The 72,089-nt window shown below is 47.9% G+C and overlaps 1 protein-coding gene, 1 non-coding gene and 1 pseudogene across 2 annotated transcripts; all 3 read right to left on the reverse strand.

Annotated features, from left to right (window-relative positions):
• Window positions 1-12,374: 12,374 nt before the first annotated feature.
• On the reverse strand, window positions 12,375-48,198 carry LOC144168131 (uncharacterized). Its single transcript, XM_077697182.1, has 6 exons — window positions 48,145-48,198; window positions 40,238-40,312; window positions 39,132-39,287; window positions 37,224-37,568; window positions 14,284-14,439; window positions 12,375-12,731 (listed from the first exon to the last, which is right to left on the reverse strand). Exons 1-6 carry the CDS (start codon window positions 48,196-48,198, stop codon window positions 12,375-12,377), a joined length of 1,143 nt encoding a protein of 380 aa, XP_077553308.1.
• LOC144171226 (U1 spliceosomal RNA) lies at window positions 32,759-32,921 on the reverse strand. The gene has a single exon (XR_013322899.1). It is a non-coding gene; the product is annotated as a U1 spliceosomal RNA (small nuclear RNA).
• On the reverse strand, window positions 45,305-45,490 carry LOC144171235 (U1 spliceosomal RNA; annotated as a pseudogene).
• Window positions 48,199-72,089: the final 23,891 nt, after the last annotated feature.

A 72,089-nucleotide genomic window follows, 5' to 3' on the forward strand; every position in this document is an offset into this window, starting at 1 on the left:
CAAAACTCAAGTCCCCCCCAATTCTTGTTGACTCCGTCAGCATAGAGGATGAGCGATGGGAGATCTTGCTGACCAGCCCCGCCCTGGAAGACCAACTTCGGCTGATCAACAGGGGCCAGGAGGCTCGGGAAGCATATGGGAACCTGGGAACAAGGAACCACTCCGACTGAGCTGAAATAGCTCCATCGCAACCATTTTTCTAACAATAAAGTTTAATCTCTCTCTCTCTCTCTTGTCCAGGGCGAAGAACTTTAATGCGGGAGCCGGAATATGGTCCTTCCTCGTGATACCGGGTACAGTAGTCATGATCGGTATGGGCAGGAACATATAGGGCGGGTGCTCAGGAGGACAAAAACAGAGTATTCCTCTGTTTATGTTGCGTCTTAACGAACTAAAGACAATTAAAGCCGTTCTACTCAATGTGAAAGCTGTCGGAAGTTCAGAGCAGTAATTCGCAATGATGGGTGCTGGCGCCGTTATCCGTTCACTGCTACCACCCATCACGCTCTTCGCTGCCCCGTCGCACTCCTCTCTTGATGAATATGCAATTCAAATTTCCCGCCTTCGCAGTGCTCGCGCGCCCCAAGCCTGAAACTGCGCCAAGGGAAGTTCTGTTCTTTTTGTGCTTGCTTTAATTTCGTATGCTGGAGCTGTTTTACGTCATTTCGAACGCGTAATTTTTTTCTTGCGCTGCTGGAGCCTTTCTGCGCTCGTTCAAATACGCCATTCTTTTCTTCCGCGGCCGCTTTTTTTTTTGCCTACTATCGTAAAAATGAACCCAACGAGCGTTCCTAAATAAATGAACGCGTGGGCTGCCGGTTATATAAACAGATTTTGCCTGAAATGTACCTGCAGTTTTTTTTTTCGTTAAACATCGGGGATATGAATGACAAGCGCCAGTTGTTCACGAGGTTTCAACGGTTATGACAATTTAAACGGCGTGGTTTTCAAAGCCTCGGCGTGATTCCCGGACCCCGTACAGAAGACTGTACAGTGGTCCAGAGGCGTCAAGCGGGAGCACTGCTCTGGGTGACAGCACGGCGATTGAGGAATCTACGAGCGACAGCCAAGAAATGGACCTCGAGGGCTACACGTCGCCTTCGGAGGAGGCGATTGCACCTGCTGGGGAGGCCACGTCATCGTCTTCGGCGGACACTTCCCTCTTCACGAGTCTCAGCTCTACCGAGAGCAGCGACACCGCAGAGCAGCCTCAGCGCGAGCAAGGGCATGCGCCGGTCAAAAACACCGCTCTTTCTGGAACCTCCAGGGGCTCGCGCAGCAGCCGGCGAAAGGAGAAAAACAAGCCCGGAACCAGTGCCAAGACAGCACTCGCGTCAAAGCCCTCTGCCGCGGGCCTTCTTACGCCCAGCACCAGTGTTCTGTTTCCGCCCAAGATCAAGGACCCCCGCCTAGTCAATCCTGTCAGCCAGGTCGCTGACCTACTGCGCTCCCCATCCATCCTGGATTGGCCCGACGCGTCCAAGCGGACCCTGCCTTCCTCCGCGGACTCAGGTGACGCGGATGACACTAAGAAATTGTGTGTTGAAGTGTCCTCTGAGGACAGCGAAATGTAGGAGGGAGCGTCAACATTAACTAGCGCATTAATACCATCATGCTGGTACATTTTCTTTCCCTGAATGCCCAAGGTTTTCGAAGCTTTGACAAACAGAGAGAGATAATGCATTATGCACGTGCGCAAAACGTTGACGTTCTCTTCCTGCAGGAATGTAATTTCCGCTCGCCGCGCGATGTGTTGGCTTTTCGCGAGCGGTTTTCAGTGGAGGCGTTTTTTGCATTGCATGATCGGGTAGCTTCGGGGGTAGGAGTTGTTTTCTTGCGCGAGAGCCTTCGTCGCAAGGCTCACTGCACGTTTGGCTTTGACGGGCGCGTGCTTGCAGTAGATTTTCTGCTCCTAGATCGTCGCGTGCGTGCCGTGGTTGTTTATGCACCGGCGCGACACTCCGATTCATCGGCGTTTTTCGCATCTCTAGATGCATTCATGTTGGAGCCCTACCCCACCTTTTTAGTGGGGGACTTTAACTGTGTTCTCGATCCCCAGCGAGATGTGTGCGGTCCTGGACAGGGTAAACCTTATGTCGGCGCGCGGGCACTAAATGATCTTGTAAGCCAGTTCCAACTCCGCGACGCATGGGTGCAGCTGCATGGTGAAAGGTTTGCCGCCACGTGGGAAAGGGGACGATCTGGCAGCCGGTTGGATAAGTTCTACTTCCCGCCGGAGCTCAGCCATTATCTTGAGCGCTGTGACGTTCTTTCTTTTCCTGCGGGCACTCCGCGTATCTCCGATCACAAGCCAGTCTTAGCAACTCTAAACCTTGGCGACTGTATGCCACGTCAGCAGTTGTGGCGGATGGACGAGAGTTTGCTGACAGATGAGGTCAGTGTAGCCGCGTTAAGGGATGCGCTTCGTCCACCGCGCCGCGACTCGACGAACCCACTACCGTGGGATGAGTTAAAGTCCGGCTGGCGCGAGGTGTTGGTCCGGGAGGGGAGAGCGCGTAAAGGCCGCATCACGGCCGCGCTCAACGATACACTGTGGAGGCTTCGGATCGTCAAAAGGGGTGGCGCTTTAACCTTCACCATGCGTGACTACGTCAATGTATTGAGAGCGCGATACGAACATCTGTTACGGCAGTCCTCTCGCGCTGCTAGTCGTGCCCAGTTTCTAGGCCGGCCAGTTTCAGACCCATCCGTGTTACGGTACGTCAAATCAGGCTCCCTTGACGGACCAGGATTGGCTCAAGTGCCAGAGGTTATGTTGCCGGACGGCTCGAAAAGTGCTAATAGCGACGACATTTGTGAGGTGTTCACGGCACATTTTTCTCGCCTTCTCACCTCAGAGAATACGTTGCGGGATGCATTCTTTGAGGAACGCCTAGCGTCTTTTTGTGGAGCGCTGCCACAGGTACCCCATGACATGGCGAGCAGGCTTTGTGCGCCGGTTTCGCAAGAGGAGCTGCACGATTGCGTCAGACGCCTAAACGGCGCATCAGCGGCGGGCCCTGACGGCATCCCTGCAAGGTTCTACAAGACCTTTTTTTCCGTTGTTGGGGGCGCGCTTCTCGCCATGGTGAACGGCTTTCTTCTTCATGGAGAGCGGCCGGAATCCTTTCGCGAGGGTCGTGTCGTACTGATAGCGAAGCCAGGAGGGAGCCCTTCGGACCCAGGTGCCTACAGGCCTATCACGCTCCTCAACACTGATTATAAGATTGTTGCGTCCATTTTAGCCCGCCGAATGAGCCATGTACTCCCGTACATACTAAGCTGCGCGCAAACGTGCAGCGTGCCGGGCCGGTCAATTTTTTCATCTTTAGCCCTGACCCGCGACCTATTTGACTTCGCATCGAGAACCGGCATTTCCGGTTGTTTCATATCGGTCGATCAGGCGAAAGCTTTCGACAGAGTGGAGCACCGGTACATGCTCGGTGTCTTAGGTCTCTACGGTTTCCCGTCGGAGTATATATCTTGCCTTCGGCTAGCTTACTCGAACGTGACCGCCCGGCTGCTTGTCAATGGCCGCCTCAGTGAGCGCTTCACAGTTACGCGCGGGATCAGGCAGGGTTGTCCCTGGTCCCCCTCGCTATTTGCCCTATGCCTGGACCCCCTTCTGCGTCGCGTGGCAGCGTGTCCTTCCATCCGCGGCTTCCCGTTGCCCGGTCAAGGTCAGATTAAGGTCTCTGCATATGCGGACGATGTGTCCCTTTTCCTCCGGGATGAGGACAGCTACCGAGCGTTTACACGGCTTTTTTTGGAGTATGGTGAGCTGTCTGGATCCCGGCTGAATAAGGGCAAAAGCAGAGCGCTACGATTTGGGTCGCTTGCCAGTGACCTTGCTGGAGACGTACAGTGGGTGAGGAAAGTCCGGGTACTAGGTGTAGTCTTCCATGGCTCTGGAGAAGTTGCTCGTGAGACGTGGAAGGGTTTGTTAGATACGGCTGACAAACGTATAAACATAGCGTCGACTTTCAAGCTGTCTCTCTCTGAGAGGAGCTATATCATTAAGTCGTGCGTGTCAGCGGCGTTCTTTTACGTGGCGAGGGTAGCTCGACCACCTCGTGATATAACTCGTCGGCTGGCCACAAAATTCGGGTCATTTTTCTGGGCTAGCAAGACCGAGTCAGTTGCGCGCGCTTTGCTGCGTCTGCCCCGCAGCATGGGGGGTTTTAGCTTGCCATGCCTGAACACGATGTCAAGTGTTCTAGCGTTACGCGGTGTGTGGGAACTAGTAGATGATGATGAGTACCCGGGGCAGGCTCTGCTTCGCTACTTCTTGGGTACTGCTCGCTTGTTGTTTTATGGCGAGCCCGTTCCCGGACATACAGCCGTGCAGCCGCCAGCTTTCTACAGGTACGTTACTAAAACACTTAGAGGCTTTCAGTCGGCCAACCCAGATTTGGATATTAGAGCTTCATCTGCGACTGATATATGCGAGAAATTGGCTATTGGGCAACTGAATGATCGGCAAAAAGAGAAGTCTCGCGGGGCCCGCTGGCAACAGTTAACGTCAGCGGTGCTTCCTGCAGACGTTCGTGATTTCGGGTGGCTGCGGGGCTGGAGGGCCCTGCCGACGTGTGACCGCCTTGCAGCATTTGGTGTGGTTCGCTCTTCCCGGTGCCCGCAATGCGGACGCACTGAGACGCTAGAGCATGCTCTTTTTGAGTGTCGTGTGGCCGCCACATTCTGGGTTTTACTCAGCAGAATGTTTGAGCTTAGGCTTGGAGCCCACACGAAATCGAAAGACCCATTTGTCAGCTTTCTGCTGTGTGTGGGTGCCTTTGTTGTGTGGCGCCAGCGAGGTGTAGCCGCCTTGCAGGCACGACCACAGCGTGCCATGTATCCCCTGTTGTGGCGTGTTCGAAAAATGGCCATAGAGCATCTGCAGCATGAGCTGGTGGCGCTAGGTGAAGAATCTTTTCTCATGCGTTGGTCTACTCGCTTCATCAAGGTTGCCAATAACACCGTGCAATGGTGTGTCGGGCCTTATTAATAAGGTGAAACTTGCGTGCTGAAAGGAGTTGTATGTTTGAGGCCAAGGCGCAGTTTAGGCAGCCTGGCTGCGCATGCATCTCTGTACGGACATAGAACGGATGTGTGTGAACTGTTGTGGTTTTTATGTTCACTCCCACGCGTGAACTATGGTGTCTGAGTCTCGTGCCTCGGACATTATTGTAAAGGACCCTCGGTGCGGTGTACTAGTTGTTTTGTGAACTTCCATGATCTTCACTTCCTTTTCCTCTGTGGCACATTACGTAAATCTGTGCTCTGTCGACCCGTGTAGTAGCTAACTACAGCGGGTCCTAGCTGTAACCTGTGTTTAATAAATTCTCTTTATGTTATCTCGCTGCGGCGCCTGATTCCGGTAGTCGCTTGACATAGACCGTTAGCGAGCTACGAAAGCAAGGCGAGCCCTTGAAGTGCTATGCACCTAAAAGTTCTAGAAAAAACGCGAACAAATGATCGACGACTCTACAAACACGCGGAAGCAAGATTTGACGTGTTCAGGTGCTGTGATAAGAAATTGGAACAAGGATTTGTGCATATCCCAAAATTTGTGTCTCACTGTCTTTATTGCAGCCATTAACGATTTACAGAAAGCCTTTTCAATTAGGAAGCACTCCTTTAAGCGCACACCATTCAGTTTCTGAATGAAAAAATTTTTGTAAATTCACTAGAACGTACTCGAATTATTTTTGACGGGCCTTGTACGTAACGATCAGTTGTGTAAGCGATGTTTTGACGAGCTTTCTGCGCCAATTACGGAAACCTGAAGTTGAATTGAGATAATTAAAGGAGACAATTGCACTGCTAATTGTCATCGATTCCTTAGACGAGGAATTCGCAACTAACGATGGTTATGAAGTCTAAATAGCTCATGTCATATGTCGAATATGCTATCGATTGAAAGGCACAATATTCTACACCCCACAACAGCGTCCGATTATTGAGAAAATAATTTTTTTTCTATTTTTTTTTCTTTCACCTATTCCTTGTATATATTTTTCTTAATCTTGCCTATGCCTTATATGTGAGTGATGTAAGCCCTCTAACCTATCCCCCTATTCCTATGCATTCTTTCCTCCCTATCCCTCCTCCCCTACACTAGCAGGCATTCCGGCGTCCGCCCCTAGGCGAGACAATTTACGCCTGCTGGTGAACCTTCCTTTCCTTCTATAGTTCAATAAATACATGCATACATACAAGCTTCGTAGATTTTTTAACATTGATAGACAAATACTGATTTCAAGATAGTGTGCTTTCCAGACTGTGATGAACAAGACTTCTTGCCGCAGCCATCGCTTCCGTCACAATTCGTAGCGCAAACAGAACATCAGAATGCGACCGCTTTGTTGACTGCGGCTGAACTTCAAAGAAAAGTTGTCCTCGTTCTCATGTGTGCTCTAAGAATCCGCCGAGATAACCGCACGCAAGACAGGCTGCTCATCCGCCGACACAATCTTTGTGTAGGGGATGTCTTGAGTATGGGATCACGCATCTACCACCCGCAATTTTGAAATGGCAACATTGGGCACAGATTTCTGCGCCTAACAGACGTGCGCTGCATACACACTGAATAGCGAGATCCTGGTATTTCTTAAACATATCCTAAGAACGTTGCCGTTGCGCGAACACGACGCCTTCTAAATAAAGTAGTATGCGGCAGACACCCTTCGAGGAACCAGAAGGCTTCTAACAACGACAATCAAAATACGAGAGTGCAGATGATGAGAAAAGCCCCTTTCACATGGTGTGTTTTCCGTCTCCGAACTCGGTAAAACAAACATTCGCACTTGCGAAGTTCTCAATGCCAGGAAATATTGTCTACATGGCCAGCGAACGTCACGGTTTCCGCATTTCAAAGGCACATTGTTCGCAAACCGAATTAAGTGCGTCACAAGCAAATCTTGTTCTGATTTTAACCAATATGTTTATTGTACTTTCTGGGAAAGTTGTTTCAGAGTGTATTGCAGTAATAATGAGTTTATTTGCGGTTTCATAAATCAATCGCTAATTTTTTAGCAATATGCCCACATAGCAGAGAAGACCAACACTGCAAGCAACCCTAGGTTCGCTTGTTGTGCGTGCCTAGCTTATTTTGGTGTACCTCGGACGGTTTTTCTTGAGTTCTTCTGTACTTCCCTGGTGTGATGTCCGCAACTTACGCGCACACCGATTATGCATTCGATGAAAACGGAGCCGAACATCGCGTTATGAACGGAGGTGCGTTTGTTTTGGTGCGCTCGTGCTTAGGCCGCGCTTATACAAGCAATGCCACCTGTTTTGCTAAGCGTGGATATAGTGATGCCGTGGCAATCCCCTAGCTGTGTTCCTATTGGCCGCAGGTCCGTCCCCTCTATGCCGCATGAGCAGCGTTTGCGGGGGATGCTCGACTGTTCCAAACATTTGGAACTTCGCCGCAGTAACAAAAAAAAATTGGCCGCGTATCTGCTCCTTTCGTTGCAAATGTCGTCAAAAGACGATAGTCTTTATCGGCGATTGCGAAGTAAATGCCTCCCTTCGCTTTGCCGCTCACCTCTCATGTTGTTCCACTCGCATCGCGCTCCTCCCAAGGTAAAGACGCCAAAGGTTTGCTTAAATCATTTTAAATTTCCCGCGTTATACTGCTCCAAACCGGGTGTCTCGATGCGAACGCTGGTGTACGGCGGATACGCGCGTTAATCGAGGCGCCCTACTTCAACGTTTATAGAACCGCGTTTCCCTACTCCACGTGCGTTGCAAGCAGAACGTGGAACCTATCTAGTGGAACCTTGCGTAACTGTTGCCGGTTGATTTCTTAAAATGGCGCAAGAAGCTATAGTGGCGCGGGCGACAGTAGGCGACGGCGAAGTGAATTCTTTTTCTGCAGTTGATGAAGTATTTAATTTCGCAAAAGCAAGCATGTTTGATTTTTTTATAAAGGAACACTGCAAATATCACTTCTGTATTGATTTGCTGTCTCATATTTGCGTAATGTCTTGTTCTTCTTCAACAATGTTGACAAGTATGAACCTTACACCGGACATAGACGGGTAGATTTAGCTGTGACTATATAAGACTAATGGGCAGGCATTGTTTTGCTTTGGCCGGGTGGCTGAATCGAGTCACAGACAGACAGACGGACAGACGGACAGACATACAGACAGACCAAAATTTCTGGGTTTAAGGAGCCCAAGAAAGACTATCGTCTTTAAAAGGGTCGTTTTGCCGCACGAGCGGCGCCGCATCTGCGAATTCGCAGAGACAATCGCACCATGTACAACCGGCTAATGGAGCGGTAGCCTTAAAGACGCAGTTTTGAGGCCGCAGTGAAAAATCCTGAGGAACTTTTATCACTTTACCAGACCGTCGAAGACAGGCTTCGTATTTTAGTCTGGAAGCGACGGCCGTGCTGCCATTCTCAGTGTGTGTTGAAAAGACGGCACCTATGGTAGTCTCCCCTTCTGTCTGCCTCACCAAATCTGACGGGAACAAACTTAACTAACGTATGCTGTTACTGGACCCAGACTGACGACGGCTTCTTTGTGGCCGGGGAAGATGTTGAAACTTTATGAATAATCATCATCGCTACACCAATGAAGTGATCATCATTCGTTCCCGTATGGGAGCCAGCAGCTCTCGCTCGAGCTGCTTCGTGTTTCTCACATCGCCATATTCTGAATTGAACCCCCACCGTACCAAGGGCCGTCATGGCCCTTGGTCTCTTTACTTATTTTACAATACATCTACGACGACGCTACTTCCCCACCGTATGTAATGTTAGAGCTGAGCGTAGGATCACCCTTGTTTCAGGGCGAACATTCGATCCCTAGAAATAATTGGGTACAACGACTATTTTAAACGCGTCAAGTGTCTGCACGATTCCAGTCATCAATGCCAAATAATAAAAAATAGAATGTTGCGGATTGCCTGGTTGCAGAACACAGGCGAGAAACGATATTTCAACAATACTGGTACATAGACGTTTGTGTCACCTTCGTGGCCACTGATCTGCTTCCTTCTAGCGACTTACTTAACACACGAGTTTACATCGAAAGATTCCAGTGGTAATCATTGAACTCGAAGGTTTAGTGCCCCAACACTGCGAACGTTTACTGCCCCAACACTGATCATACATGTGTACGCTCTACACCTGCCTTTCTACTTTCCTTCTCTGGTTTCTTTTTTTTATTGTCTGCAGGGCAGCAAGCACACGAGCAGGGCAGCAAGCACACGAGCAGGGCAGCAAGCTTTCTGCATGAGCAGGGCAGCAAGCTAGGTGGTATCCAGGTTGACATTCTTGCCTTGTTTTGCTCCTTCCTCCCTTCTTGCAAGATAATGCTGAGCATAACGAGCAAAAATTCCTACCGCAGTGTAACTCACTTTATTGTAACTGGAGGGAAAAAATCAAATATAGAGTTCAGATATTTCGCGCTCCCCTGATTTGAGGCAAACATTTTGCAAATAAATTCGACAAATGTCTTCTTAGATGCGACCAAAGTTCTTGGTCACATCACTCACCGCGTCAGAAAGTGGCCGCGGGGCCCAATATGTGCGCTGTGAAAGTTCTCGTGTGGGTACTAAGAAGGTGCACGCAGGCATTGAGAGAATGGCGCATTACACAAAGCAGTGTTAAGAACTTTCTGAGGTCGCCACAATTCGCGAGCTTCTGGAGTGTTCTAGTGGAGCTTCACGAGTTGTTGACGGGCGCAAGCAAGGGTGGTACTAGCGACGCCACCGACGTGAGGGGACCGCAGGGTGGGGCGACGTCGCTTCCGCGCACGCTTTTTGTACTTCGTGTGCTGCTTTCCTAACAAGCGCCATACCACTGCGTGATTACTAGGCTTGGGAAGAATAAACAGTCGGCGAGAAGGTGCCGCCACAGCAGTGACAGATTTGGTGTCTAAGCGCAGTGTCTAGAAGGCAGTACAAGCTCAACTCGTGCAGCGCGGCATGAACTTATAAAAATAGCAAATTTGAAACCTCATTTTCTCATTAACCTCATTAATGGGCACAGAAACTTGAAGAATTAAAATGGTGGACGATTTAGAAATCTTCACAGGCAAGTCATCGAACCAGCTATCTGTGGCTATTATTTATCTGTTTACTAGCACACGCTCAGGGCTCGTAGGGCGTTACAGAGGCGGTGGGTAGTATTCATAGTACACAGAAGAAGAAAAGCAAGAAAAAAACCAAGAACAAAAGTGTCAGAAGCCCAAAGCACAAATTATGGCTGCGATTGTACTTAAGGAATGGGTATTATCGCACTTTCCGGGCGTGTCATGCCCACATAATACCCGGAAAGTCAAAAACTGCTATTGCGACATTATGAATACGAACAGCTTTTTGAATTCAGGTGAATGTTCTTCGGTCGGAGAAAAATAGCTCGTGACACCATAACGCAAACCTGCGGACTGGGTGGACACATCCCAAATTCAGTTTGCGGATTTATTACAGGCAACAGATGCCGTAGTTTTATGAGGCTGAAAACAAACGCTATAAATCAACACAGCACATCAGAAAAAAGCCGTCATTAGACGGGTTGTTTTCAGCTCGAAAGAAACAGAAGCGCTACCATATGTTTTGTGGGATAAGAACCGTCTCATGCATTAGTACTCAGACACGATCTTGTAAGCAGGCGTGGGTGAAGCCTTTTCAGATGCATACCACGATAGTCTACCCAAGCTGTCTTCCCTCGTCACCATGCTAAGTCGGAAAATTGGTCATTTCACAACAGTACGGCTATTGTTTATAGGGATTGTTGTTTATAGTAATTGTTTATAGTAATAGCGTTGTTTATGGTGTGACGTGGACTGAAATTAAAAAACATCCGCTCTGAAACGTTTTGAATTTGCTCCGCCTGATTTTGTTCTGAATTGAATTGAAGACAAAAACACCACATTTAATAGCATCACGCTTTTAGGCAAGAATAAGAATAAAATTATCAATGAGCTGAATTCTGCCCTGCACATCCCCGCCGTATTGGAGAGAAAAGCCATGCGCAGTCGAGCTCATTGTTAATATAAATTATGTCCAACATGATTTGGGAGGACAGCCGGGGGCAATGAAGTTAATTACCGTGAATCCCATGTCGCATGAAGTCATAGACCTACATCTCTTCAAGTCGCATAAAAGGCAGTGGGTCAAAAACCCTATTTTAAGTGTTCTTCAATATTTCGTTACATAGGCTATAAAGAGATTAACTGTCGCAGTTCGACTTCGCAGGGACAAAAGTAGCCCCATTTGAATTCCAGATAATGAACCAATTGAACGAATTTTAGTGATAATCCGGTTGTGACCACAGTCATCCTTTTCATTTTACTCCTACATTTCTCCAAATTATCGAGCAGTCTGCAAATAGCCTTTGCTCACTTAGCCCTGGAAAGAACTGGATTCTTCTTTGAGCAATATTACGTTTTTAAGATGATCGTGCTACGCATACTATCCAGAAGAAGTCATCAGGCGCAACTCTAGGCGCGGCAACATTTCACACCAAGTTATAACTACATTCAATACTTCTGGAAGTGCATTTTCAAAGTGTTCTAATCTCTCGTGGAGCGAATTGCGCCGGCTATGAAAGCGTTTCAGCGGGCTCTTGAAAAGTGCTCAATTCGTGCCGTATTTCAAATTGTGCGTTCTGTAAGCCTTGATACAGCAAAGAGTGACTGTTGTTATGACAGAAATGCTTTCCATAAACATGAATGCTGAATGCTTGTCATGAATACGAATCACAGGAACTAATACTTGCCGTCCCGTCAGCCATGTGTTCAGTGTTTATTATATCCAATAAGAGATACTTTTCCATTTGCTGTCCTTTTGTGCACGTGTGTGTAAAAACATTGAAAGTAAACTTTATAAACAAGGTAATCTGTATCAAAAATGTCAGTTTTACTAAGGCGTGCCACTCGTGTCTTTGCAATCTAACCTCTCCTTTCACGCTAAAGGCATTCCAGCCGTTACGGTTGTCTGAACGCTTCCGTTTCAAAATTATTGAAGAACGTGGAGCCCCCAAATTTACGCCTTTACAGTGTCAGTTGTTTAGGCGTATCAAATCATTTTTATAATAGTGATTTTCCCACGAGAGATGCTGCTCCTGGGAGCGGAAAATACAGTCAATATCAACCCACGGGACGCAAAATCCAGCGAAGAGTTACCTATGTGTTTCTATAAACGCTGGTTTATCGCTGGTCTCTCTATGTGTAACATTAAGCTGTCCGTGAATACGATACAATAAAAAATGAAGCTCGATTTTTCAATTCATATTTGTTTATTTGACTATTGACCATGGTTCTCCGCAGTTTTCACACCGCTTCCGTTAGCATTGTGTACAGCGGTACCTCGCTCTTACTTTTATAAATGTACCTATAACTAAAGAAAAACATTTATCCAGCCCAGGGCCCGCTCGAACCATAGCCCCCAGCAGCGTAGCCTCCGTACGACGCTTGTCCCACCGCAGCGGCATAACTGCCCGAATGGCCCGCGCCTGGGGCGGCGACAGGATTGGCGTTGAAGACGGCGTCGGCGCTCGCTCCCGGCAGGGTTCCAGGTTCGTTGGTGTCGATGGTGGCCCGGAAGCCGTTCTCGTCGGCCACGTATTTGACGACACGGTACAGCCCGTTGGCGTCCCTATAACCGTAGGATCCAGTCTTGGCGTTGTTGGCATCGCCTTGCTCTTTGTGGAACAGTTGGGTGCCGTATTCGTCCGTGTTGTCGTAGCCGAAGCTGTACGGCTGAGGAGGCTGAAAAAAGGATAGAAGGCAAAAGGAGATTGTCAATGCTAATAACCCCGATGTTCTTACGGTAGAAGTGGCACTTCGAATATTGGTTGCGTGAGATACAGTGGGGACCACGTTGTATTTCGCGAAGAGTGTATTAGTGAGACATTTCTAACGGTAACAACTTTTCTTCGTCCGCGATTGTGCAGAGGAAGTTTCAGTGTTCTAGATGCAGGCTTAACAACGCTTGTAAAGATCTAGTTTCCCAGAAATTGGCGGGCTTAATTATTACTTACACCTGGCGGGGGCAGTATTTATTGCTGTTGCTACCGAAGTACCCAAGCGGCATGGGGATGCTGTTCATTTCGAATTCGTTGCAAGTTATGTTTGCTTTCCCACCGCACTGTTTTACTCGCCAGATGTTTTCGCTTTTTCCTCACCTAAACAGACAGACTATATTTCGAAGCTGAGGGTAAGTCAGGTAATGGTGGACCGATTTACACGTTTTACGGACACCGATTAGACTAGAAAATTTATACCTAATTCTGCCAGATTTGGTGTATCAAGATATAGTTCGCATATTGTACCCGCACTATATTCGTTTTGACATGGCCGTGTATCCTCGTGCACAATATTATTATGTATTAGTAAACAAGTTTTGGTTCACTCCTGACTTGTGTTTTTATTCATCGTAAGGAATTTAATTTCATAAGCAAGAATATTTTCCACCCGCCTGAGTGGAGCAGACGGGAACCCACAGTTAGTTATACAAATTCGAAGGAAAATGTTTATTTTCATTATTCTAGGACTAATGGCAATGGGTGATGGTAATATAAACGAAACTTTTAGGCCATCATTTTCGTGAGCATCGTAGCTGCGTCAAGCGTACATGCTAAAGTTCTGCTACAACAGCCTGTGCGAACAATTGCTTGTTTGTACCTGTGATCATTCCCGCAGTCTAAGTGGGTGAACATAGACACAACTTTGTCGCTGCCACCGTATGGATTCCCATATGAAGATAACGAAAATTTGCAATGAAGGTGGTACAGCCGCTAATTGTCTTAGCTGAGTGGTCCGGAACATCCCGTCATCCGTGTGTTGGCTGCGTCTGAAACGTTCATAGACATGCGAAGGGGCATAGGGCAGTTCAATTGAGTGTCCTTCAGTTCCCCGAAACTCATTGAGCTTCTGGTTTAATCGTGCTGATTGACGTCGATTACATGGGGTTTAAATGGACTACTATTGGGTTTCTCCTCAGTCACCGTAAGCGCAGTTTATATCTGAACGTTGCCGCTCCGGAAGTCCACCCAACAAGACATATTTTGTCAGCTGCGTCACTAGTGTGAAGGATACATGATTGATTAATCTGGGGACATAAATAGTTCCTGTTTAAGAAATTTGCGCCATCGAGCGTGTTTCTGTTGTATCAAACTAATTAGTAAGACTAAAAACCAGAAGGAAGGTGTTATCATACAGCACAGCTCACAAAAACAGCTTTAAAAATTGCAAGCGCCAATCTATAACTTTTGTGGTTAGGTGCACTTTGCGCCGCTTCCATAACACAATGGCAACTTACGTAGGACTGGCCAGCACCATATGAGCCTGCCGCCGCAGCCGTGCCATAAACTGGACCTTGATATCCACCTCTTCCAAAGCCACCGGCTCCGTGATGGGCTTCCCCAAAGCGGTCACCAGCGCGAGCGAAGGCGGCCAGGGAGAGAACGAGGAAAGCCTTTCGGGAGGGATAGGAAACGTCAAATCGTCATGTCTCATACACTTCGAATGGCGTACAGGAGCATTCGTTTCTTAGCTTTCGCAGCACTTTCTGCACAGACATGAAATCTTCTGTCAAGAGAAAATGCACTAGCCCGCTTTCGCCAGATACACTGCAGCGCCATTTTGGTAACTTTACGGGCTGCTAGTTCCAGATAGAAAAGATTGAAACACCATTTTTCGAAGTTTGGGCGGTAATAGTGACCGAGCGATTTTGCAAAATATGCTGGTTTGACCTAATAAAGGACGAAATACGCGTAATGCAGTAAATTCCTGTGAACATTACACGGCAAAATAACGAAGAGATGTCTGCCCCTTTTTCAATTTGGAAATTACGCGAAAGTGTAGCAGGAATTATGATGTCTATGGCTTCGTAGTAAAGATTCCTGAGTTTCGCTTTCGTTTCATGTAAATCTCGCAGAAATACGTCAACGGATGACTGCCTTTAACGAGCTAAATTGCTTGGATAACAGTGACAGTTAGTTTCCGTTTTTTACAAACTTTTTCGTGTTGTATCCAACTGCCATTTTTTAAGAACTTGCCACTACAGCCATACAGATAGTGTGGTATTCGCATAGAAAGCCGCGTATCAAAATAGCCCAAACCAAACACCTATAACATTTGCTATCCCAGGTACCAACGCCATATTTCCCACCTTGGAGATCATTCTGATGGCACGTGTAATCCTCGGATGCCTCGAACCGAAGAAATGACCCGCTCACAGTTGGTGGTTTGAGCGGCAGGTCTCCTCTTATATACAGGTTGTGTGCTTGCGCGCAACTAACACGCCAAGATTGGAGAGGGAACAACGCCGTCCTCGCCTTTTGCGCTCCACGTAGGGTGAGGGCCAGTTGTTACGCAGCCTAACGACTCACGCTTTGCACGGCTTCTGTGCCACACACGTGGTTGCGTGACGCCTCGTTCTACTCGCTTTTCACCTGCACATGCTGGGAAGCAACAATACGAAGCACGGGCACGTACAGTCCAATAATTCAAATAAGACGAACGTCTTCACATCCATGGCAATGAACGTAAGGACAAGCAATGAAGTAGAAGGTATAGACTAAAAGCTCCACGATGGGTTTCTTGGACTTCGCATACAGTGCAGTGAAGAGACAGTTTATCCATCTGTACTTAACTTTCGAATCTCTCCTCATCTAGTGTGAAAATATGCTTAGAGTTCAAAGAGAAGCGACAACTTACTCATCTGTATCTTGGCGCGGAAGGCTAAGAGCGACCTCGAGTCCGATTGTGTCCTTTTAGAGTATGCATGTAGGTTTACTCAGGAAACGAAATAATTTAATATCTCTTAAACTGCGTATTTATTTGCTATGTTCCAAAAGTAATTTCGGGGATTGATGGCGTCTACAGAAACACCCGGCAGTCCGTAAGACATATGACATTAAGGTTAGCCTTATTACGAACGTTCTAGCGACATTTATCAACCAATAAATCATATTTGCAAGCTGTAGAGCACGTTTTAACCTCTAATAACACATGCATAGTGCAGTTTAGCAGTAATGTCGCAAATTACTTACCTAGCAGAGGGAGGGAAGCATATCGTGAAATGTATGCAAGCTGCGCCAGTGAATTTTCTTTTGTTGAGCGACGTTATTTGATGGCGTACGAGTCGCAAGGATGGAACATACGGAAAGCAATTTTTGCGCTTGGAAATTTTATGTTGCCCAAAATAGCACAACAACTTATTTCACCAGTACATTAACAACTATGACCTACAATGGTTTGAGTGTTAAATCTTCCCTTCATTTGTCGAGCCCTCGGAAGACGAATGGCACTCTGGTTTGATTTAAAACACGCTTTTAATTGGCTCGCCCTTGGTGAAAAAAGAAAAAGCAGTTATGATATATCTTTTATTTGGAGTGTCCTGGCTACTACAAAGGGTCTGCTTGTAGGTATACAAAAATCTCAGCATAATGACAGTGTTTATAGCCTAGACGTAGGAAAACTACTTTCCGGAAGTGTTGAAAGAAGGTCGTTTCAAAGAAGGTCGTTTCACTCCTTTGTCTGCTAAATTTATCTGTTCCTGAATTCTTAAACACCAGCGAATTTTTTATGGTTTATTTGTTCCGAAAGGGGACAATTAAATACGAGGGCAGATGCTGAAAACCTGTTTCTACGTAAGGTATCGTAAGAGCTGCTCTATTGCGTGGGCAGTGGATGGGGTGTGTCGGAAAAGAATTGCGCCGTCTATCGGTCAGCATCGTGTGAAAGGAAAACACATAACGGCCAAGCGGGTGCACAGCCGGACTATAAACCAAGGCACTAGGGCTCGTGTGTGTAGGAGGGCGTCACGCTGAGTCCCTGCCGGGAACCTCGAAGGTAGCAGTGACGCAAGAGATGCAAAGTCGGAGTAGTGCCGGCGGGCTCTTATCCTCCGCCGATTCCATCGCCTGTCGTCTCGACGGGTACCTTGACTCCCGTCGCCGCTGTTAGGCGTTGTAAAATGTAGTGCTCAACCCGTAAAGAACTGCGGAAGAGGAATGAACTGGTGTCACTCCTAAAGTGGGCAAACGAAACTATCCAGATGGTTATAAGACAAAGCACATTTCGCGCACTGTGGAAGAGTGTGGGAGAAAGGTGGCGTTGCAGGCATGTAGATCGGGTAAATCCCCATGTTCTCTAGGAAGGAGAAGTAGCCCTCGCGTTAATAAATGTCCGCTAATGGATCTTTCAATGATTGTTGTAGTGATTTTGGTACCCTACACGTTGTTGTTCTTGCTTGCATTCAGATGAACGGCGGCCAACTAAGTCGCTCTATAAAAGTAAGAGTAGTACGGCACCGGTCTGCACCGCCAAAAAGGTCAGTATGCAGATTAGAATGTGCAGAGCAGCCCGCGACGGTGTTACCCTATTGGACCACACAAATGCATTGTATAAACTTAAAGGAAAGAGCACCAGTGGAAAGAGTAATGCATACTTTTTCAGGCACAGAGGGAGTGACCCCGTCACCCAGACACCCATTGCTCTGAAAGGAAGAAAATATAGGAGAAAAACGTTGTTAACTCGGTGGGTCAAAAATGCGTTGTCTCAAACACCTTGATTCTAATGAAATGGCAGATGACGCAGAGAACAAAATTCCAATAAGGCTCGTATTAATGCCAAATTTCTCAAATTAAGGATATAACTTGAGAAGGAAGGAAGGAAGGAAGGAAGAATGTAGAAGAAAGGCAGGAAAGTTAACCTGGCTAGAGCCTAGTTTGCTATCCTGCACGTGTGAAAGGGGAAATGGGCAAAAAAGAGAGAGGGAAAAAAAGAGGAAAAGTTGGACCAGACACGTATGCCCAGCACTGAGGCACTGACAGTGATTGACACTGGAGGCTCTCAGTCTATAGCCTAGTGTTCAAGTTCGTCGCCCGTAGAAAACGTAATAGTTCCTTAGTCGCCTTCTGAGCGGATGACTGAGAAGGCCAGTGGCACAGAATCTTTCCCTCCGAAAATGGCCGCCGAGAGTCCAGGTTCCTCAGCGCTGACGACAGCTTTTTTCTTTCAGCCGAGTAGCGTGGGCACTCGCATAAAACGTGGCGTATCGTCTCCGATGTGCCGCACGTTTCGCACTCCGCCCTTGCTGCCATTCCTATTAAGTACGAGTAAGCATTTGTGAATGCCACCCCCAGCCAGAGACGGCAAAGAAGAGTTGCGTCAGACCGTGGGAGGCCTAGTGGAAGGGGACGTTGCAGGTGCGGGTCATAGGCACCAATGCGTGCGCATGTGAAATCTTCTGGAGACCATTGGGAGATAGCTGTTTCCCGGGCAAGAATGCGGAGGACCCTAGCTTCGTCCGTCCTAGACAATGGGATGAGTACAGTTGTCGCTGTTTGATGCGCCAGCCGGGTGGCAGCGTCCGCACTTTCGTTGCCGACAATGCCGCAGTGGCTAGGAAACCACTCTAGGGTGACATCATGACCCGCCTGGGCAGCACGGTCGTATACCATTCTTATTTCTGTCAGGAGCTGTTCGTGAGGTCCGCGGCACAGCGCTGACTGGAGTGACGAAGTGCAGGCTTCGATTCACAGAAGATAGCCCATCTGCGGCACGAACTTTGCTCGATGGTGTGAAGAGCGCTACGGATGGCCGTAAGTTCTGTAGCCATGGATGTCGTAAGATTGGCTATCTTGAATTTGCTGCACATTGACAGTCGTGGTATAACAACAGCTCCGGCAGAACCCGACGATGTTACAGAGCCATCAGTGTATACATGGGTTCGGTCACTGTATGTCTCGTGCATGTACGTCAGAGCGAGCTGTTGCAGGGCCGGAATTGGAAGTTCACGCTTTTTTGTCACTCCTGGGATATCTAGGCACACTCGGGGCTGCATCACACACCACAGCGGAACGAGTGGTCTCATCACAGGCGTGTAGTACGATGGAACGCTGGTGTTGTGGGCAGCTACTACCCTTGCGAACGACGCCCGGGGACGGGTCGCTGGTATTCCCGCGAGGTGATGATCAGGTAGACGGGCGAGGTGCCTTATATGTGTCCTAAGTATTTCGACGTCCACAAAGGTTGCCAAAGGGTGATTTCGAGCCAGGGCAATGGTCGCTGCTGTGGACGTACATCGTGGTAGGCCAAGACAGGTTCGCAGGGCCTGAGCTTGAATACCCTGAAGTGACCGAGTAGTTGTGCGGCACGCTCCAGAAAGGACAGGGGCACTGTATCGCAGATAGCCCAAGAACAGCACGTTGTAGAGCTGTAACATCAACTTCAGTGGTGTTCCCCACGTCTTGCCGCCGAGGAGTTTGAGCACATGCACCACTGCAGAGAGCCTCTTCTTTAGAACGTTAACATGAGCGCTCCAAGAAAGGCCTCTGTCGACAACTATGCCGAGAAACTTGTGATTTCTCACATAAGACACCCTTTCACCATTAATATACAAAGGGTATGCATACATAGGCTTTCGTGTAAACGGAAGCACGGCGCATTTGCTGCTGGATATTTCCAACCCTTGTCCGTGTAGATATGAGGTCGTCAAGTCTGCGGCATTTCGCAGTCGGGCGCGCACATGCCGACGAGTCACGCCATCTGCCCAAACACATATATCGTCGGCGTATATCGACACGTGAACCCTCCTTGGAAGGCGAGAAATCCGGCCAATTAGTGTAAGGTTGAACAGTGTAGGGCTCAGGACGCCTCCTTGGGGAAAAACACGGTGAGTATAGTGAGCTGATGTCGGCCCATCTGCAGTCATAACAAATAATGACCTCTCTGTTAGGTAGTTCCGTATCCACTGGTAGACCCGGCCACCGAGCCCCACAGCCTGCAGTACTTTGAGAATCCCATCGTGCTCCACGTTATCGTAGGCCCCTTTAACGTCGAGGAACAACGCGGCACATATCCGCTTCGCACTAAATTGCATAAATTTGGAACTTGGTGGGATTAGAATAGGTGGCCTCCGTACTGGAAAACAAGCAACCACCCCTCTGATACTACAGCTAACTAGAGGTGGCCTAATGACTCTCTCTTTCTCTCTCCTTCTCTCTCTTTCTCTCTGTCTCTCTCTCTCCCTTGGCTGTAAGGATCAGGAAGGTCCTGTAGAGCTTCGCCGGCCAAATTTCCAGTGAGGAGTGTGTGTCGTTCTGTGTCTTCCAAATTATGGGGAAGTTACATGTGGCATGGAAGAGGTTGGCTTTGTTTTCGCATTTAAAGCATTATTCGCTGTATTTTTTTTTTCAGGGAACATAAGTGCCAATCTGGACTTCTGCGTAGTGGTGTTGGTTTAAATTTTTCAAAGTATTTGCGAATCTTGAGCAGATACGTTCTTGTGTCGAGTAGGTCGGATTCCTTTTCCTAATCGTGTCGCAAGGAGCGAGGGCGTAAGAATTGTCGGAGTCGCACCTGAACGAGTCTGCAGTTTCATTTCTCTCCTGTCCTTTGTGGGCCGAGCATGGCGTGGTGTTATGTACTTTCGCAAGCTTTTTTGGGACGATCCGATTGGAGCTTTTGGGTATTCTTCCGGCTACGAAGTAGCGGATGGCCCTTGTAGAGTCAGAATATATTTTTTACAGAGCAGCCATCTTTGGCGAAGTTGCGAAGTCAAGTGCACGGCTATGAATAGGAATCCCCCTGAAGGGCATGTGATCAAACGTGGAGGACGAAGAAGACGACGATCGATGCGGCGCCCGGCAGGAACTGAAACGGTCATCCGCTGTGTCCCTGATTTTCCTCATTTATGAACAGTGTAAATACCCCCAATTCGAACCGCTTTTACCTCGTATAAATATTTAGCCATCTGTTATTCTTATCGCCCTGGCTGAGAGAAAGGGCGATTGCGCTGGTTTCACCATTATCAATGTTTTTTAATGTAATACACTCTATCACTTCGCTTTAAAATGCATGAATACCGCTGTGGAGAGGCCCATCGTGCTGCTGCTGTTGACGGTATTACTATGGCTGCCGAATTTCTTTCGGAGTAAGCTTGTTCTAGCAACTGTATGGTCTTTGCGTAGAGCGCCATGCATGTTTCGTGGGACAGAGAGGGCGTTTATACGTATTCGTGTTTCTGGATCTAAATTCGTCATTTTCTCTCAGTTTCAGTTTCAGTTTAGTGTTGCTGTAGAAATGTTACACAGAATACATAACTAGAGGAGGTCCCAAAATCAGAGGCTGGGGAGGGATCTCCTGCAAATAGATGCATAGAAAAGGTATTCCTAATGCGGTTAACTGCACTAGGAATCTTAAAAACACCGGCAAAGAAAACGTTTACAAAAACAGCTACATAATGAAGCTATTCATTTCCATATGCAAGTACAAATTTAACACTAACTTTACAACATGATCTGGTGAAGTGAATAACTCAATAAATGAATTAAACCAGATTATTTACTCGTGGGGGATATTGAATATACAATGATGTCACCAAAAAAACTGGCGAAGCTTGCATTAATTCCCGCAAGGCTTGAACGGTGGCGAAGCTTCAGGATTTCTTTCTACGTCAGCACTGAAGGACACATCAGCACGCATTTGTATAAGTTCAAAATTTATTATTTACGTCTTTCGCCGTCGCTTTGTACTGTGCCATTAGTAGTCATCGTCATTTACATCGATATCATCATGTTCCTCATGGCAAGCATTGCGTGCGTTGTAGCGCTTAACGACAGCTGTCCCGCCCACCGCTGCAGGGCGCAGCAACTGCGTGTACGTGCACGACGCATGCACGGCATTCCTGGAGTCACGTCAAGGTTCCCTGGAGCAGGTGTTGTTGCAACTGTAGCGTTGTTGCTTGCTAGGCGACGCGAGGGGCTCCTTGAGGTTTTCGCCATTACTATTGGCTGAAGCCACTGCGCGAGCCGGAAATATTCGGCGGTCGCCGCGGGCAAGCGCTCACGAGCGCTGGGAATTTTCACATTACTTGGGATTTTCGCTGGTTTTTCTTTTGTTTTGTTTTGATAAAGCCAGTGCGCGTGCCGGGAACGCTCAGCGGTCGCTGCGAGGCACACGCTCACGAGCGCTGGGAATTTTTTTGGTATATTTAATTCGTTACGCGCGACACATTACGGCAAGCTACAACAGCTCCACTGTTAACAGTTCGCAGTTAGTTTGCTGTGGTTCGTCCTAGGCTTTGGTAAAAATATTTATCATGGTGTAATAAGCGAGTGGCAGCAAAACGCGTGGTTTGGACATTCGATATTAACAAAATAGGTAAATGTTTTTGAAAGCTTTTATACGTTAGGACGTGCGCAGACTATTTAATTAAATCGCCCATTGACAAATTCATGAATTCGCGGAGTAATGTTAAGGCATTAGATCAAAAATGGCTCTAAGTGGTTATTCTTAAAATTTGGTGTTGTCTTTGCTCTAAATGTGGCACGGGATTTAATATGCGTTGACATAACAAGACATGCAATAGGGCTCTGAAAGACTGCAAAGGAATGTGAACTCAGATAGGGCTGTTAAGGAATGGGAACTGAAGGTTAATAAAGATATCTGATTTGTAAATCTCAAATGGCCGTCGATTGCGACACTGTGAGGAGTGGCATGCTCAATAGCATGAAGCGAATTCTCACCAAGCATTATGCATGAATTTCCGGAATAATTTTTAGCAGGGATGAAATATCGCATAGTGTGATATAGTACCATTGATATCTTTTTATTTATTTATTTATTCAGGTACCCCTAAAGGCCCTCCGTAGGAGGGTATTACATAGGGGGGAGCATGCGCATACATCGAACATAACATGAATGGGTCCTAAGAGAATGATAAATTACAAACGTAGCAAAAAACTACAAGCAATAAGAATTCTTAAAACACATAACTACAAAAGCATATAACTGCTAGGCAAGCACATCACAGCAAAAAGTAAAAAAAAAAACAATAAAAAGGTCAATATACGCAAGCAATAACAGAATTAGGTCACTTCATTTTTTAAAAAGTCTTGAAATGTTGTTAGGTTAGCTTCTGTGGCAATGTGCCGTGGTAGGTTATTCCAGTCTATTATTGTGCGCGGAATGAATGAGTTTGCGCACGTAAATGAATGGCAAGTGGTGCGCTTAACTTTACAAGAATGATCGCGCCATGGAAATGTAACAGTGGGTGAGTGAAAAAAGTCGTTACGAAGGCGCTCATGATGATACAGTTTATGAAAAAGTGTTAGTCGAGCATGCCGGCGGCGAAGTGATAATGAATCCAACTCGGCGCGATTTTTCAGCGCTATGACGCTTGCGTATGAGGAATAATCAGAAAAAATAAAACGAACAGCACGGTTTTGCAGGGATTCAATATCACGCATAATGTATTCTTGACTTGGATCCCAGACGGCAGATGCGTATTCAATTTTAGGGCGAATGAGAGTGAGGTATGCAAGCTTTCTAATGTGTGATGGTGACTGCTTTAGGTTATGTTTTATTACGCCTAGTGTACGATTGGCAGATGCGAGCGTTGGATCAATATGGTTATGCCATGTTAAATTTGATTGAAAATGCACTCCATGGTATTTGTAAGTAGAAACCAGTTCAAGTGTGTTGTTCTTCAGGAAATATGTAGTTGAAATTCTAGTTGAGGAACGGGTGAATGACATGCACTTTGTTTTAGAAAGGTTAAGAGTCATTAGCCAATCAGAACACCATGCGTTTAATGTGTCAAGGTCAGCCTGAAGAGCCTGGCGGTCAGTGTCAGTTAAAATGTTACGATATATTACGCAGTCATCGGCACAGAGCCTTACTCTAAATGTTGATAATACTATCAGCATTGGGGTGTAATATTAGCGGTTCCAAACGTGTTAGAAGAAATAATTGTCGTGTCATCAACGTATAAAATACGACTAGAATGCCTAATTTGGTCTGGTAGGTCATTAATGTACGTGGTAAATAACATGGGTCCCAAAATTAAGCCATGTGGAACATCAATGGTAGTCTGTCGGGTGTAGGAATGAATGTCAGAAATAGAAGCCTTATGTTTTCAATCACGCGGGTAACTGCAAATTAGGGAACGTGCTGGACCACCTACACCTATAGCGTTGAGTGTAGAAAAAAGTATACCATGATTTTTAATGAACCGAAAGCTTTAGAAAAAATCAATAAACAGGGCACCAGCACATTTACCTTTGTCAATGCCAGTTTTAAGATGATGAGTTAAAATATTGAGAGCTAATTTAGTAGAGCAACCAGGTCGAGGACCAAATTGATTCGATGACGAAATACTAACTTTTGAGAAATAGCTGGTTCAACGTACTAGAAACAACTTTTAAGATAATTATCTGAATACTGCTAAAATACCTATGCGGCCGAAGTTTATTAACAAAGCTTTGCTACCCTTTTTGGAAACAGGAATACTTTAGGCTATCTTTTGGCAAGTGGTAAAGAGACCAGTTTTTAAGGCGAGTCTTAGTATGTGTGGAAGTGCGTCACTAGTAAGGTGAGCTACGAGCTTCACAAGAGCAGAATGAAGGCTGTCAAAACCAGCGCCCGTTTCTTTTAGCCTTAGAATGGTCTTGAGCACTTTTTCTGGGCAATCTAGAAAGTGAAATAAACTGTGCGACAGACGGTGATAAGCCTTGTCGACGGGAAATGGGAGATTTCTTCGACAGAGCGGATTTTCTTCAGTATTTGCCTTCCGTCCGTGCTCCGAGGAGTCTTCCTTTTTTGCATTACCAGTACGTATTCTGTAATTTCTTCGAAGGTGTTACAGGCTCGCAGTTCCCAGAGCTTCTGCTTAGCTATGTAGAAAACAAGTCCCAGCGCAGCTTTTTAAGCGATTCTGATTATGACATTGGCTCTATCGTCTTTTCTTGCGGTTAAGACATCAAAGGGTAAGTTTAATGGATTGGGCTTATGACCAGGGCTTACACTAGTGTGAGGGTGTCTTCCTCCGTCATGCCATTTCTGGCTATGGGTATGCGCCGAATGATTCTCACCAGTTGTAACGTGGTCTTGCTTAGCTTTCCGAGTGTAACGTCGGTGCGATAAGTATTTCGGATAGGGATGCCGAGTACTTTAGTTTGACCTTTCGAGGGGGATATTTGCGGGCCATTCGGTAACGTCAGATGTCAGCACTTCAACATGTCCAACAGGGGAGACATCCCAGGGCTCCGTCACTTACCCTCCGCTGAAGAGACATAACACGCATACAGGAAAGTGTCCAATTCAGCAATTGGTTCTTCCTTACTGTAGCCATTACGCCATTGCAATCGCGTCGTTCTCTTTTACACGTTACTATGGCTGCGAGGCTTGGCCAGTCACTCTGTGAACCACTCACATACACTATTAAAGTACGCGTGCTCTACAAATGATAAAAAGCATGTTCAAGCATGTTGGCCTCAATTGGCTAAATTGGGCCCTCCTTTTACCATATTTTAATTTTTTTTCCTTTAGCATCATTTTTTTTATATATCGGGTACTGATATTGAAAGGATTGGCCAATCGCCCAGGTTAACCCTGCATAAACGCTCTTAGAGTAAATAGGCGTTACTACTTTTGTAATTAACATGCTCAGAATGCTCCTGCATGCCTATACGGGTGCAATTATCTGCTCTCATTACCATCGCCATGATCTTTTTCCCTTTGCGTAATTTGCGTTTTCTCTTCTGTTGTCTTCTTTTCGTTTGAGGTATCGGCACGGGCGTGCACGGGGGGGATTGGTCTTGTTGACTTCTTGTGTTTTCTTTCCATTTCCATCGCCATTGCAACCATACACATTGTTACGCGGCGACAGCACAACTCAGGCGAGCCATCGTAGGTGAGGCGGTGGCTTAATGTATGGCAACAGAAATGAAAGCACAAGCGCGCAATCGCCGGTCTCTACTACTTCTTGTCCGACGGTACGGTCTGGAGTTGTGCGCAACTACCTGCTTCTGCCTCTTCTCGTCACAACAGTCAATATTGGCATAAATTTGCTGTGGTAGTGCTTTATTAGCATACTCAAGTGGCTCTAGCAGGCCTCTCTACATGTCTCAAGCACACGTTTCTCAGCCGAAGGTCACAGGGTACACCTTTTTTACAGCAAGAAAGACAGTGAACTTTATTAAAGAAAAAGAGCCAAGTGGTCGGTTTCCTCAGTCCTGGACCCCCTTGGAGCGTCCTGCCGTCTCAGCCCGAGGAATCAGCCGGAGCTGTTCTTCGGAGCTCGAGCTGGCCAGGTCTACCTCCCACTACTCAACCGGGGGGTTAAAAATCGCGGAAAGAAGGGTCTCCTCTCCCTCCGCCTCCTCTCTCCCCTCTGTTTTCATTCGAGTGAAGCCGCTTTACTCGGCACCGCTTCTTCGCTCCTCCTCGCCACTGACGACGCCTCTTTCACAAGTTTGATACCCTCGCCATCACCTATTCCTGTTTCAAAAGTTGCGCAATCGCCATAACGTCGCTAGTTCCGTTACATTGCCTTTTTTATACTTTCCGTGCCTGTAAAGTGTCCTTCCCGGGGCCGTTGCTGCTCTTCGGCACTTACGCTACTTTCTGTCGCTGAGTGGCGCAAGCGACGCAGCAAAGGGGCCCGTATGGAATACCTTAGCAGCGGATGGAATGACCTCCTGAGTCCTGACATGGTTGTTTCTATCACTGACCAATAATTATTCCGCAACCAAGTGTACGAGCATTTTTCGTCATAAAAAAGTAAATTTGTCTATATGCACATGTGTTTTCCCACCTTTCTGCTGTTTTCATTGCCGTGCACACTACTGTGTGCGTAGTGTTTATGCTTTTTGTATCATTTTCTTGTGTACCTCTCGCAGTTCGACAGCTGTGTACTGGACAACATTATTGTAACTACAGTACTCTTCTTCCATGGTACATCTTCTGTTAGGTATACGGTATTACCACATTGTAGTGTTTTATACCGTGTTGCTTCTGCTCGATTTGTTTTTTGCGTTTTGTTTTTCTCGCTCCCTCACTCAATATTCCTACGGGAACCTGTAAAGTAACGTGAATAAATAAATAAAACTGCTTTAACCAAAAATTAAGGCATAGTAATGAAGAGAATGGAACAGGTGATACAAACAAAGCAAATAGCCGAGGATTGGGTAGAAAGTAGGATGAATTACTATATAAACGCAGAGGCAACAAAGCCAGTGTTGATTCACACAGAGCATTGATTGATTCGCACAGATTCACAGTGTTGATTCACACATTATCATAGGGGGCAAAAAACTTCAGAAATTCAAGCATGCGTGGAATAAAATGGGGAACTGCAGAATGAATTTAGACAGGACAGCTGGTTCGAGGATAATTTGTTAGGAATTACTCAGTGCATTCAAGTTGCGACAGTTCAGAATGGAGCATTATCGATTACCTTCTTGGATATTAAAGGGGCATATGATAACATAAACAAACTGCTGTGGAGGTTGCTGAAATTCCAATGCTCAGATGACGAGTTAATACAGCCCAAGAAGCTTAAAGTTTGTACTAGCAAATTCTTCGCTATGTTTCGTTGTAAAATAGTCTCAGCACATCACCCAATATTCTGCTTTCAATATTCTTTTAAGCAAAGGACTAAGTAAAATGCAGCTAACGAAGTTCATTCACCATGCGATGGCTACAGTGGCACAATCTGGTTTTAGAGCAGTGCGCTTGATGAGTGACATTCATACGATCAAAATCAGTGCTTTGGAGTATCTTTTTGCGGTGGTTTATTCCTGTCCTACAGCATAGAGCACCCAAGCGACTGGGCGGGACTGATTTAGGCATTCTTAGCTTTGATAACTGTTCCATAGTGAGGAGCACTCGCTCACAGCCGTGCGTAGCTTTGGCCCAGCCGTCCAGCCCCCCAAAGTGCTTCCCGGCTTCACTCCAGCCGCTAACGTAAGACCTTATATCAGTGGCGCCCCACGTGAACATGGCAGCGGCGGCCGCCCGCAGCTCGGGTTACGGCCTGCCCCTATTGTTCTCCAATCGGCTAGGCAGGCACAGAAAGTATAAAGGAAGCCATGGCCATTACAAGCAGTTCAACTTTTATCTTGATATGGGACGGACGTGTTTCGTTCGCTCGAAAGAAGATGAGCGGGAATGAGCAGGTGTTGAAAGATTGTGGGCACGCAGAGGACCCCGAATAGGCCTGAACACAACGGAAAGCCGCTGCAGCACGACGTGCAGCCGCCGCCGTTTTATCCCCAATTTACACCTTCTGGACCAGCTGCGAATTCGTGCGGGACGAAGTGCAGTACGTTTTCCCGCTTGGAACGCTGACGCGAGCCAATATTTCTTCTTTTTTTTTGTAAGCAAACGCTCATTGGTGGGCAGGGGACGCGTGATGGAGCCACGCTGGGCAAGACCAGGGTTTGAACCGCAGACCCACCTAATTTTAATTCCTTTGCTATTATTCTGATGGCGCTGTCTGTTATTTTACGCGCCATCATTACGTTACGCTCACGCCGGACGCTGTATATTGTCATTTCTTATTTAATGCGGTAGAAATCAATTTGCCTGTTTTGGTGGTCCAATAATGGCATTTTTACTTTTTTATTTGCTCGAGTAGTGCGGCTTCCATGTATGTAAATATTTCGTTTCCCAACTATCACGCAAAAAGTATTGCCGCTCCTTGTACTGGTAGTGCAAAACTAGATGAACAGCAGAGCCGGGGGTACAGTTAGCTTTTCCGCCCAGTGACAGCGGGTCTCAGGATACAGAGAGCTGAAAGAGCAAATCTATGCACGCTCCTCAAATGGCGAGCACCAACCCAGGCCTGTCACCCTAAAATTCATATTATCATGAAACACGTTCTAGCAAGTCTTTCGAAAATCCCGGGCCATCTCTACGAACGTGAAACCTGGGGAGAGGTGACGCATGCAGTGCATAAGGGGGCAGACGTTCAAGGGCGTTTTAGACCACGGAGATGAAACCGTTGGGTGATAGAGGTATACAGTTTTGCTGTAAGTCTCGTGTCTTTGAAGCAAGAAGCGTTCTAGCGCGAGGAGTTGGAAAATGAGTGTCACAGTGTGTTCTTTTAGCACGCGCTTTTGCCCTTGGAGATGAAACGTTCTAGCACGAGGCGTTGGAGAGTACTTGTCCCGGTGTTTTATTGCCGTGTCTACATGATACTGCGAAGACGTCAGATGACGACGGCATGAGACGCGGACATACCGAACCCCTCAGAGGCTTCATCCATAAAAGGCTGCCAAGTAGTCGTCGCCGCTGTATAGCCCGCTTACTTCGCCTCCCTCCGTCCCGCCCAGGGCTTCCCCGTCTCAACGACACCGCCCTGGAATTCCCAAGCTCAACCGGCGAAAAACATCACGCGGGCAACATCGCCTCTTCAGGGGGAGGGTTACGGAGGCCTGTAGCGACATTTGCGCAACAAGTCCACCGCGCTGAAGGCGATGACGACGAAGGCGGGAACTCCTCACTTGGCGCAAGCCCACGCCGAAGCCTGGAGGATGCGGGGCGCTTCTCACGAGGCGCACGTTCATGTGCGCTCGGTATTTTAACAACGGAGCTGTTTAGGCCGACACAAATCCGTCCGTAGTAGATGTAAAACCCGGAAGCCTTGTGAAAAAATGTGGAAAGGGAGGTCTCGGGTATCAAACCCGGGACCTTTATGCCGTGAACCGGAAACCTAACCATGGGGCACGGTGCAAGAACGAGATAGGAGGCGAAACTCACAAGCGCTCGTCATACGTTAAGCTAGCGGCATCTGCCGCGGGTGTAGAAACTGCGTGGCCGCCGAAAACGGCATTTCACTGCACACTCGCGGAATAAGTGCGGCTGCTATCATTTCGTCCCTCAGGTGCCGCTACGCTCTCCTTCGCCGTCGCTGCTACGAAGCTTGGCAGTCCGCCTTGATTTTCATTGTGACGTTATCTGGTCGCTCGCCCGCGCTTGTCGCAATGGGCGATTTCGCCTCCTATAAATATTCTTACTGCGTGCCAGGGGGCCACCCCAAACTTCACGTCGGTACGTGCTAGCAGCGGTGCGGAACTATAACATCTGCAGCCAATCTACAAAAAAAGACGCTTCCCGTTGCAGGAATCGAGCCGGGCGCCCTGGCGTTACAACACCGTCGTCTATACGATTGAACTATCAACACTTTTTTTCTTTAATGCATGGAACTTTTAGAAACCTTGAGAAGACAACACACTTAACACGCAATAGAAACACTAACAGACAGCAAAGGGCAAGGACATCAGTCGAACAAAGATCGAAACTCAGACAAGCAAACGCACGCATCCAAAAGAGGCAGCCACTCCGGTGGAACACTCGCCGCAGCATAAACGCTCCGCCCCAACGCCGCCTGTACCCGAAAAATGCACTTGGTCGGCCTAGGGGGTTCCGCATGCCGATCAGTCATGCGACACTTCCACAAGCTAAACAATCCTAGGAGAACTAAAACGTCATATTGCACCCGATTAACACACTCCGAGCGCAGAGCATTTCGTGTGGGTGGGCAGCATGGGCGTTGGCTTTCGACTTAACCGCGGGTTCTAGCGCGTTCTGACACGGTTCAATTTAAAACAGATGTGAATGCCTGCGGTCGAGACGACCGAAGTCTTCCAGTCATGGAGAACTGTCAGCGGCAAGTTCAGAATTAAACTTGAGATGATGGCTTACGTAGCGCAAACTTGGCGCCTAACTAAACACTTGAAATCAAAGTTAGTTCTGCTCAACGGGCCTTGGAATGAATAGTCACCAGAGTAACACCAGAGTCCTTCAATGCCTTGCTGGTCATCAAACTTCGCAATCACGCTTTGGGAGAGCTTCGTACGCTGCCACGCCGCGGCGCTGGTGTTGATAGGAGGGCAGCCAGGGGAGTGGTCAGAGCGCGTTTGGCAGGGAATGGATCAGGGAGTAACATAAAACGGACGCTGGCCGGCTTATCAGCAGTGCGCTTTCACTTAACGTGTCGTGGGCCGCTCAAATGGACGTATCATTGTGTGAGTGGTGATAAAATTTGGTGCGAACGGGCGCGATGCTACTGCGTTCCTGCCTGCCGGTCTGGCTACAGAGCAGCGGCGGCCGCCCGATTCTCTCCGATGTGCGGTGGCGCCACTCGCGGTAGCCTTTGTCCCCGAACCTAACTTGGCCGGGAGTTTCATGACCAGAGAAGCATTGAAAGACTCTAGTAACACCTAGCGACAGCAAACAAGTTTTCTGAAACAGAAAACAAGCCAGGGCCGGTGATATCATACTTGAAATAAAGAAAAAAATGAACTTGGGCTGGCCACGTAATTCGGCGAAAGGACGATCGGTGGACTACCAGGCTGATAGAGTGGACACCGACAGACCGGTGTAGAAAAAGAGAAAGGCCAATAGCTCGAAGGAGGGACGAAATCAGGAAATTCGGCGGCAAAACTGGAGAAAGAGGAGAAGGATAAACACCTTCATTGTGGAAAAAAGTGACCCTTCGGGAGGTGAAGTCCTCAGTCCAGGACCCCATATAATGGACCCGGGCGTAGCGGGACAGGAGCGTTTAGAGGTCGTTGGGAGAGGTGTTAGTCCTCCAGTGGACCCAGCAGGCACCTGATGATCCAAGAAAGTGAATTGCTGTGCTAGTTGGTTCATCATGTTCAGAAAAGTGGAAACCGGCGAGCAGAACGCAGGACAAAAAAATGAGGCACACACACAACACCGTTGGACTAGCAACTGGTTTATTCGGAAGAAACCATCACATTTATGCGCCAAACCTGCACGGGCACACACTTTTCAGCAACGTGAAGAGCTGAACTTTAAAGATAAGAATTCAAATTCCTTTTCCGTGATAACAACCGAAGGATCACTAACGCAACCCTGTTTATTTTTTTCTTATTAAAAACGCTTCTAGCAGTTCGCGCTCATTTCTTGCTTTCCCACGACCGATCGATGGTGCTAGCGAGGTGAAACCGTGGGGTATAATTCTGGCAATCTTTTACATGCAAAGCTAAATTGCTGCCCGTTCCCGAGCCCAAGGTTCCTCGGTGCTGCCTCAGGGGCTTGTTTAGTCACCCGCAAGTTTGCCCAATGTATATTTTTCCACACGACAACGGAATAGAATAAACCACCCCCACTGCGCACGTAGTGAACCTTGTCTGGTGGTTTGTTTTGCAAGTTTCAGCTTGCCTCTTCCCACCAAAGATTTGGGTGCACTGACCAGAAAGTTTGCGGGAAGCAGAGAAGACGATGTTGACCCCATATTTTGGGGTCACTTTTTTCAACCGATGGGAAGTCTTGTGGAAGGGGGGGATGACTTCAAACTTATTTCTCCCTTCTTCTGCTGGGCTACCAGGCTTTGCAGAAGTTTTTTCTTCATATCCTGACCCAAGGATTCACCCGCCGCCAGCAAAACCTCTGAGGGAAACCCAGACTCCTTACACCGGTCAACCTGTTCAGCCAGACGTTTTGATGCATCACATGCGGACAACTTTTCTTCACAGCATTCATGAAACACAAATTAACTATGCTGCGGTTAACCAACTTCGAGTGAGCCGAATGATGATCACGTTGCAACAGCCGGGTCTCCAACGAAGGGAAAGGGGCCGCCAGTTCCGGTCTTTCTCTAGCCTTCCACCACTAGTGCAAGGTGCGGCAATTTTTTTCTTGGCATTTTTTTGCGAAGGACACCGTACAAAACGCAAGCTCGAACAGCTGAGCTGTTACAGCAAGCTGCATGCAGCGGGGGGATGCGGCGAGGCAGTTCCACCTGCACAGCTGGAAGTGGGGAATGTCAATGTTGGGATGGCTTCGTTAGAATGTAACACGCAGACGCGTTCAGTCGCAAGTTGAGAGCAGTGTGGCAAACACACTGCTCTGCCGTGCTTCTGGTGGTTAGACGAAACACATACCGACAGCAGTGCGAGTGCGCCGAGGCGACGTGAATCCAACAAAAAATACGCAATGTTCATAGGATCTGATTTTGGATTTCTAATAGGGAGGGGCCGGCGCGAACGCCTGACCCCACTACCAAAAATTACATATCCCACCTACCCCAGTTTGGAGTAGGGGCAAGCTTCAACCGATCGCAGTGCAATGACCGGCCTCCACTTGGGGCGCCGGCCATATTGACCACCGAACAGCCCGGCACCAGGTAAGTATGCCGACACCGGCCCTGTAGCCAGGCGCCCTTTGCCAAGTGAAATCATGTGGCGCCGGTGAGGTGCGCCCTTTAGGTTAAACGTACTTCATAATTAACGGAGAAGCTGCGCAGCGGAGGGCGTCGAAGATGTTCGAATGCTATCGTCCGGATATCTTTTAGTGTAACCACCCCCGTAGTTGACCCTGCCTGCGTTGTAGGAACATGTAGCGTTGGAAGACTGCCGAGGCTGCGAGGATAGCACGTGACAGCAACAGAGTTGCGGAAATTTTGAGGGTGGTCACGTGACATGAGGTGAAGAAACGGCCTCTGGTGCGCGTGTGCTTCGAACGATGGATTCATTTTTAACATCGATCTGTGCTTTTGTCTGCCTAAGTGAAAGGTGTCCCACAATGGTTCTATACACCCAGTCATGCCGTTGCCTAGCGTCCTCTCCTAAATAAGCTGAGCGCCTTATCTTCCCCGTGGGGTAGAATATCTGGCAGCAGAATGAACGCGATCCCATCGTGGCTTCACACCGCCAAAGGAAGCCTTTCGTCTGTGCTTGTCTTATATCACAGCTTGCTGCCTGTGCAGGTTTGGTTAAGGCGGGCGGAAATTCTCTGCTGTGGGGAAAGCGAGATCAAAAGTAAATGGCCGCCTTGTCCAGTGGAGTAAATGAGGAGCCCAAATAAGGAGCCCATAAGGAATGCATAGCTCAACATAACACTTAACCTTAGGCAGGCATGCGAAATAGATTGTGTCGTCAAGACGAAATTGCGCATACAAAACTTGCTGAGGCGTAGCCTGTGAGAGACCACTCCAATTTTTCTAGCGAGATGTCTACAGTTCCACTATTCAGCATACTTCGTTCTCATTCTGGCTTAAATTTGCACCAACATTAGAAAATACAGATACCAAGGATTTGAATTTTGTGCACCACAAACCTGGAAACCGATAGTGGCTTAGAGCAAACGGCGCAGGCGATGATGGCCGGGCGCTTGCAGACGGGAGACTCTCATGAAGCTTTGGGTAGGGCAAGCGGGCGTGGAGTGTATTAGAGCGAATGGGAACACAGCTTCTGGCGACCAATTAATTCAGACTTCTGCCTTGTGAGCTCTGTTATTTGAGCGGTCACCAAGGCTCCCTTCCGTCTCATAGCTCTAAGGTAGTCTTCGGCAGGGATGTAGGGACACCCAAAACCTGCTACCAACAATGGCACAAATTTAAGCTAGCTTGCAATTAAAATTTCCAAGAATGAAAATATGGTGTACCTTCCTCCCGCTACTCCATCCATACCTTTTTCACTGTTGAACGTGGGGTGTGGTTTGGCTCCGAACGAGCACGCCACGCACGGGTGATAGCGCGGTTTGCTCTGCTCTTGCGTGGCAAGGTTTGCGAGGAATCTCATGGTCCTGCGTTAGACAGAGACAGCAAATTTACAGTCGAAGAGGGGCTCTCATAGTCACGATAATGCGCTGGTTCAAATGCCCAAGAGGAGACCACAACCGCTGCTTGGTATATGAGACGCTGAAAAAAGAAAGCCGTTATCTCATGGACGACTGCTGTCGATCTCATGGACGACTGCGGTCGACTGCGGTCGACCCCGCCGCGTCGACACGCAAGCCTGTACGGGTCCCAAACTATATACAAGAACCCCTTCATGCATGGCGCATGTCAGGTTGGCAACACCTCATTAATGACAATCTTGAATTATTCTGCCGCAAAACATTCATGCCGTCTTATGACTGGCGAAATACTGAAGAAAACTGACTAGTCTGCAAAAATGAAATAACTGAACTTGTAAGTGAACGTGTTTCAATAGTTACGATTAAAGGCTCGTCAGATCCTTGGTTCACGAAGTCACCTGGGAATCAGCGCAGAAAAACATCTCTATAAGCGGACGAAACGTGTTGGTACCGACGAGGATTGGCAGGAATACAAACATTTCTTGGACACATACTGCTCAGCGATAAGGGCCGCTTGAGGCAGTATGTGCATGCATTGCGTCGTAAACTGACCGCATGAGGCGCACCATGACCTTATAAAAATAGCAAATTTGTAACCTCATTTTCTATAACAGGCAGAGAAATTGGAAAGATTAAAATGGTGGCCTATTCAGAAACCTTAGCACGTACGTTATCGAACCAGCCTGCGGCTATTAGGGCGGTGATATACTTAGGTTATGTGTATTGTCGCACTTTCCAAGCGAATAATCCCCACATGATCCCCGCAACCTTTAAAACTGCTCTTGTGGTGACATAAATACGAACTGCTTTTTGAATTCAGGTGAACTTTCTTGGGTCGAAGCAAAATAGTGCATGACACCATACCGCAAACCTGCCGACTGGGTGGACAGATCCCAAATTCAGTTTGTGGATTTATTTTGCGGCCACGGATTCGGTAATTTTATGAGGCTTACAATCAACGCTAGAAGTCAACAGAACACATCATAAAACAGCCATCGTTAGATGGGCTGTTTTCAGCTTGAACGAAACAGAAGCGCTACTACCACATACTTTGCAGGATAAAAACCACCTCATCCATTAGCACTAAGACATGATTCTGTAAGCAGGCGTGGGTCAAGGCTTTTCACATGCATACCACGATACCCTACCCAAGCTGTCTTCCGTCATTACCATGCTAAGTCGTAAAATTGGTCATTGCACAATAGTACGACTAATGTTCATTGTAATTGTTGTTTATAGTAAGATATTTGTTTATAGTATTTTTTACAGTGTTGTTTATAGTGTGGCGTGGACTCAGATTACAAAACAGCCGCTCTAAAACGTTTTGAATTCGTCATTCCTGACTTTGTTTTCAATTGCATTGAAGGAAAAAAGACAACATTTTATTGTCGTCATCTCACTAGCAAGAATTAGAATAAAAATGATCAATGAGCTGAATTCTGTCCAGCACTTTCCCACCAAAATTGGCAGGAAGAGCCATGCGCAGTCAAGTTCATTGTTAACACGAATTATGTCCGACATGAGTTGCGCCGAGAGCCTGGCGCAATGACGTTAATTACCGTGAATCCCATGTAACAGTCATAGGGATACATCTCTTCGAGTTGTTCGCACAAAAGCAGAGGGTCAAAAATCCTATTTTAGTTGTTGCTCGATGTTTCGTTACATCGGCTATAGAGACAGTGACTGTTGCAGTCCGACTTCGCAGGGCCAAAAATACCCTATGTGAAATGCAGATAATCAATAAATTGAAAGCGTTTTAGAGATAATAAAGTGCTGGTCCCATTCACCGCCTTTATTTTGCTCCTAATTACCCACAAATTGCCGAGAATTCTGCGAATAGGCTTTTCTCAGTTAGCCGTGAAACGTAAGGCATTCTTCCTGGTGCGATATTACATTTGTAAGATGATTTTGCTACAAATATACTAGCCAGAAGAAGTCATGAGGGGTACTTCTAGGCGCAGCAACATTTCAGACCAAGTTACGCCGAAGTTCAAGACCTCTGGTAGTGCATTTTGAAAGTGGTCAAATCTTTCGTGTAGCGAATCGCACCGGCTACGAAATCGTTTCACCGAGCTCTTCAAAAGGGCTCAATTTTCGCCGTATTTCAAATTATGCGTTCTGTAATTTTCGACACAACAAAGAATGGTTGCTGTTATGACAGAACTGCTTTCCATCAACATGAACAATTGCTCGCCTTGCTGAATATGAAGCAAAGAAATTAATACTCTCCGTCTCGTCGGCATTCTGTTCAGTGTTTATTATATCCACGATGAGCTACTTTTCCATCTGCTGTCATTTTGCGCACGTGGTTAGCACAAGCAATAGACGGTAAAGTTCATAAACAAGGGACTTTGCATCGAAAATGTGATTTTTTGTAAGGTGTGTCATTCGTGTGTTTCCAATCCATACTCTCATTTCACGCTAGAGGGATTCCTGCCGTAAAAGGGGGCATAAGGCTTCCGTTTCATAATCCGCGAAGTACGCGCAGCCCAAAAATTTATTCCTTCGCTGGTTCAGTTGCTTAGGCTGATCAACTACTTTCACAAATTGAGCGTTTTCCACAAGAGGTGCAACTTGTAGCGGAGAATAGAATCAATGTCCACCCACGGAATGCAAAATCCAGCGCAAAAAGTTATTTACGTGTTTCTCTAAACGCTGGTTTATCGCTGGCCTTTCTACTTGTAACACCAAGATGCAATAAAAAGCAAAATCTTTTTTATTTCATATTTTCTTATTTGACTATTGACCATGGTTCTCCGAAGTTTTCACACCGCTTCCGTTAGTATTATGTACACCGGTGCGCCGCTGTTACTTTTATAAATTGACATATAATTAAAGAGAAAACACCTATCCAGCCCATGGCCCGCTCGAACCATAGCCCCCAGCAGCGTAGCCTCCATACGCCGCTTGTTCCCCAGCGGTGTAACGGCCCGATTGGGTTGCACCTGGGGCGGCGACGGGATTGGCGTTGAACACGGCGTCGGCGCTCGCTCCCGGCAGCGTACCAGGCTCATTTGTGTCAATGGTTGCCCGAAAGCCGTTTTCGTCGGCCACGTATTTGACAACGCGATACAGCCCGTTGGCGTCCCTATAACCGTAGGATCCAGTCTTGGCGTTGTTGGAATCGCCTTGCTCTTTGTGGAACAGCTGGGTGCCGTACTCGTCCGTGTTGTCGTAGCCGAAGCTGTACGGCTGAGGCGGCTGAACAAACGACAGAAGGCAGAAGGAGATAGGCAATTCTGATAACCACGATGTTCTTAAGTGAAAAGTGTCACTTGGAATATTGGTTGCGTGAGAGACAATATATGGTGGCGATTTTGCCCTACGCAAAGAGTGTATTATGGTGGCATTTCAAAGGGTTACAACATTTGTTCGTCCGCGATTGTGCAGAGGACGTTTTAGTGCTCTCTAGATGCAGGGATTACAACGCTAGTAAACATGTAGTTTCACAAACATAAGCTGGCTTGATAAATACTTAGATCTGGCGGGGCCAGTATTAGATGTTCTTGCTACCGCAGTACATGAGTGGCGTGGGGATTCTCTTAATCTTTCCTAATTCGTTCCAATCTGTATTTGCTTTTACACCCTACCATTTCACACGGCAGTTTTTTTTTTTTTGTTATTTCCTCCACCTAAACTGACATACTGCGTTTCGAAATTAAGGAATAATCAGGCATTGGTGGACCAATTTAGAAGTTTTACGAATACCAAATAGAAGAGAAAAATGATATTCAATTCCGCCATATTTCGTGTTTCCAGAAATGGGTGCCAATATGGTACGCACACAATATTTGTTTTGACATGGCCGTGTACCCTAGTGCACAATAGTAATAAATTGTATTAAAGAAATTTCGGTAAACTCCTTCCCATCCCGCCTGAAAGGGGCAGGTAGGAACCCGCATTTAGCTGCACAAATCTCGAAAGAAAAGGTTACTTTTCATTTTTTAAGGACTCATGGCGATAGATTGTGCTGATAGACGAACATTTTAAGTTATCGTTTTCGTGAGCACCATAGCTGCAGCAAGCGTACATGCTGACCTTCTCCTACTTTAGCGTGTGCGAAACAATTGCTCGTTTTTACCTGTAATCATTCGCGCTGTTTAACTGGGCGCACATCCATACAACTTTGGCGCTAACAGCGTATGGAGTCCCGTATCAAGATAACAAAAATGTTGAGTGAATGTGGTACAAGCAATAATTGTTTAAGCTGGGCTGTCCAGAACACCCCGCCATAACCGTATAGGTTGCGTCTAAAACGTCCATAGATTTCTGAATATATGGCATAGATAGGGCAGTTTAGTCGAATGTTCTTCAGCTCCCCGAAACGCGTTGAGCTTCTGTGTTTGCTCGCGCTGATCTACGCTGATTAAACGGGTATTTAAAGGGATTGCAACTGCATTTCTGCTCAATCGACGTAGGCGCCGTTAATATCTGAACGTTTTGGCTCCGGAAGACCACCCAACAAGACAATATTTGTCTTTTGGGTCGTTACTGTGAAGGATACACGATTGAATAATCGGGCGACCTAAATAGTTCTTGTTTAAGACATTCGCACCATCCAAAGTGTTTCTGCTGTATCAATCTAATTACAACAAAATATATTCAAGGACATTGGGGGCAAATTGTTGTAGCAAAAAAAAAGCAGAAATTCAGTTTATCGTAGCACAGCTGATGACAAAAACACATACAAAATGGCATGCGCCAATCAATTACTTTCTGGGTATGTATACTTTGCGCCGCTTCTATAACACAATGACAACTTACGTAGGACTGGCCAGCACCATATGAGCCTGCCGCCGCAGCCGCGCCATAAACTGGGCCTTGAAATCCAGCTCCTCCAAAGCCACCGGCTCCGTGATGTGCTCCCCCAAAGCGGTCACCAGAGCGAGCGAAGGCGGCCAGGAAGAGAACGAGGAAAGCCTTTCGGGAGCGAAAGAAAGCGTCAAATGGTCATGTGTCATACCCTTAGAATGGCGCACCTGAGCCTTCGCGTCTTAGCTATTGGAGCACTCTGCGCACAGACACGAAACCTTCTGTGATAAGAAAATGCCCTAACACACGGTCACCAGATATACTACAGGGGCATTTTTGTAATTTTACCGGCTACATTACTCGAGATATAAGAAATCGAAACACCGTGCTTCGAAGTTGGGGCGGAAGTAGTGACCGAGAAAGTTTGTGGAAGACGCTGATTTGACCTAAAAAAGGAAGAAATAGGCGTAATGCAGCGAATTCATGTGAACCTTACACGGCAAAATAATGAACCCGTGAATCATCATTCATTTCTGCCCCTTTTTCAGTTGGGAATTTAGGTGAGAGTGTAGCAGGAATTATGATCTGCAGGCTTCGTAGTAAAGATTTCTGAGTTTATATTTCGTTTCATATAAATCTCGCAGAAAAGTATCAGCACATGATTGCCTTCAACGAGCTAAACTTGGTTCGATAAGAGCGGCAGTTATAGAGTGATAGTTTCCGTTTTCTACAATAGATTTTGTGCTATATCCAATGGCTATTGTTTGCCACTAAACATGTGCCACTACAGCCATACAGATAGTGTGGTATTCGCGAACGAAGGCGCGTATAAAAATTGCCTAATGCGAACAGCTATACATTAGCGATTACAGGTACCAACGCCATATTTCCCACCTTGGAGATCATTCTGATGGTACTTGTAATCCTCCGATGCCTGGAAACGCAGAAATGACACGCACTCACAGTTGGTGGCTTTGAGCGGCAGCTCTCCTCTTATATACTCGTTGTGTGATTGCCCGCAACTAACACGACAAGATTGGAGAGGGAACAACGCCGTCTTCACCCTTTGCGCTTCACGATAGGGTGAGGGCCAGTTGTTACGCAGCCTAAGGACTCACGCTTTGCACGGCTTCTGTGCCACACACGTAGTTGCGTGACGCCTCGTTCTTCTCGGTTTTCAAAACCTGCACATGCTGCGAAGCGACAATAAGAACCACGGGGACGTTGTCGAATCATTCGAATAAGACGAATGTCTTCAAAGCGTCACAAAATGTTTCTTGGGCTTCGCATAGAGTGCAGCCGGAATAAAAAAAGTTGATTAGTGTGTGAATAACGTTCCATCTCTCTTTATCGAGTATGTAAATATGCTTACATTTCATAGAGAAGCGATAACAACTTACTTTCTGTATATTGGTGCGGAAGGCTAAAAACGATCTGGAGTGCGATTGTGGCCTTTTCAATATGCATGTAGATTTACTGAGGAAATGAAACAATTTAATATCTCTTAAACTGCGTATTCATTTACTCATTTTCAAAAACTATTTTTTGGGGGGGATAGATGGCGTCTACAGAAATACCTGGCAGTCTGTAAGAAGCACCAATACGAGCACTCTATTACATGTGTCAACCAATACAGGGTTTTCCAAGCTGTAAGGAAAGTATCGACCTCTAATGTGGCCTATATACTGCAGCTTAGCACGGATGTCTCAAACTATCAACTTAGCAGATAGGGGGGAGTCATGTCGTACAATGTATACAGATGCGCCAGTAAATATACTGATGTTGATTGACGTAACTTGATGGTGCACGAGTCGACGGGATGAAACAGACCGAAAGAAATTTTAAGTGCGAATGCACTTTATAAGCGACCCCAAACCATCCACCGCCGGCGGCGGCGGCGGCGGCGGCGTCCGCAGTGCTCCTCTATATTTAAAAAAGAAACAGCATACGGCGCCAGGTTTCGATCCGAGGACTTTGCGGCCGCAGCGCGACGCTCTACCGACCAAGCCACGGACGCGACGGTGATATCAGTGTTAGTGACGCGCCTTATATCTTTAACGCATTCAAACTACGTCGTCAGCGGCGTGCGTTGGCGACTCAGCGGCGTTATAGCGGCTTGATAACTGCGTGGTGTACACGTGATACTACAAACCCGATGGAAGAGATGGAAGAGAAGGCGGCGAGGCGGTGGGCTGCGGGGGCCGAGCGCAAGCGCCGCAAGCGGGCCGACAACCGTGCATTCGCACTTTCACATTCTCCCCCTCGGGGAAATGCGGGGGAATTTTTTTACGCTGGGAAATTGTCTGTTGCCCACAGTCTCGTTTAATTTGGAACACGCTTTTTACTGGCCCGCCTTTGGTGAAAAAATATCAAGCAATTATAAGAAGAATTTCGCTTTGAGTGTCCTGGATACCCGAAAGAGTCTTCTTCAAGGTATAGCAACAAAGTCAACATCACGACAGTGTTTATTGTCTAGACAAATGAAAATATTTTGCAGAACTGTTGAAAGAAGGTCATTTAACTCCTGAATTCTTAAACACCCCTGAACGAATTTTTTCCCAAACATGCCTTTATTCTGCGAGGGGACAAATACATATGCGGGCAAATACTGAAAATCTGTTTCCTCGTAAAATATCGTAAGAGCTGCTTTATCGCGCCAGCAATGGATGGGGAGTGTCGGAAAAAAATTGCGCCGTATATCAGTCAAAATCGCGTGAAATTAAAACACATAACGACCGGGCGAGTGCCCAGCCTCACTATAACCCTACTTTGAGGGCACGTGTGGAGAGGAGGGCGTAATGTAGAGTCTGGGACGGCAGCCGGGAATGCAGCAATGACGCTGCGGGCGCTGATACTAAAAGATGTCAAGTCGGAGCAGTGCCGGCGGGCTCCTCTCCGCCGCCGACTACATGGCATGCCGTCTCGGAGGTTACCGTGACACCCACCGCCGCTGGTAGATATTGTAGAATGTAGTGTGAAACCCGTAAAGGGCTGCAGAAGAGGAATGAATTGGAAGCACTCCTAAAGTGGGCAAACGAAACTATACAGACGGTTATAAGGCAAAGCCCAATCTGCACACTGTGCGAAAAGTGCGTGAGAATGGTTGTGTTGCAGGCATGTAGATCGGAAATTCCTCCGTTTATCGAGGCAGGAGCAATATGAGCGCTATGGATATTTCAATGATTTTTTTTTCAGCTTCATCACCACCCTAGCCGTTGTTGGTCTTGCTTGCAATAAGATGAACGTCGGTAAGATAAGTCTCTGTATAAAAGTAACATTTGTACCGCACCGGTCTACAGCGCTAAAAAGGTCAAAATGCAGATTAGAACGTACGCGGCCGCACGTGAGGGTATTGCCGTATTCGGCAGCAGAAATAGATTTTTTAAACGTAACGATAAAAGCCACGGGGAAAAGTGTATTGCATACTTAGTTAGCCACAAAGGGAGTGATTCCATCACCCGGACACCCATTGCTCGGAATAAACGAAACTAATGCCAAACCTGTTAACTCGGTAGGTTAAAAAGGCGATGTCTCATTCATCTTTATGCCTACAGAATGGCCGACGTCTCACAGAACTAAATTCAAGGAGGGCTCATATTAACGCGAAATTTCTCAAATTAAAGAAATAAGCTGAAAAGAAAATTGGAGAAATGTGGAACATGGTAAAAGAAAAATAGGTGGCTTACGGACTTGAAAACGAGCAGCAATGACTATGATACTAGATCAATAGAGGGTCCTAATGACTCTCTCTCTCTCTCTCTCTCTCTCTCTCTCTCTCTCGCTCGCTCGCTCTCTCTCTCTCTCACTCACTCCATCTCCCTCTCTTTAGCTCTCTCTCTATCTATCTATCTTTCTTGCCTCTACGGATCAGCTCTAATTTTTTCTGTAGAGCTTCGTTGCCCAAGTTTCCAGTGAAGAGGGTGTGTCGTTCTGTGTATTTCAAATTATGGGGAAGTTACATATATCGCGGCAGAGGTTCGATTCCTTTTTGCCTTTAAAACATTCTTCGCTGCATTTTTCAGGGATCATAAGTGCAAATCTGAACTTTTGTGGGATAGTGCTGGTTTGAAATTTTCAAAGTCTTGTGAATCTTATGCAGATAGGTCCCTGCGTGAGGTAAGTACAATTCCTCTTCCGAATCGTTTTCGGTGCAGACGTTAGCCGTAGGTTTTGCAAGAAGGGAGGCCGTACGAATGGTCGAACTCGCAGCGGAACGAGACAATACTTTCATTTCTCTCCTGTCTCTTGTGGGCCGGGCACCAGGTGAAGTTATGTGCTTTCGCAGGGTCCTTCGGGAAGATTCCTTGGGAAATTTTTGGTATTCTTCCGTCCGTAACAAGCCAGGGCAGATGATATCATAGTTGAAATAAAGAAAAAGAAATGGACTTGGGCTCGCCACGTAATTAGGCGAAATGACCATCGGTGCACTACCAGGCTGATAGAGTGGACATCGACAGGCGGGTGTAGAAAAGGAAGGAAGCTCGACGGAGGGACAAAATCAGGAAATTCGGAGGCAAAAATGGACCCGGGCGTAGCGGGACAGGAGCGGTTAGAGGTCGATGGGAGAGGCCTTCGTCCTCCAGTGGACCCAGTAAGTTCCTGATGATGATCACGTTGCAAAAACTGGGTCTGCAACGAAGGGAAAGCGGCCACCATCTCCGGTATTTCTCCAGCCTTCCACCATTAGTGCAAGGTTCGGTCATTTTTTTCTTGGCATTTTTTTTTTTTTTTGCGAAGGCCGCCGTACATAACTCACGCTTGAACAGATCTGCTGTTACAGCAAGCTACATGCAGCTTCCGATTCCGAACAGGCTCTCTCGTTCCTCTTTTTTTTTCTATTTCTCTCTTCAATTCCCCTACTAAATTGTTTCTTCGGCTGAACTATTTTGCCTTATCTGGATCTCTTTAATGAAAAATTCCCCCGCACCTCCCCGAAGGGACTCGTGCAGAAATGCGAATGCATTGGGTGCACCGATGAGTGTGTTGCGAGTAATGGCGTAATTAATGAGGAGAGTGTGAACGTAATCATTTATTCATCAGCACCTGTTTGTGTTATCGTTGTACCTGACGGCCACAATCACTGCCTTGTGATCGCTAAAGTGCACGGTCAAAGGGTCTTTGAGAAGCATAGGTGCGTCACAGTTTCGCGTAAAGACCAGATCAATGCAACTCCCGTGAATGGTAGTGGGGCACGTGTCGAAGCCGGCAGAGAGACAATGCATAGAGTGCCTGGCCTGCATGTACTCGACCAGCCACTCGCCACTCTCCTTGCGCACGTCAACGTTGAAGTCGCCAACCAATACTATGGGGTCAGAGGGATTGGAGCGCACGCGCACACTTTCCATAGCCGCGTCCAGCTGCGCGGCAACGGCGTCTCGAGCGAGGTTGGGCGCGAGGTACACGGTCACCACAAAGACTCCGTCTCCGGTTTAGGCAAGGGTGTACAAGTCCTTGTACGGAGACGTGTCTCGAACGGGAGACGTGTTAACGGAGTGCGATATCAAGTTCCCTCGGGCGTGTCCTCTACCCTTGCCCTCCGCTACTCCCGCCCGAGCTACCACATGCTCCGGTTGCTAGGCGCGCCACAGCTGTTGCTAGGGGCGAGGAGGAGCGCGGAGAGATAACACCTGCGGGGGCACGCCGACGGAGCACGACAACCCCCGACTAAGAAATGCATTCGCATTTACGACGACGACGATGACGAAGGCAGAACTACGAGGCGCGCGCTCACGTGCGCTCGCGCTGGAGGAATGCAGGCACACATTCGCATGTACGACGACGACGACGCCGAAGGCAGAACTACGAGGTGCGCGCTCACGTGCGCTCGCGCTGGAGGAATGCAGGCGCACGCCGGCCAACGGAGCAAGACAACCCCCGGCTAATAAATGCATTCGCATTTAAAAAAACTTCTTGACCAATACCCCTGAGTGGGTATGCGCCACTTTATGGGCCTCCACCACCACCCCGGCACATTTGGGAGATGGGAATGCCAATGTAGGGATGTCACACCTAGTCAGACGCGCCAATTGGGAAGTTGGGAGCAGTGTGGCATACACACTGCTGTGCCTTGCTGCTTTATGGTTACACGACACACATACCGACAGCAGTGCGACTGCACTGAGGTGAAGTGTACCCAATAAAGCATACGCAGTACTCATACAATCTGATTTTGGATTTAAAAAACGAAGGGGCCGGCGCAAACGCCTGACCCCACTACCAAAAATTACATACCCCACCTACCCCAGTTTGGAGTAGGGGCAAGCTTCAGCCGATCGAAGTGCAATGACCGGCCTCCACTTGGGCGCGAGAAGAGAATTTATTATGAAACCCGGCCATATTGACCACCGAACAGCCCGGCACCAGGTAAGTATGCCCACTCCGGCCCAGTAACGGGACCCCCTTTTTTCAAGTGAAATCATGTGGCGCCGGTGCGGCGGACCCGTTAAGTTAAACGTACTTCATAATTAACGGAGAAGCTGCGCAATGCAGGGCGGCGAAGATCTTCGAATGCAATCCTCCGGATATCTTTTAGTGTAAGCACCCCCGGAGTTTACCCTGTCTGCGTTGTAGGAATATTTAGCGTTGGAAGACTGCCGTGGCTGCGAGGAAAACACGTGACAGCAACGAAGTTGCGGAAGTTTTGAGGGTGGTCACGTGACATGAGGTGAATAACCGGCCTCTGGTGCGCGCGTACTTCGAACGATGGATTATTTTTAACATCGCTCTGTTCTTTTGTCTGCCTAATTGAAAGGTGCCCCACAATGGTTCTATACAGCTATTGATGTCATTGCCTAGCGTCCTCTCCAAATCAGCTGAGCGCCTTATCTTCGCCTTGGGGTAGAAAGTCTGGCCACAGAGCGAACGCGATCCCATCGTGGCTTCACAGCGCCAAAGCAAGCCATTCGTCTTCCTGGAGATCTTCTGAATTGTCGGAGTGCATTACCCTATATCGCGTGATGAAACGGATGAAACGTGAATGCATGGACGCCAGGTGTACTGCCTGTTTCTATGACGTCTAAGCACAGTCCACCACGCAAGAAGGGCCACAAGGACGAACCTCAACAGGCGCACAGTGTATCGAGGAAGGCCAGATTCCAGGAGCTTGGTGCTACTCCGCGGCTGATGTCTCCGAACGAATATATGTACAAGCGATAAGCGGCAGACATACATATCTTTCAGAAGGATCGCCAACGAAGTCATAATACTTTTGCAATCAAGCCGAATTTGAAGGCTTAATGGCAGGAGAAATGTTTTGCGACAAAAATGTTAGCTAGTCTACCTACTTCTATACCACAACCCCTCAACACTATACGTTGCCTGCGCGTAATAAAATAACACATGCGCCGCCTTAAGGCTACTGCATTCTGTTTCTGGAGAAGAGCTGTCTAAGCTTGAGTTCTATCCGTTCCTGGAGTCGCTCAGAACTCGACGCAGCAAAATTGAAAGGAGGAAAATGTTTTGCTAAGAAGTGTGCGGTGAAGTGGAGAGGAGGCAAGGAGCCGACGAGCAGGGGTGTGGAGTGCGTGTCATGACGCATATGTTTGGGTGGTGAGGCGCGCATCGTGGATTGGCTACTCCTAGCGATGACGTAGGCTCCGGCGTGCAGGTGTTCTCCTAGTTGAGAGAGACGGCGTGCGTTCGGCGGCATCAGTATCCGATCTACCGATAAGCCTTTAAACCTAGTGAAGACCACCAGGTCCGCTGTTTTCTCAGTCTTCGCGTCTCAATTGCGAAAGTGGCCGAAGTATTTTTTCTCGCAGATGTCCCGTTTTATTTAGACAAATACCGAAAAACAATTCTGTTAAATGGCCTCATGAACCCAAAATTCATTTGTGTCATTTAGGATGTCGGAAAAGAAGACTATGTAAATTCTAAAACTAGTTTGCGGCTTCGCTATTGAGGTGTGCGCAACTGCCTTAACTCATACGCTACATTTTGAAAAAGGGTTCATTCCTGCGTCTACGAAACTTTTCCTCACATTTGGAGAACTCAGCACTGTTCTGTTATTTGTTTGTAACCTCTCCGCTTGTAATATAAGACGGAAGTCGTCTTACAAATTGACCAAGGTCCACAAAGCCAACAGGCTCAATTTCGAACATTACACACCTATAAAAGTTTCTGTTGTGTATGTGAGTCAGTAATCTCCACGCTGTCGGTTTGAGTACTGGATACGTCCACCCCTGCCCTCATAATTGGCCGTACACCCCACTTTTCGACCTTCTGGAGGCCTACAAGGGACAACCCTATTATTGAAACAAAAAACGTTTTTTTGCTTACCTCATGTTTTCTACTCTCTGTTTGGCTGCTTTGTCGTTGTTACTTATTCCCCTGTTAGTGATAGCGTTTGCTCTTTTTCATCGCATATAGACAGGTGCACTGTGATGTACATACGTTCTGTGAAATATTTACTGAATTGCCAATGCTGCTGACACAGTGTGTAGAGGGCTTCTGAGGGCCTCTTTCAGGCCGTCTGTGCCTTTTGTCCCAGTCGCCTATCACCTAGATGAGAAATAAAGGTTTCTGAAATCCAATCAAATTGCGTTTCGTCAGATCGTAACCCTTGCACATATCCCTCTTTGCCCGTTTCCAGAATAATGCGCAAGATTGTCCCGTTTTTTAGGTGATACAAAAATACCAACATTCCCGCCCCTCCGCCCGCCCCCCCCCCCGCTTTCCTTTCATTTGTGCCGCACATTTATTATTATTATACCAACTCGACAAAGAGAAACGGAAAAAAAAGTTGGCCCAGCTTGCACTAGCGGTGTAAGGATGAAGAAACCTCAGAGCTGGCCGCCCCGCCCCCTTCGCCGTACACCAAGCTGTTACAATACGCATAGATTTCCGACCTTGCCGCTGAAAGTTCTCCATGACTAGCAGGTCCGGACCGTTTTGTCCGCAGCCGTTCACATCTCTCCCAAAGCGTACTACTACATTAGCACGTGCTAGAACCCGCGGCAACGGCTTCGTGAACTCGAAGTCGGGAGCGCGAGCTTTCCTATGCCCCCCACAACAGGCGGGAACGCACGTGAACTGTTGAGGAGAACAGCACGTGATAGATCATGGCAGGAATGCTGGGCATTGTTCTCGAAGGTACAGCTGGCCGACGCCAGGCGCTCGTCACGAGGCCTACGCCCACGTGCGGTCAGTATTTTAACGGGCTGTCGTTATTAGGCTCATTTATCGGTTTTTTTTTTGTGCCTTATAGTCGTCCGCTATCTCCCGTGCTCATCAAGCATCCGCGGAAGTACGTCATCGATGCTAACAGGAAACTACAACTGATTCTGCCAGATACGCGTGCGCTCGCCGGAATCGGGAATAGTGATCAGCGGTAATTAGATTGCGGATAGGAGGGCAATGATACTTCGACCAAGGCACAAGAAAAGATCCGCGATTTGAGTAGGTGCCGCGCCTGCGCACTGAAGCTTGTTCTACATGACCTGTGTAGTCGCATGCTGATCAGACACGGTCGCCAGCCCTGCCCGTAACTTACGCCACCGCCAAAGCGCATTTCCGATGACCTAAAATGATGCCGGCGCCAAGATTTTGTCACCTGGCGAAAAAAGAAGAAAAAGATTAACGACAGATTTTCAAAAATCAAGGTAAGCCTACATTGTAACAAGAAACGAACTGCAATGTGCCCCGCTGAGAAACAAAACTGAGCATATCGGATCTTATTACACCAATTTTACAATAACTTAACAATTTTCGTGGGCGTGCCACAACCGCGATCCCTGTCCGCCAAACGATGACCAGCGCCACGGGGCAAATTTTAAAAAATTCGAAAAATCGGCGAGGACGTGATTCCCGAAAAGGGGAATCACGTCCTCGGCCCTACGTTTGTACTTACCTGGTGCCGGAGTATCCGTGATCTTCGAGATCAATATGTAGACCCTGTGCGCCGAGGATCACCGCCGGAACGCCACGTCAGTTCGTGTTCTTAGCGCTCTCTTTCGTTTCCTGCGGGGCGACCCTACGTTTTGCGTTGGATAGCCCCCCCTCTGCTTCTGGACGCTCTCCGCCACCTTGCTGCCCGTCTCCTTCGTCTCGCCGTCCAAGATGGCCTCTATGCAACCCGCTGCCGTGAAATACCGGCCACCAGTCCCCAAGGCGCAATGCTTCAAGCTTGATGCCCCCAAGGATGCTTCCGTCGACGACATCATTGATGCCATCGAAGACGTCGTGGGTCCCCACGGCCTCAAGAGCCTCCAGCACCAAGGAGGCATGAAGTTTTGTGCCGCGGTTTCGTCCGCTGCTGCAGCTAAGAGCCTCAACGAGCGTGGTGCCATCGTCGTGAAGGGCACTTCGTGCCCCGTTACATGCATAGGTCCTCAGATCGTGTACGTCACCGTCTATCGTTTCCAATGGTACATGAACGACCAAGATCTGGGAGCAGCCCTCTCGCCCTACGGCAGGGTGCTCAGCGTGCACTACCCAAACTTCAATGATCGGCCGCGCATTGAGAACGGCGTTCGTCTCGTTCGTATTGAGATGAAGTCAACCATTCCAAACTTCCTGTCTGTGCGAGGATACAAGGTACAGTGCGAGTACCGGGGCGTAAAGAGAGTGTGCTCTCGGTGTGAACGCGAGGGCCACAACCGCTCCGACTGCAAGACGCCGTGGTGTCCTCGGTGCGAGGCCTTCGGACACGAGTTCGACTCATGCTCGGCCGTGTGTCGCCGCTGCCGGGGAGACCACGCCACGGCGGACTGCCTGCGGCCGCGGTCTTACGCAGACGCAGCGAGTGAGTTTCCCGAGCTTCCTCGCGGCGCCAACGAGGCTTCGCAGGCGACTTCATCCCAGCGACAGACGCCACCCGAGGACATTCCTTGCAGTTCTGTGCCTTCGAGCGATGACGACGCCTCGAAAACCACGACAAGCGTTGAAGAAACGCCGATGGATGACGTTGAATCATTGCCCGCACTTGACAGGGACACGTCATCAACCAACGAGCTTGCTAGCCAACCCACTGCAGCGACAGCGGGCAGCTCATCCACCGATGATTCCTTCTCCCCGACCAGCTCTTCGGAAGTCGACACAGAAGAAGGAAGCTCAGCGGATCAGCGTAAGCAGCCATCGTTGTCCAAGCCTGTGGATCAAACACACGTTCCAGCGGCCAAGGCCCGAGGTGCCCGCAACCGAGGCCTCCGCGTTCCCTTCAACGAGGACGACGCCAAGCCCGCCCGCCGAGAAGCATCCAAGCCCTACCACCGTGATGCGACGGCGGCAAGTCTTCCGGCTGGCCTCGCTCGACACCAGGACGACGCCTCGCTGCCTGCCGACCCACTTGTCTTGACCAAGCAAGCCCTCTCAACACAGAACAAGGACCCGCGCCTGATTAACCCGATTAGCCAGGTTGCGGACCTATTGGACAGCTCTCGTGTCGACAGCAAACGCGAACTTTCATCGGCAACCGACTCGGATCACACGGCAGACATAAGTAAGAAGCTGTGTCTGCCTATTTCTAACGCCAGTCCAGACTTGTAATTGAAGGGGCATCAATGGGTTTCGCAGCCTTTATTAACGTTCTTTTTCTACCGGCGCCCTTGCTATTCGTGCACAAGGGCGATGATTCTCGCTGGCGAGCAGGGGAACACAAATTGCGTATACAGGCTTCGCGAAATTTCATTGATGCCTCTTTCATAGCATCGTTCCTTATTTTGTTTTTTGTTGGCCCCAGCGGCTATCATTGGGTCCCTTCTGGTTGTTGCTCCGTTCCGGGGTCGCGCGACATCGTTCCACGTTGCACACGGCCCCTATCGAACCACCTATATAGTTGCTCCGTGCTCGCGTGCCGCTCATGTCACGTGTCATTTGTTTTGTTCTATTTTGCGCCTCACGAGGTGCGTTCGCTACGCCAGGCCCAAGGAGCTCGTGGTATGTTCGGCGTGCGAGTCGATCACTGAGCTCAGTGGAGAAAGAAAGGAGCATCAACGCTAAGTAGCGCCTTAACCTTTTATGCTAGTGCACTTTCTTTCCTTGAACGCCCAAGGCTTTCGAAACCAGGATAAGCAGAGGGAGGTTATGCACTTTGCTCGAGCGCGAAACGTTGATGTTCTTTTCTTGCAGGAGTGCAATTTTCGCACGCCTCGAGATGTTTCCCTGTTTAAAGAGCGCTTCTGTGTTGACGCTTTTTTTACATTGTCGAACTCGCCTGCCTCTGGAGTTGGCGTAATAATTTTGCGACCCAGTTTGCGCCAAAAAGCGCATGTCACCTTTGGGTTTGACGGCCGAACGATCCCGGTCGATTTTTACCTTTTTTCTCGCCGAGTACGTGCTCTAAACGTGTACGCGCCGGCACAGCGTCACCTTTCTACAAATTTCTTTGCATCGCTGGATGTTTACTTACTCGACAGTTACCCCACATTTTTAGTGGGTGATTTTAACTCTGTTTTAGACCCTGTTTGAGACCTTCGGGGGCCGGGTCAGGGAAGACCGCGGCGCGGCGCGTGCGCTCTTGGTGACTTGGTAGATCAATTTAGACTGAGTGACGCTTGGGTGCAGACCCACGGCGGCACCTTCGCTGCAACTTGGGCGAGAGGAGCGTCCGCCAGCCGGCTGGACAAATTCTATCTGCCCCCAGAACTCAGTCGATGCTTCGAAAGCTGCGAGGTGCTGGTGTTTCCGTCTGGCACACCCCGTATTTCCGACCATTCTCCCGTCTCCGTAAAGTTGGTGCAACGCGGAACCATCTCCAGCCATGACATCTGGCGTATGGACATCTGCCTGCTAGCGGATCCTGATAGCTTTGCTTCTCTTAAGGACCAGCTGAAACCCGGGTCGCAGAGGAACGAGTGGGAAGACTTCAAGTCGAGTTGGCGCAAGATACTTATGGAGGCGGGACGCAAACGTAAAGCGCGCATCTCACGAGAACTGGATGAGGCTTTGAGGAGGTTGCGCATCATAAAGAGCGGGCAAATGACATTTGCCATGCGCGACTATGAGGGTCTGTTGAGGGCGCGCTACGAGAGGCTTTTGCGTCAGTCGTCTAGCGCAGCGGGTCGCGCATTCGTGCAAGGCAGGCCTTTGTCAGACCCGTCGGCACTAAGGTATATTAGGGCAGGTTCGGTAGATGACGTCGGTCGAGCGCACGTGCCCCAGGTTGTGCTGCCGAACGGCGCCGCCAGTTCGCGTCCAGCCGACATAAGTGAAGTGTTCACTCACCACTTCAGGGAATTTTTTAAGGCGTCAGGAGAGCGCGAATCTTCCCCGGAATTTGAGGAGAATGTTCGAAACTTTTGCGGTGAACTTCCACAAGTTCCCAGTTCCTTAGCTGACACTTTGACCGCTCCTGTCTCTTACGAGGAGCTGTGGGATGCAGTCGGAAGCATGAACCAGTCCTCAGCCCCGGGGCCAGACGGCATCCCATTGAGCTTTTACAAAGCCTTCTTTTCGCGCCTGAAGGACCCGTTGTTAGAGATGGTGAACGCCTTTTTCACCCATGGTGTGCGGCCACTTTCTTTTAAAGAGGGCAACATAGTCATTATAACGAAACCTGGAGGGGAGCCGTCAGACCCGCGAGCATATAGGCCTATTACTTTGCTGAATACTGCTGACTATAAGATCGTAGCCACCATAATTTCAAGGCCCCTCTCCAAGTGTTGCCGCACGTAATGAGCCCTGCCCAGACATGTAGCGTGCCGGGGCGCTCGATTTTTTCGGCCCAGTCTCTCACCAGGGACTTGTTCGCATTCGCCACTCGAACAGGCATTCCAGGCTGCTTTGTATCTCTGGATCAAGCCAAAGCCTTTGATCGAGTGGAACATCGTTATTTGATGGCCGTTCTTCGCAGCTTCGGCTTTCCAATGGAACTTATTACGAGGTTAAACCTCTTGTACCGTGGCCTCACTTCCCGACTCCTCGTAAACGGACTACTTAGCGCCCCTTTCCAAGTTGAGCGAGGGATCAGGCAGGGGTGCCCACTCTCCCCCCTACTTTTTGTCCTGGCAATCGACCCTCTACTTAGACGCGTGGCGAACTCTCCTGGCATACGCGGCTTTCCCCTTCCCGGACAGGCCCAGGTAAAAGTGTCAGCGTACGCAGATGACGTGCCCCTGTTTTTGCGGGACGACAGCAGCTTTACCGCGTTCTCGCGCCTCTATTCCATCTACAGCGAGCTGTCTGGCGTGCAAATAAACAGGGGTAAGAGTAAGGCACTGCGATTCGGAGCATTCACGTCAGACCTTTGGGGAGAAGTGGAGTGGATCGCCGCCGTCAAAGTCCTTGGTGTAACGTACCACGCCTCGGGGGAGGTGGCGCGTGAGACATGGACGGGAATTGTGAAGAAGGCCAAAAAGCGCCTATCGGCGGCTGCGCAATTTAAACTGTCCTCTGCGGAGCGCAGCTTCGCAATTAAAGCATGCGTTTCTTCCGCTCTTTATTACGTTGCGCGCATAGCTCGTCCACCCCGAAATGTATTGCGGAAGCTGGAGAGCAAGTTCTTCTCTTTCTTTTGGGGAGGAAAGACGGAGAGGGTAGCTCGGGCTTTCATGCGGCCCCCAACCAGCATGGGGGGATACAGCCTTCCATGCATGTCGACAATGTGCAGCGTCCTGGCGTTGCGTAGGTTTGTAGATTTGACGCGAAACCCGGACTACATAGGAAGCAGCTTTCTAAACTACTTCCTGGGCACATCGCGAGGTGTGTTTTACAGTGACCCTTACATCGGCCCTTTGGCAGAGGAACCGCCGTCGTTCTACACCTATGTCACGAAAACCTTTCGAGAACTGATAGCACAGATCCCCGACTTGGAAATTTCGGACATTGCCCCAAGCGAACTTTGCGAGCAACTTGCTGTGGCGGAACTCACTGCAGAGCAGAAAGCGCGCTCTAAAAAGGCGCGCTGGAGGCAGCTGACTTCTTCGGTCCTCCCAGCGGACGTCAAAGATTTCGGGTGGGAGCGTGGTTGGGGCGTTCTGCCCACTAGAGACCGCTTGACAGCGTGGGGCGTAACTCCGTCAGCGCGGTGCCCTCAATGCGGACAAAATGAAACTTTGCGACACGCAATCTTTCAGTGTTCTGTAGCGAGGACGTTTTGGACGCTGATGTCTAGGATGTTTAAAGTACGCCTAGGGGAGCGCATAAAATCGCGCGATGCCCTCGTAACTTTTCTGTTATGTGTGGGGGCCCTGGTTGTGTGGAGGCGTCGTGGTGTCGCGGCACTCCGGTCCCGGCCTCACAAGGCTATGTTCCCCATGTTGCTGCGCATGCGCACGCGTCTGTTCGAACACCTGGAAGCGGAGCTCGCCACGCTGGGGGAAGAGGCGTTCCTCCTGCGTTGGTCGTGCCGCTTCATCAAGGTCAACAACGCACGTTTGGAAATAAGAATAGTTGAATATTAGCCCTGTAACTATACTAAAACAAGTTAGAATATTAGCCTTGTAATCAGACTAAATACGATACATAGTTATCTGCAGTGTTCACTTTACCATGTGTGTATCCGTAACTATGTAAGACTGTAGCACTTCTACCCACATTCATTGTGTTTCGACCCTGAAACTACTGTTTGCGTTTGCCAACAACTCGACTTTCTGCTCTGTTTATGTTGTACCCTGCGTGGTACAAAATGTTGCAACTTGTGTGTAGGCCAGTGGCAGCCACTTCTGAATTGTTGTTTGTCTGTGTTTCCCTTTTGTAATGTATATTTGTTACCCGATGAGTAGTTCCATCGAGGCATGTTATGTATCTGCTTCGATGGACAAAATAAACCTCTTCATTCCTGTGAAGTCATGTTAGAGGTTTTCGCATGGCCCTATAAAGAAGCGGCAGAGCCGAACACACATTCGCCGAAATAGAAGAAGTTTTCGACCATTTAGCTCCCGTTGTAAAATGCATGTAAAGGGAAGTGCAGGAATGACAGAAAGAATGATAAAACTTGTGCAGACACAGGTCATAAACCGGATAATGTGCCGCCTGCCGGGCCACAAACTACTTACCGCCCTGAAGAAGGCCAAATAAACACAATTATCAGGGCAGCAAACAGGGCAGCCTTTAACCTCCATCTTGAATGAAACCAGGCGCAAACGTAACAGGACGCAGAAAGGAGTTTGGGTGTTTGGTGTTTGGGGGTGTGGTATCTTCTGCCTATATATTTCTTTTCTGCCTAATAAATTTTTCAGTTGTTAGACCAGCGCTTGTCCTGTGTACTCCTTTCTGCGTCCTGTTACGTTTGCGCCTGGTTTCATTCAAGATGCATTTCCAACTCGCCCAGCTTGCAACTCTTCTGCTTTAACCTCCATAGTTGAACCATCACCTCTAAGACCTTTAAACAGTGTCATAGTATCTTTGAAGAAACCAGAGAGGCCACTCTCCTAGCAAACAATGTGTGTCTGGAAAAAATAAAACGGGAACTGGTGATCCTATAAAATATAGGCACACCTCCATAAAAGAAAGGATGGATGCCGGGATGGATATGTAACCAATCCAGCGACTTTCCGTAAAATACCTCCCCCCTACTGAAAAACATGCATCCAAACTTAAGCGAGGACAGGTGACACGCCAGGATCAAATTACTTCGAGGAAAGATCCAAAAATAAGAAAACAATATTGTCGCGTGGATTGTGTGTTAAGAACGGCAATCCCTTGTTTAAGGTGTGTGCGGGTTATTGAACTTGGTACAATTTCCAAGTGATGGATACGTGTCGTGTTTCCTGGTTAGCAGGCATCACGAAGACGACGACATAAACGCGTGCCCCAGGTTCCGCGCGCTTACTTAGGTCAACCATTTTCGTTGAGATTTGACGTGCTCTCTCGCCTTCCACTTTAGGCGTCGGGCCTAATAAATCGGTGCAACACCGTACAGTGATTTTGCCTGCGTCTTTCCGGACGCCGACGCCGGGACGTTCGAAAGTACGAAGGTAACAACTGTCGAACTGTAGTGACGTGGCAATTGCTGTAATTGAATTTCCGGAAATTGAATTCTCTTTGCTATCCCCCAAGCGGAACTATGGAATAGATGATGAAACAGCATAACACACGCTCAATGGGCCCTTAGTCTCTTGGTTGATGGCAGTCTACCTAAATTCATTAAAAATATTATTCAATCCCCAATGATAAAAGTTCACAATTCATTGACACAAAGACACAAGAGTCTGGAACGGAGCGGCGCCGCCGAGCACGGCCCACTCGAACTCGCCTACCCTGCGCCCTCTTGATCTCGACTATCACACTCCATTATCTAAAAAATATGAAAACGCCTGCTCCCCTTACTCCTACAAATCCATCCTTCCTCGTGCCAAACGGGGTTCTCATGGCCTAAGAATCGCAGACTCTGCTCAGGATAGGAACCAACACTGATATCCACAAATCTACAAGGGTGAAGGTGTTTGGTATGAAAAGTCCGACATTAACTTAAATTGCGCTAACTGCGGGCAAAGACCCACATTTTCTGCGAAACCTGGTCATATCCCAAGATTTTCTCAGGGGTGCAAAAATCAAACAATATATATCAAACTTATATCGGCACATGGCAACCTTCCCTGACCAGCTTGTCACCAATAGATCAATGTGAGATGAACCTGGGGCTATGGAAGTCTAGTTCAACCCATAGGATCTACCGTCTCGTTATCCCCTTCCCCCAAACTTTCAATACCCAAAAACATTTTTCCCTCTCTCTCTCTCTCTCTCTATCTCTTTTTCTTTCTCTCTCTCTTTCTCATAAAAAAACCCAAACGTTCTGTCAGACCATCACGGTAAACACTTTAAAACTTTACAATGTCGCTTTCTGTTTCAAAATGACCAACATGCCACAGACGCAACTTTTCACGCCCATATCTTAAGCAATGTAAGCGTAGATTTCCTCTGAGTTTCCTTTGCCATCGTGATTAAAAACATCGTCGCTAGCCTAGCTTTCGTCACTGGTCTTGGAACGCATCAACGGTAAATTCAGCAACTATGTTCCAAAATGCTCCCGCGACGCCGGAGTAACGCTAGCGCATCATGCATCTTCAGACCTGAACGTAGATGTCATTTGCAACTATTTTTTCTTTGGTATTTATTGCAGGATCCTCACGTGACGCAAGCCCACGCGCAATCCTGAACGACGCCGGAAGCTCCCCACGAGGCGCACGCTGGACGTTTGGCTGGGCTGAGGCTTTTCTAAACGCTACACAATGGAGCTAAAAGCTTAAACAGCTCACCTGTTAAAAGGCTGAAAGGAGCAGGGTAGAGGCAGCGCTGAGAAAATTTCGGGAGGTGTTCTGACACCGAAGCACTATCGCCCCTCCTCCTCCCCCTGGCTACGCCCTTGCTCAGGGAGGTATCATGGTCGGTTATAGGTTGCCATTTACAATTCTTTAAGGCAATCAACGCGACAAAATGTGCGTGGGAAATCGGTGACCCAACCATAGGTAACTGGAACGTCACGAGTCCCCCAGGCGGACCTCGTGACCCGGATGTGAGCGGGGAGCAGGAGCGGTGTAAAAACGTCAGCAGAAATTCAGAGAATTGTCTACTTATTCTTAGCGTTCTTATGCCGCTTGTTTATAGTCTGAGTTCTTTAGAGCCAGATTTCGCTATGAGTGGCCCAAGACATTTGGTTATTTTATTGTTTTTCAGTTTCCTTTTGTCTCTTCTCGCCAATGATGCACATGTATACAAATATAGCGATTAACGGTCTGTCTTTGCGTTGCCAATTATGTATTTTTCAGCAGACGCAGGGTGTAGTGCAGGGGTTTCACATATTGGCGTTTTTTTATTTCTGTATCCACGTTCCTTTCCGCGCTTTTCTAGTTTAGTCCTCTTTGTTTGGAGGATAGGTATAAGATGCATATTTATGATTTCGTGAGTTCTTTTTCCGTGAGTTTTTATTTTTCTATTTTCCTTATTTTGTGACTTTTGGAAATTCTGTTCGACCAAATTATCTCTGCGGTGTTACAACGATTAACGGTGTTAGTTCCACCATTTATGCATTTTTCGCGACTGCAGGGCGTGACGCGATCCTATCTATGGGCGGTTGGCGGGTAGGAGGGGGGGTGTACTGGGCAAAGAATGCTGCGCATTACAAATTAAACTACTTGCATTTAACGAGGGGAGCTACTCCCGGGCAACGAGGCACGCTGCAGTGGAGGGCTCCGGAATAATAGTGGCCGCCTAGGGATTATTTCGATCTCGAACATTAAAATTCCTATGAATAATTTGGAGGCGATTCAAAATCAGCCTGTGCGTTTTGTGCCGCACTCCAGATCCCTGACATGAATCTGGAGTGGCGTTCGCAACGATGGTTCCAGTTAAAACAAGTTTAAATTGCACAGCTTATTTCTGTCTGCCACTCCACAAAGCTGCAGCAGCAGAAGATTATAGTCCGCCGGTGTTATACAGTATTAGCACGAGTAGATATTGAATAACATTCATCTTGCGGGTGTCATCGGGGACACCGGTGCTTGTCTTGATTAACGCAAGAGCGCTGCTCAAATGTTTGTGTTACGCACTGCTTTGATCTTGGAACCTAGTAGATCCAATAGATGTTTTAGACATAACAGGCGAGTTAAACGCTGCACAACAGTGCTGATGTACAAATATGCAGCTATTCCCACTTTGGCTGCCAACATGTGACTGGCAGTACTTAAAAAATAAAAATAATCGATCAATCAAGAATTAATTCGTGTTCCCAGGAATATACATAGCGGCTCGTTACCGGTACAGTGTCTTTAAAAACAAACGAAAATTAAGACTATTCAATATACAGAATACGACATATGAGACAAAACCGATAAAACAAGAACAGTTGCGAAAATATAAGAAAGCAAAAAGAACGACCAGTGTTGCAAGTTTTACCACTCAGCCGGAGAAACATTAGGACACGTTTCGTTGAGGGCAGTAAAAGGGGACTAACTATCAAAAAGAAACACCGTACGCACATCAGAGAGACAAAATACTACATATCATGAAACGAGTTGGAAAGAAATTAGAGGACCTTCAAAATGCACAAAAAGAAGTCCTGCTGCATAGCAGCGACTTAATGTGAAGGAGTTAGAAGTTCAAAGATCAAGGAAAGTAAAAACAAACAAGTAAACAAAAACGTCATGTACAGATAAGAAACACAGGGAAATACGCATGTGAATTTGCAATGAAGACGTAAACGCGCTTAACGCTACAAAAGTTTTCAGGTAATTAGAAAACAAGTCAAGAAACTTCTGGAATGTATCAAGATGATCGGAATACTCGTTATATGAATGTACAAGAATTTTATCTTTCTGGTAATAATCAATAAATAAATAAATAAATAAATAAATAAATAAATAAATAAATAAATAAATAAATAAATAAATCATTTATTTGCGTGCCAGGAACAGCCGGGGGGGGACTTTGTGCTGGCGCACGGAAACAGAAACACACGAAACATAATGTACACATCTTTCAAATACAAAATAAAATACAAAATACAAAAAAAAACGAAAGGATAGCTTATGTTGAAGTTACGGAATGAAAGTCGTTTAAGTGCATGAACTCAAGGATAAAAGACAAATGCAGAATAAGAAAAGTGTGCAGTTACGCCAATACAAACTCACAGACATGTTTGCGAAACAGAGTACGGCAATCATTAAATCAATAATATGGATAATATGGATAATATCATAACAAATCATTTTCATCGTCATTTCACCGGCTTGGAAGGCCAAGGAAAGTGGTTCCACACAGATCGAATGTCTCGAGTAAGGATCTTTATCTAGAGATTCCCTTCCATCAGCGTTCTGCAAAAGCATCTCCAGAGCAGCACAGTTGTACTCGCTGACACGTTTTAGAGCCTCTGCACGGACGTATGTACTAATGCAGCGCGCAAACCCGACTCCCCCCCCCCCCCCCTTTCGCCTGCGAAGCGGACATTGGGCTGTCGGAACGAAACGAAAACCGGTACCTAAAAAGAAAACAAGACGATATTTATTGGCCGGAACGAAAACGACAATGTATCGTTATTTATTATATTTAGTTTAGGAGCGCAATCCTAAAAATTCCCTTCAATTTTTGGTTTGAGAGGCAAGTTCAGGTACGTGAGGATTCCTTTCGAGTTCCATGCAGTGAGGTGAGCGATTGCAGTCGGTTCGCTGGCGTAAAATCGTCTTTCTTTCCTCTGGCGCCTTCAGGCTGCCTTGCTTCCTGCTGCCATAATCTTGTTTGATTATGAGCGAGAGAGAGAAAACATTTATTGCCCATTCACCGACCTTAGTCCAGATCAGCTGAACGATAGAGGCTGAGGCATCACTGTCTTCATTGTAGTCCAGAAAGCCCTTGCAAGTCTTCTGGATATGAAGGCAGACAGTCTCCTGGGCGGCCTGAACATCTGTTCCGGGTGGGGTAGGCAGCCCAGTGTCCCATGAGGTGATGCGGGAGAGGGAGGGGGAAGCTTCTGGGGGGTGGCAGCCTCAGTAGGAGTGTGGGATAGAGGGGTATACGCCGCAAGAAGGGCAGGTTGGGGGACCTGATCACTTACGTATGCGATGTAGAATGTGATGAGATGGGAGGGCGCAGAAGAACGATTGAGGCGCGACTGAGGCGCGGGTCTGGAGAAGTGTAGGCTTGGCGGGTGAGGCGATCGGAGAGTAAAGTGAATTTACGGGTCGAGCGATCGTGAAAACGAGCGGAAGGAGGATGGTATGAGGTTAGCCAGAGCATAGACGGATTCGGGGATGCATCTAGGGAAAGCGCGTCTACTCTTGCGTTGCAATCCATGTCACCGGGGCCAGGTACACATACCAGGACCCACAAGGATGTCTGTTGAGAGTGTCAGTCACTAGGTTAGAAGAAAAGGGGTTGACGGTATATTGTAAATAATTTCGGATGGCGAATTGCGAATATGTGAAGATGTAAGTGGGGTGTTCGGTGGAGGTTGTGATGTCAGCATGCTCTATGGCAAGAGCGATGGAGTGCGCTTCTAGGGAGGTTGCATCTGGCTGGCAGAAAAAAGGCGTTTGTGCGGAAACCAGCGACGAGTGGCGTAAAAAGGCTGCGGTTCCTGTTTGCGTTGAGGAAAAATGACTGGTGTCTGTAAAGCATACCGGCAATTCCTGCTTTTCTAAGGAAAAAGGTCCGTTTTCTGAGGGCTTTACAGAGAAGAAGGCGGCGGGCGGTATGCCTGGGAGGGTTCATATTTTTAGTTACCGGTTCTATGCGGATACGAGGGAACGGGATCCGAAGAAGGGGAGTTTTGGGAATTGAAGGAAACGACGAGGTAGGGTAAGTCATCGTCTGCAAAAGTGCCCGACCCTGCGAGATGTCTGAAGGCGCTGAAGTTGGGCTTCTTTGTGTATCTGAATACGATCTTCGATACTTTTATATGTGCCGGTCTCGATAAGATTGGCAGTAGGAGCGTAGTGGGGCACGCCCACATCTATGCGACAAAGCTTACGGAGAGCTGCCTCTAGTTTGGCTTGTTGGGTGGGTGTGGGATGCAGGTATGGCACTGTGTACAGTATGCGGGACGTGGTAGAAGCATCTATAATACGAAGAGGGTGTTTTTTATGGAAGCAAATGTGCCGATGCTACACAGGCGATGAGGCGCGCCGTAGTGGAGGCCTCCGGGTTAATTTTAACTACCTGGGGATCTTTAACGTGCGCCGAAATATCGAACACACGGCCGTTTGCGCTTTTCTCTTCCATCAGAAAAGCGGCCGCGTGATCTCCGCACGCGTCTGGGTGCGATTCAGCCATCCGTCCCGTAGTCTTATTTATTTATTTATTTATTTATTTATTTATTTTTGTTATTTATTTATTTATTTTATTAATAAATGCTCCCATTACCTATATAGCTGTGTTGTAAGGGGTGTGTCATACATGAATAAACAAAAATATAGTCGAAACTCGTTACTATGAAGTTGCATAATTTTAACCAACGGATAATTCGAGTTGCTGCTCTGGTCTGATAAAGTGACGTGTATTTCTATGGGGGAAAGCTGTCGCTAATTCGAACCTGAATCGTGTGCCATGGTTAAATCAAACAATACTGCCTGTCCGCAAAGGCTACTTTTGGTGTAATTCGAAGCCGGAGGCTAAAGTTCAATGCTTCTCTAGCTCCGCAGCTTCCCAAACCTCTAACCGCGGGCTTGCTCCGCTTGCACTGAAGCAGCTCACATAAACGACGCCCTTCGCACTATGGATCGTAGTCCGTAAATGCGTCCCTGCTTCTTCGGCTTCGCATCGCGAAGTGTCAATTGCGTATGCTGTACTTTCGCTGCACGTAATTATTGAAGGTGCACTCCGAAGGACGTGCAATACCATCTGTTTTATCGCGCATGTGTTTTTAACATGCTAGCGACCGGTGTATCGCCAAACAAAGGAACCTTGCTAGTTCGAACTCCGGCTAATTCGAACAGATTTTCAATCACCGCGAAGTTCCAATTGCGAGGTTCGACTGTATTCTGAAACAGCACATAACAATGAAAAATTAAAAAAATAGAATGTTTGGCGCGAACACCAGCATGCACGACTAGCAGCGAAAACAGCAGATTACAACCGCACATTTAATGGAAATAGCTACAAGTTATGTGACACTTGTACAAAAGTGCTGTCAGAGCGCAGCAGAAAACATTTCATAAGGCGCCGAAGCAGCTGTGTCGGGCAGGGCATTCCAATCTTTTATATCAGTTTCAAAAATACGCTTAAAATCCCTATGTGCGCCATGAATATTCATTAATTTCTTGATGTTGTCTCTTCATCTGAACGTATATGTGGAGAGCTGATGGTACTGATGTTGTTCCTTTGCTACCTGCTATAATACAATCTGCGAAGTGAAGTGAAGTGAAGTGAAGTGAAGTTTATTTTCTTTTCATAGAAAAGAGGGGACCGAGGCAAAAGGCGGTTAAGCCTGACGAGGCCTCGGTACCATAAGGCTGTAAGTAGTACAGATAGAAACGGAAAAACACATAATACATAGAAGGGGCAGCAATCAAAATACAAAACTAATATGTAAGCAGTAACACTTTCTAGAATACAAAACATGTGCACAATCATGGGCAAATACCAATTGATACTTTTCCAGATAGAAAAAAACTCATCAGGAAAGGCGAATTTGTTTATGGCGTTGGGTACATGACAATTCAGTTTTTGTTCACCATAATTTGTTCGCGTTCGCGGAACTCTCAGTTTTACCACGCGAAGATTGTAACCTATGTTGCTATCAGGAACAGAGTACAAGCGATTCTGGTGAATGTTTTAGGATTAACCACAGGAATTTTAGAGTGTTCCAAGAGACAGTGTTTTAAACTTGCAATCACGTTATCACACCTCTATGGTTAGTTACAAAGCGCGTGTCGGATTTGGAATTGCCCGAAATTTATTCATTACAATTTTAGTGTTCGGGTGCCAGACAAAGGCGACATACTTTAGAATTGAGGGTATGCGCGCAGCCCGCTGGGTTTCCTGAAGCTTGTGATTGCACCTCGTAATTGTATACTTCACCCCATCGAGACGCCGCAAAGAAATAGCGCTCGAGGATTTTTCATCCACGACAGCGTTTCAGTCAAACTTGGGTGCCTATTTGAGGACCGCCGGCAGGCAGTTTCTGGTGACCATGGGTGGATACTTGAAGCGTCACTTTCAGCTGCGCCATGTAAGGGTATACCACAAGGAGTGTTAAACTATCTTCGGTTTTTTGCGCAGTTATGCTATTTAATTGTCATTTTTACAAGAAACTAATAAGTATCGCCTAATATTTTTTGCATAATTTCGTAATTCTCAATGTATTGTAACATAATATCATAAATCTCAGTTTATCCTGCACGCTAACACGAACTGTTGTGAACCGTTATAAAACATCACTTCTTTCGTTCCTGAGATGAACGTGACGGAACTTTTATTTATGGTACGAAACAGAAACCGGAACGAAAAATGGAAGCAAGCTCGCACTAACTCGTGAGGCTTCAAGGTAGCGAAGCTATACGCAATCTTCGCAACCATCACGACGGTTTAAGTCCACGATTGAAGTCGATTTGCTTCTTCACTGGTACCGCAACGACCTTTACTCCGTCGTTGTTGCTATAAGTGTGAGCTTCATTCATTCTCTTGGAAGTGATGGCCATTGAACATCACCTTGAAAGGACGTACGCTACCACCCGCCGTCCTCCTCCGAGCAAGTTCTGCAATGATAATGGCAAACGCTGGAGTTCTCCTTCTACGGCCAACCATGGCCAATCTCCCGATGTTTGTAAGGTTTGCTTGCAAACGCGCGCCGATGGCGCTGGGCGGACGTCCCGACTCACGCACGTACGAGCGTTTGGTATTTTGTACCGCGAGGCCCGCGCTGACGTGCACGCGCTCGGAAATTTTGCGGTATTTTTAACTGCGGACAAGAAAAATCACGATTTGTCAAAGAGCTTCCCTCTTAAAACCATCTCGTTCCGACACACTGGCGGACGCACGCAATGCTTTCAAGGCGAGAAAAACGCATTTATTAATGTTTTCAGATTGATCAAGTGACTCCGTGGTTTAAGAGTCGCGCCAGCGGGCAAGCGGGACACCCGCCACGGTGGCTCAGTGGCTAAGGAGTCGTGCTGCTGAGAACGAGGTCGCGGGTTCGATTCCCGGCCGCGGCAGCCGCTTTTCTGATGGAGGCGAAAAACAAAAACGCCCGTGTGTACGAGATTTCGGCGCACTATAAAGATCCCCAGTTGGTCAAAATTAATCCGGAGCCCTCCACTACGGCGCGCCTCATCGCCTGCGTTGCGTCAGCGCGTTAAACCCCACAATCAATCAAATCACCAATCACAAGCGGGACATAATTCGGTGCAGAGAGTATTCCTCTATAATACAGTACATAACCCAGGTGCTATACGCCACTGTGAATACTCCACTTCTAAACCTCCACTGGGCAATAATTTATTCCACGCAACGATGTGAACGTTAGCGGTGTGCACTACCCACCATAGCGGGCAAACACACTTTAATTTCCTTAGAAACGATAGGCAGCCGTTTTCGAAACCGCAAAATCAATCGGTCGACCCAACTTTAAAACAACCTACGCCATAAAACCGATACTAATGAATCCACCGTTAAAATTCAGCTCATCGCCGAGATAGATATTGCATGCGAGAAAAAAACCATCCCCGCCATCTCGGGTCAGCGTAATGGGGAGAAAGCGGTCCGTTTTGAAGACGAGCCGAGCGAAAGTAATCGTAAAGAGCAGCGCAGCGTCGTCCTTCGCGCACGGCGTGCCCCGACGCGGCGGAAATGGGCGTTCTCCCCAAAGAGGTCGTGGCAGGCAGCCGGCGGCCGCCGCTAACGATGGCGGGCGAGCCCCGCGCGCGCATTCCAACCGCCCGCGGAAGTGAACTAGACCGAGTGTGCGGGCGGCGACCTTGTTCTCCTTGTAGCCGAGCGCCGCCGCCGTCCACGAGGAAATTGCGCGTCTTCGAAGACACTCCCGCTTCGCGTCTTGCCGCCCACCGGTGTGGTCGTCTTCGCTGGAAAAGTCCGCTGACGAAACGGCTGTTCCGACTCGTCTCGATGCATTGCGCGCGCGGCCACAACAACAATGGCTGGATGAAGCGCGCGCCCGGACAAAGGGATGTCCGCACGCGCGTTAGAGGCTTGTCCACGTGCGCTCTTCTTTGCTACTACTTGCGCCTTCCCCGAGCCGTTGTTCGAGATTCCTGAGGCTTTCTCCCATGCCGGCGGTGCAGGCATAAGAACCGTTGCGGCGATTACAGAGACGCGGATCGGCGTAGCGCGTGGAAATGGACGCCGACTTCGTTAGTTCTCTGTTGTTACGTTTACTCGATTTTACGCTTCATCTGCCTTTGCTTTTTGAAACTGTAAGTCGAGACTGTCCGTTGCGAACAAAAGGCGGCTCGTATGTGGTGGGAAAGCTGCCCTCCCGGTAACCTCGGAGTATCATATCAGCGCTGGAGATTAGCGAGGGGCACGACGGACGCAGTGCGGAAAGGAGCAGTATCGCAGTGTCTGCTTGGCGTCGCTGGTCTCTGAGGATACTGCGCTTCTAAGGTGTTCGCGACGAAAATTCGGACGAAAGTGACGACACACTCACAGAGAATCACCATAAACAAGTAGCTTTTTTTTCAGCCAACAGGGAAAACACAACACAAAACACGGAGTGAATGAAATGGGGTTTAATCAGCCACTGATAATTTTCACTGTAACCTTCTTAAGGGGTAACCACATGGAGCGATTTTTGTAGGCGACGCTACAAGGGTAACTCAGTCTAGCGTAGCTTACACTGGGCTATCGTGTTGTAGACGACAGCAACCAGCTGTCGCCCGATTCCCGTAAGCACTGCGGCCACGCCCCTCTGCCGCTGTCGCTAGCGACGGACGGGCCCGGCGACAGTGCAGTACGGGCGGCAGCTAGTATCTGTCGCCAGCAACGCTATAGTCCACTCAACGCCACTGCGCTACGCTTGTCGCGTCGCCCACAAACATCAACTGTAGTAACAGAAAAACACGGACGGGTTGGTAAAGGTTCATCTTCAGATCGCAAAAACTGACGGGAAAGAGGGAAAAGAAAAATTACGCGATCTTCCCGTAGGGGAACCCTGAGTAGTATGCGAAGCAGCCATGGGGTCGACTGAAGTTCCTATTAGTTTTCAGTTCGTCGTTTCCGTTGACGTTCAGCTTCGCGTGCCTTCGTTGTATCAGCAGCTTCTTGACGTAGTTTGAATGACTGAAGGACATAAGGTGCGTTCGTAGCACATGCTTCCGTCTCGCTTTGTAGCGCAGTTAGAAAGAGCGCCACGTACCTGCCGTTGCGGCGAGAGAGTCGTGGGATCAAAACCGGGCGCCGCTTTACTATTTTTTTATAGTGGACTGCGCTGACATCAGCCCAAATGCTGACGGGGCTGAAGAGACGCGCATGCGCAGTAGAGTGCGGACGGCGGACAAGGGAGGGAGGAACACAGCCCCGAGCATGAGATGCTCGGCATCTAAAAACACGGGATAGGCGCTCCACATGACAGGGATTGAAGGGGCACCCATGTGGTTCATTTTTCAGTTCATTTTTGTTCTTCGCGACATAACATGCGCTCCCCCCTCCTCGCACACTAGTCTTCTTTTCTTTTTTGTGAGGAGCGTGGTTAACTGGCTGTCGCAAGTGCTGTGGCGCCATGAAGTGTCACTGCCTGTTTTATCAACTTTGCTTGTCTTCGTGAAGTTGGAGCGCGCCCAAAATTACTGTGATTTCTTGCTCTCTTTCGCGCTTACATTTCTTGCAACGACCAGCAACTGTTCAAGGGCTTGGAACTGCTCACAAGTGTTTTTGTGTTCTCGCGGCCGTTGGTTGAGTCACCTATACTTTGTCCTACGTGCGACTTCCAGTTCCGCGTTTTATCCCGCAGCGTTCTGATTGGGCGGCATCGTACTTATCGAACACCCTTACGTCCCTTTCAGCTTGTCCGAACCCAAGAAAACTGCAATGTACAATATATCTATCGAGTCCTTTTTTAAAGGCGTGCTTAACGTTGTGAATTGTATGGCACGCTGCCCATGCGCCATGGAAGCGGAGAAATGACAGCGTGGCTAGCGTATGTGTTGGTTGTCATGCAGGTTAGTCATGATTTTCTTTTAAGGGCGAAGCACCTTAGGGGCTCGGGCTGTCTGCGCCTCCTGTCGTCCCATGTAATCACGGTACTAAAGCCCCAGGACCCTCGTTTTCCAGCGCCTCGCGCTATAACCTAGCGCGTACTAAAAGAACACGCCGGGACACTCGTTTTCCGACGCTTCGCGCTAGAACGCTTGCCGCGGCCTGTGACACGAAGACAACTTACGGCCAGTCTCGCGATCGGCTTCCGGCGGCGCGCCGTTGCTCCGGCAGTCCCAATCGGCGCGAAGCCAGGCGGAGAGGTGTACTTTTGTTAGCTCCTATTTCCGCCGCGAGGTGGCGGCCTTAGCCTAAGGCTGAAGGGACGCTCGTCTGGCCGGTGCTGCCTGCGCTTTGAGTTGTAAATCAGCCGTCATTGTAGCGCTTTCATTCCAGAAAACTCTCAATATGTGGTCTACGTGTTTTGACTCGATCCTAGAAGTACAAAGTTGTTTTAACTTACGTTGTTTAACACCCACGATTTCCATTGCACGCAGCTTTAGTGGTCGTTTGTTTGAAAGCCGAATATCATAGCCCAGGGTTTTGTCATCTCGAACAGAGTGAATGCCAGCGTTCTGAATTCTTTTTTCACTGTTACAGCATTTTCGCGCAGTATCGCAGCGCGAAATTATTCTTTTTCGGCCTTTTAAGTTGTTTAACGCTCTGGGTATCCGTTGTGTGTGTGCGTGCGTGTGTGCGCGTGTGCGTGCGTGTGTGTTCGTGTGTGTGTACGCGTGCGAGTGCACGTGCGCGAAAACAGCATAATCCGATAAGCTCTTATGTATTGTTAATAGGCAGGCGACTATGATAGTCAAATAATCTGCCAGGCTTCCACGGGTACGAACAAATCATTTTTTGCGTTTTTTTAATATGCTTAGAGGACTCAAGTATCTACTGCAATCTCCCTGCAAAATTATTTGCCGTGAGTGAAAATGTCATGGTTTGCCGCGATGCGTTTCACCGCTATCGACTATACATGTGTATTTTTTCGAAAGACTGTTTCTGAAACCGCCGCGATGGCTCAGTGGCTAACGCGTTGGGCTGGTGAGCTCGAGGTCGCGGGTTCGATTCCCGGCCGCGGCGGCCGCTTTTATGATGGAGGCGGAAAGCAAGAACGCCCATATGTACGTTAACGGTCCCCAGGTGGTCAAAATTAATCCGGAGCCCTCCACTACGGCGCACCTCATCGCCTGCGTTGCGTCGTCGCGTTAAACCCTACAGTCATTTAGTTTCGGAATTTCTAGATTTGCAGTTTGTTGGCATGACATATTAAGGGGTTTTTTTTTTCGCTGAGCAGTTCGGGTGATCACTAATATTTGTATGCAGAACGTCGGCCGTAAGTAAGTCGTTTGGGATATTAGCAAGAAACAACTACCAATCGTTACTCGGTTAAATATTTGTGCGTTTCATTACTTAAACCACGCCCACTCATGGTGGACTGGAAGTCTCTTTATGCGTTTGTATTTGCCAAGCATGCATGCCAATAAACAGCGCCAGCACATTTACCCTGCCTAGATTGCGGAAGGAATAGTGATGGCCATTTGGACAGTATACACTTCTGATGCTGAAGTATAACATGTCTCTAAATATAGTATCGCGGTAAAAGTTTTTCCAAACCTTTGAAGTAGTGTTACCATGTCATCTACTTGATCTGTCAAAGACCGCACGTTTAACGAGGAAGGAGGAAACGACATAGGTGGTATTTTCGTGTTTACTAATGGTTGCATTTCGGCCAGTTGAATTCCCATAATCTGGTTCTTGCTCGGAACGCACGGAACATGCGTTCTGCGCGTTCCAAACAACATGTACGATATATTCAGAAACAAAATCGGGAGACGTGTTGTGTTTTGGAACCATGCGTGACTACAAAAAGTAATACTGCTGTGCAACGAATTCGCTTATGCGTCACCCCGGACATAGGCTACATCGAAAATTCAAAGGCACCAGTAACTGCCCTAATAGCACCCGTAACTACTTCTACCTTTCTCCTGCATTGGTGTGCGGTAACTGTTTTTTATTAAATTTCACACACAGGCTGCGAAGGCCGAGTTTTCGTGTTCTGCGCCCGCCCGTCCAGGGAAAGCGACCTTGCGCGACGCGCGCCGCGGTGCGGTGAAAAACGCGGCCACGCCCCCTTTTCAACTTAAAGGAGCCATGAAGAGAAAACACAAGTTTGGTTCATTCAAAAGATTGCCTCGTTAGAATCATACTGACACCACTTTTAAGGTAAACTTCGCTCAAATAAGCTACATAATTAGGAAAAACGGGAATGACCATGCGACCCACGAGCTCATTTCCCGCAACAGAACCTATGATGTCACACGAGAATGCTCTGCGATTAGCGGAGGCTGGCAGAAGCAGACGCAACTTAGGTAGATCTTACAAACTAGCCGAACGAGCGATTTGCGCTTAAATTTAGGGCACATTCTTTACAAAGCAATAAGACTGATGGGACAAACAGTGGAAGTTACGAAAGCACATGTAAGCATAGAAGTACTGATGCGTACTGCTGTTCGTACTGCGCACAGCATGCTTGGTTTAGCTTCACAGCACTACGGGGCTTGGGGTTGTTTGTCTCAGACGACACTGGCCGATTGACGCAAGCAACGGTGTCTTATGTGACCACATTTGTCGAGCCAGCAGTGTTTCAGGGAACGAATATTTTCTCCCAGAACAAAAACAAGCCAGGTTTAAATACGGGCAAAAACAAACCAAACGCTTGCCACGGTATTGTGGCGCCATCTAGGTTCGGGTAACGTAAAGAAACGCAGGAACAAACCAACACCGCTGTACAGGGTGGAGACAACCTTTGAACGGTCCCGTGCCGCCGCAATTGGGCCAACGTGCTCAACGCGTCGTTCTTTTCGTTTCCCACGAGACCTAGCAACGCGAAACAGACAATATGATTCAAACTTCTTCAGTAAACCGCGTTGCGGCGATAATTTTAGCGCGGTTTTGACACAATGACTTGCTTCGGCGGCGAGTGAGCGACCCAAAATGGCGGCGCCAGCGTATACGTGTCTCTACCCTGTACGGCGGATGCGTGAATGAAGGTATTCTAGGCTGCAAAGCAGTCGGTTCCTGTGATGTCATTGCAGACCCCGAAAACAAACGATTTAGCGGGAAAATCAAAATTTTAACTTAAATTGTTTAATTTCTCAGTGAATAAACCATCGTTTGTATCCGGACAAGCGCGGGGGGCACTATAAAACACGAAATCTTTCGAATAAAACCAACTTGCATTTTCTCTTCATGGCTCCTTTAAGCACTCTCCGGGCGATTGGGACGGCCTGATCACCGGCGCGTCGCCGGTAGCCGATCGTGCCGGCCACGCATTTCATTTCTTAAATCCGGTTCAAACCAAGAGAGGGAGCCGTCGCCAGAGTAAGCGCGTAATTACTCCTCCCACCGATGCTTCTCCGGCACCCAATCAGCGCGCGCCGTGTTGCAAGAAAGAGACTTGCAATCTTTGAATACACTTATACATTGCATGCGTCGTCTCTCCCCAGGTTTCACGTTAGCTGAGATGGCCCGGGCTTTTTTTCTTTTTTTTTTGTAAGAGAGTGCTGTTTACTCTGCCTGTTTCACCCCGTTTGCTTTTTGGGAAGTGTCTGTTCCGGATTCGTGCACCCATAAACATGTGTGTTGCAGGAGAGATCGCTTTTTGTTCCTACGTCTGACAGAATTCTTCCTCTCGTTACTGTTCGCGCGCGCTGACATTGAACTGTACGCAGGGCCGATTGAGGTTGCTCCAAAAAATTGATTGAAAGCCACGGTTAAAAAAAAATCGGCGGAGCTTGCACTTCTGGGGCAAGGCTGGAGAAACAGCCGAGCTGGCGGCCTCTCTCCCTTCGTTGGTGACCCGGCGGTTGCATGATCATCATCACCAGGAGCCCACTAGGTTCACCTCAGGACGAGGGCCTCTCCCATCGACCTCCAACCGCACCTGTCACGGGCCGCTCGAGACCATTGTTTGCTTCTGAATTTCTTTATTTCGTCCTTGCATAGAGTAATTGGCTTTCATCTTTTCGTGGGCCCGTCTCTTGGTGTCCACGCTCTCAGCCTGGTCGTCAAATGATTTTCATTTCGCCTATTTACGTGACTAGTACAAGCACATTTCTTTTTTTTTTATTCGAACTATAATATATACTACTCTAGTTTGTTCTCTGATTCAGGAAGCTCGTTTCCTGTCTCAAAGTGTTACTCTGATCATTATTTCTTCCATGGCCTGTTGAGTTAACCGAAGTTGGCTTTCAAGTTGTTTAGTAAGGCGCCAGGTTTCCGCTAGATAGACGCCGGTTTCATGACGCGAGGGATCCAAGTGGGATTCCGACCTCGGGAAGCATCTCTTTTTTTCTTTCCAAATGGCTCCACATGCTATGGTTCCCCGCCACTGCTAAGCAGTGCCCCTCGAGGTTTTGGGGTGGCCCAGTTATTAGGTTGCGGGCTTCCCTC

The sequence above is a fragment of the Haemaphysalis longicornis genome, unplaced genomic scaffold (genome assembly GCF_048455015.1).
Source record: "Haemaphysalis longicornis isolate Haplotype H1 unplaced genomic scaffold, Haemaphysalis longicornis Haplotype H1 scaffold_2, whole genome shotgun sequence".
Lineage (NCBI taxonomy): Eukaryota > Metazoa > Arthropoda > Arachnida > Ixodida > Ixodidae > Haemaphysalis > Haemaphysalis longicornis.

What these genes read in the sequence shown, in the direction of transcription:
- LOC144168131 (XM_077697182.1), bottom strand. Translation starts at nt 48,198, where the DNA reads ATGCCCAGCATTCCTGCCATGATCTATCACGTGCTGTTCTCCTCAACA. An exon ending in ATGGTTCGAGCGGGCCATGG is followed by an intron (nt 14,440 to 37,223) that starts GCTGGATAGGTG and finishes CCCTCCCGAAAG; the next exon opens with GCTTTCCTCGTTCTCTCCCT. An exon ending in ATGGTGCTGGCCAGTCCTAC is followed by an intron (nt 12,732 to 14,283) that starts GTAAGTTGCCAT and finishes TCCTTTTTTCAG; the next exon opens with CCTCCTCAGCCGTACAGCTT.